The following is a 72,089-nucleotide window of genomic DNA, read 5'->3' as shown; positions in this document are numbered from 1 at the left end:
ATTGCAAGTTGCCAGATTCAAATGGAAAATGACAATTCCAAGCAAGACAACCACAAATTGTTTCATAAATAACAAGGCAGAGTGTTCATTAAGCATGGAAAATGATTCTGATCCTATAACCATTACATAAAAGTTACTTTAGCCACATGATCACGATAATTCCCAGAAAGATACTTCAACATAAAAAATAATAAGGACAACAATACATAACAGAAGTCCAATGAACAAAAAAAAAGTATATGTACGTAGTATAAAACAAAAGCATACCTGGGTGAGAATCAAAATATGATGGTTTCTTTTCATGTTTAGAGTTGTAGTACTTCACGCCACTACGCGTGTGCCTTTTCTTTGTTGCCGGAAGGCGAGTCGTAGCCTTGTCAAGCAGCGTATTGTATTCTTCCTGGCTAAATGGTTTGCGGAGAAGACCCATCAGCTTTTCCTTGAATTCTGAATCTGACCTCTCCATGATATGGGTAGGCCAAACAACACCATGTAATTCCTGCGAAACAATGCATTTATCATGATTCATGAGTATGTTCATGAATACAAGAACTGTATTATATAAAATGCTCTCACAATAATAACTAAAACCAACAATACAATAAAATATTCGAAGGATCATTTAAACCCAAAGATTTTAGCCGAAACATATAAGTTTTCTCGGCAAAAACCTTCTATGCAGAATATGGTATGTATGGATAATTTTCCATTATTTTGTCAATCTTAATGTTAGTGTGCTCGTCTGAAAAACTTCTTTCCTTTTTGTCATTCCTGAATTCATACGGGCTAGGCTTCCCAAACTCGCGCCCAGTCCTAATATGAGTGCTCTCACAATAATAACTAAAACTAACAATACAATAAAATATTCGAAGGATCATTTAAACCCAAAGATTTTTAGTCGAAACATATAAGTTTTCTCGGTAAAACCTTCTATGCAGAATATGGTATGTATGGATAATTTTTCATTATTTTGTCAATCTTAATGTTAGTGAGCTCGTCTGGAAAAACTTCTTTCCTTTTTGTCATTCCTGAATTCACACGGGCTAGGCTTCCCAAACCTTCTAGGCTTCCACTCAGGATGAGTCCATTGCCATGCTCGTGGCTTCGGTGCTGGAAATCATGCCCGAGATTAGGGAGCTATGTCGCAGCTCTGCTTCGCTTTTGTCAGTGAAGCATATGGAGTTGGACTCACTAGTGACCTCGTGTGAGAAAGATGATTCATTTCTGTCATGTGAGCATTCGGAGGCGTCTTCTGAATCCTTCGGGGCGGAGGTGCATGTGATTGAGGATGTTGATGTGGCCAGTGTGTGCGTCAATGGAAAGGCGCCTGTGGTTTCTTGATGGTCGATGCTCGATTTCTTGTATTGTTGATGTTGCTTCGGTTGTTCGAGTCATCATTGTTGGTGTTCTTGTCAGGTTTTTGTTGTATTGTGTAGGTGTGGTGAGCTACGATTATTGTGAGTTAGGGGTTGTGTGGTCATGGTGTTTCGTGCTTCGTGGGTAGCCCGCTTTTGGGATGTTTGTATTTTTTTCGCCCGGTTTTCTGATAATTAATTGGGCAATTCTCTTCTTTTTAATTAATCAACGAGACAAATATTTTGCATCCATTTCGAAAAAAGGTTACACGTATCTAGTGGCAGTATATGTCCAGATTTTCATATTGTTTTTTAGTGGAAATGGTCATGACTTTATTAATTGTTCACGACATCTTCCGCGGCTACACCTAGCTTATGCGCTCACGCGGTACCCGGAACCAAGTTTTACAATACATATTCCTGCAACCTTTCATAGCTAAAACATGTGCGACATTGTTTGCCATACGACGCACCCAGACAACACTAGACTCCTTGAACAAGCGAAGCATGTCCTTTATCTCCTCCACCATCGGCCATGCACCGATAGGCCTTTCTCTGCCTTGTTGATTTTCAGAACAATCAATTGAGAGTCCGTCACCATGATGCTCTTTGGCGTACCCACCTCCTTTGCAAGTTGTAGTCCCCAACGTCCAACTAGGAGCTTTGACAACTCCGGATCATTTGTTGAAGGAAAAAATGGCAACACCCTGCCATGAAGTCGCCATGGAAGTTCCTAAGAATAACACCTCTCCCGCCTGATCCATCGTTCTTCGCTAGAGCCCCATCAATACTAACTTTGAGCTAACCTGCCTCCGAAGCCTACCACTTCACGGTTATTCGCAAGGGAGACACTCTAGTTGTATTCAACGGGCAACTCTCTTGTTATTTATGTGTATATTCACTCATAAACACATGCATCCTCAAACATTTTGTCACAATGTATCCAAATATGTCTCGATTCCGTAAAAAAACTACCTATTTGCTATCACACCCCAAATGATTGGTGTCGTGGCCTTAAATTCTCCATGGAGCATGGGAAATAACTAAGGAAAATATAAATGGGATAAGAAAGTGATAAATTGGCATTGGAGGCCATGGTAGGAACCTATGAGACCAAATAGGGGAAGGATCAAAAGCTAATCTACCGGGAGGCATTTCCAAGAGTGACATTATAAATTTATACATTGACAATTGGGTCAGAGCTCTAGTACTTGGTAATTAAGAAGAAGGAGGTCTAGTGCCCACCCTACCGAATAGTTGACTACTAGCTAGGCCTTCTAGACAGGGGATGAATGAATGATGATGAAGGTTTTCAAGTCATACAGTGCATGCTTAGGGCTACTTTTTAGTGAGCATTACACATATCAGCATAATTTGAGCGGCACAAGATGAATAATTAGTGTATATGTATATATCTGGGGCTAGGGTTTATGCCTCTTGGGTGGTGAGGTAACGTACTTTAGAGTGACACCTTACGGAAGTGCAATTGTATGGGTGGATTTAACGGGAAAATTTATATCAAAGTAAATGGAGGATTGGGAGATTAATTATGCCATGTGCATGTTCCTTCGTTTATGGTGCATTATGGTATGGACTTAGGGTGTGTTTTTATCGACATCATAGCTTTAGCCCCTAAACCATGGAAGAGCAATAATAGTCAAGGCGCCACTCCCAAGTTGTTTTGATTTGGCCCTACATATTTATGCCAACATTGGTACAATCGCATATGGATGCCGGAGTTGTGAAGCATCAGTTTGCCCCAAAAAAGGTATGAACAATGAAGTGTATGAGATCAGGAGCATAACCATGTAAAAATGGTACATGTACAATACTTGCTAGTTCTCCTAAATGAGGTCATGAAACAATCTTTTGCTTCAAACTAAACAACACCTTTGTTTGGAAAAGAGCCCCCTTGAAAAATAGACCAAGAAGCTTTATAACTACATAACTTAGCCCTACGTAGAGGAACGCACATAACCTCCACTCATGATAGCCTCATGACAATGTTTACAAATTAGGTCCTACCCATGTAGTCATTAATGAGCACATAAGCATGATTATAAGCCATCCCTTGTATCCTTGACGGCCTTAGCGTGCATGGGAAGCAAGCGGCTATGATAAGTTTATGTATATGTGTTGATAGGTTAACCAAATAGTAAATCTAGAGTTCGCCACCCGGAAATGAAAGTTCATTTTCAATGCATTGTGTGTAGTTTTGTCTAATTATGTAAGCATGACTATCACCAGCATCCCCGTCCATGTATGCATGCCAACAACCCATGTTATGTTGACCTTGACCGGTTTGGCGGAGCCTTGCGCCTATGCTAGCATTGGTTCCAATGGAACAACCCAGAGTGCCCTTTGGTGGCTTCAAATCTGCCTTGCAGTGTCTCGGACATGGATCCCTTTCGTGCCTCTATCGCATTCATCGTCCGCGTTGGCATGCTGAATAGTTTCTGAAAATGTCACTGGATTAGGTATCCCATACTTTGCACCATGCCCCAGAGCTTTTCAAGATCGCAACTAGGAAGAGCGGGATGACAAACCATGATCTCTATGGGGATAAGTGAATAACAACTACCACACGCCTCAACACCCCAACCCAACTGCGGGAATTCATTAACGTTTGTGATTTTCAGAAAAACGCAAACATCGACCCTAACCGCGTGGACTCTATCCACTATAAGTGGATGATCTCATGTGAATTCTTGACCAAATATGCATATAAGATACCATTGGCCATGTGCATCCTTTTCGTCCTAGGAAGGTTTGGAAGGAAACAACCATTCCGAGACACAAGCTCTCTGCTTGGTTCATGTTGCATGGTAGAATCTCCATGGCAGAGAAGATGGAAAATAGGATTTGCCCCATAACTCAGTTTCTCCCTTATGCTTAGTGATCAATGAAACATTGTGCCACCTTTGCAAGGATTATCACTTACCAAAGGGGTATGGAAAACAGTGAATACGAGGACTGACATGCCCCTGCTGATGATGACAAACCCTAATCAATCCGTCAACCATTAGTGGGAGGAATAGTCGGCTATCCCTTGGGAGCAAAGTTTGAAGGTGCAAAACGGGAATTTGATCTACACATTATGGAATGCGTGGAAAGAGAGAAATTTTCGGGTTTTCAATGGATAGGGAATGATTTATAGGGAGGTGTTGCTCCAAGTCCTAGCAAATATCCGTGCAAAATTCTTGTGGTTACCTCCTTCGCAAGCAGTCCGCATGCCATGCGACAAGTTTGTTGGGTATACCTCCCAAAATAGTCGCTTGTAAAAACAATTGTAACCCAACCATGTTCCTCTAATTGAAAGGCAGCATTCTTGCCAATTACTAAAAAAACCTATCATATCCAATAGAGTACCAGATAGTCTGACTATGTGTTGGTAAAATTCCAGAACCAACATATCCATGGTATCTATCCGAAGAATTACAAACAACAAGATATAAAAAATGTTTTGAATATAGCACTCTATTTTGATTCTCCCAAAACGGACATTACTATAAAGTGTATTAATGATCACTTTCAGGTGGACTGGGCATAAGTCGAGTAGATCTTCGAAGTTGTGGCTTTCTCCCAGTCTGGAAGTGCGGCAAAAAGAAGGATCACATATTAATTCATTACTTGAAACTTTGAGAGAAGAAAAAGGAAACCACATGACTGTGTCATAAAAATGCAGATTGGGCAGAAGAAGACATGCAGTGTTTTATAATTCCATAAGAAATACAACTCTAGTGTTAGATTCGTCTACAAATTCTACTTAACGTATTTACCTAGTCAAGTGTGCCGAAACAAGCAAAACACCATGAATTCAATATGTTTACTAGGGTACTAGAGAGATTGTGGATCACTAATCAACAAAAGGTGATGAAAGAGAGCATGCATGCTTCATTGGGCCTAGCTAGATGCTATTTTGATCTAGCCAAATCATCACAGACATTGTTGCATGATATTCTCAAGGCATCTCAAACTCTCAAAGCATTGGGGAGGCAAGGCACCCATGTCGCTCTCTAAGGGGGCTTCACGGATGAACCCACCACCGTCCCTCTCCTCCATTGCCAACCAACGGAGTCCGCTTCGGTGGACGACATCAACAAAGCAAGTTCTCCTCGAGGCGGCGAGAGTCAGTACGGTAGATCAGTAGTGGCCACGGATCTGGCATCCTGTCCAGATCCATCACGGTGTGGCCTTGGCCGTCCAGTGACATGTGGAGGGGAGGTGAGAGGCGGCTGCAGGACCTCTGCTGGCAGCCCAACGACGACGTACTTCTTGAATGATGATAGCGCTTTCGGTGCATCTTCTTTGTCTTGGGGGCATTGTTTTGGAGTAGATGCTGGCTGAAGGGGACAAGAGGTGGAGCGACATTTCATCTATAACATCAATGGCAATGGGTCTCAATGGTATGGCACAAAGGGATCTCGATGATGGACACTTGTTGGTGGACGCGTGTTGTTGGGTGTCATTGTGTGATGTCGTAGTGACGTTGATGACAGAAGGGTCTCACAATGTCAATTTGTTTATCTCTCATGAAGACAAGATAATTAAAAATGACGGTTGTGAATTATAGAGCGTGTGCATGTGATGCACGTTGAGGGTGTGCTAGACCGGCCGGTGCTCTCAGCTCGCCATGGGGCACATCATCAAACGAGTAGCTGTAGTGACATTGAGCGTCAATAAGATGCCTTTGGATTTTGATTCATGTATTTGTTTTGTCTGACTATGTTGAATAATAAAATAAAGACGACTGCGTGCATCAATTGATACAAAGGCCCAAGTTACTCGCCTTGTCAAAAAAAGGTCAAAGCATGGCATGGCTCATGCCAATCCTACCTCCCTAGATTACTTTCTTGAGATATATATCATATAACAACCGGTGCATCCAAGGTAGCAAGCGGAAACATCATTAAGCACATCCTCGATGCTAACATTTCTTTACTGTTTTAAAATGTTAGAAAAAGGTTGTAATGTGTGGATATTATGTACTCCCTCTGTAAACTAATATAAGAGTATTTAGATTACTAAAATAGTGTTCTAAATGCTCTTATATTAGTTTACGAAGGGAATATAAGAGAAAAAATACAAAGCAGAAAAAACAAAAAAGGATAGTTAAATGAATTCTATTTAGCCAAGAAAATGTCTTTTAGTTTTAGCATGCAATGCATCTCTGAACTTTAGTACCCCCTTCGTTCCAACGACAAAGGCCAAACGCAATCCACAATTGAACTTTGACCATGAATGTCTCGTCATATTTAACGAGTATAAACTTTTTTCATTTATTCAGAACTAAGGTGATTTAAAAGGCATTATTGTATTTTTCAGACATGTTGCAAGAAGCATCAGTTATAAACCACAGATCTACACTAGTACTACAGTGCAGGCTGGGAAAAAGAAGCATAAAAAAGCATAGGAAATTCTCACCGAAGCAGTGTGAGACTCGACATTTTGTTCATCACCGGATCTCTTTTTCCTCTTCACAGTACTCAGTGTTCCCACATGCACCTCCTTCGACGGCTTCCCTTCTTCCTCTACTACCTTCATCTTCTTAGCACCATCTTTGCGTCCATTCTTTTCCTTCTGACCCTGTTCGCACATGTGTATGTAACATATACTTGCTCCGCTTTAGGCACACCACATATTTAACTAGAGAGGGGAAACAAAAACGATTTTACCTTTTTAGGGTGCATAGTGGAATCACGCACACGAGACTTCGGCGCAGGCTCACCACCGGTGATCGCCACCACCCTCTCCTTCCCCTTCTCCCAAAAAATATTATATTTAGCAAAAAAAGTATTTTTGTTTTAGTTTGAAATGCATCTCTTCTTTTGTCGAGTCTTAAATCCCGACTGGACAACTTATCGAGACAAGGTATGTTAGTCCAGTTGTGTATGTACTCTTAGGCTAGCCATAGTGGTGGTATCTTAGCTAGTAACATAATCTCGGAAATAACAAACATGCTGATGTGGCCGAGAATTAAAGAAGAAATAGAAGGTTAGAGTAACATAGATAGATACCGTATCATGTTAAATGTTATGCTACTTTGTGTCATGCATGTCAATAAATAAGATCATCTATGATACTAGTTTATAATACTATGCACTATGAAGGTAGTATCATACAATAGTATCATATGCATGATGCTACTATATGTTACTTCCCACTATGACCAGCCTTAAATATCGATACCAGTGGACCCTAGATTAATTGTTGATAGATATACGCCATGCTCCTAAATACTTCTAGTTTTCATATCCTTAATGCTAACATTTCTTTACTATTTTAAAACATTATGAAAGGGTTGTAATGTGTGGATATTATGTATAAGAGAAAAAAAATACATAGTAAAAGAATAGTTAAATGAATTCTATTTAGCCAAGAAAATGTCGTTTAGTTTTAATTTGAAATGCATCTCTCAACTTTAGTACTCCATTCATTCCATTGACTAAGGCTCACACGCAGTCCAAAATTTAACTTTGACCATGAATGCCCCTCCATATTTAACAAGTACACATTTTTTTTTCATTTATTCATAACTAACATGATTTAAAATGCAGTATTTATCGTTTTCAAATATATTGTGGGAAGCATCCATATCAGCTGGGCACATTGGTACAAGATATACTACTATTCTAGCATATTGATAGACTGTACGTGGTACAAGATACATCTACCGACAATCACATATATAATGTTATAAACCACAACTCTACTAACAGATAGTGCAGGCCCCGAAAAAACATAAAAGGCATAGGGAATTCTCACCAAAGCAGTGCAAGACTTGGCATTTTGTACATCACTAAATTTCCTTTTCCTCTTCACAGTATTCAGCGTTTCCACATGAAGCTCCTTCAACGACTTCTTTTCTTCCTTCACCACTGAGTGATGTGTAGTGGAATCGCGCACACAATGCCCACCCGTGGTGATCGCCGCCGCCTTCCCCTTCCCCTCCTGCAAAGATAATACTTTTTAGCTAAAAAAAATCTTTTCGTCTTAGTTTGAAATGCATATCTTCTCCAATACTGTCTTAAATCCTAACTGGGCTGCTTATTGAGATAATGTATGTGTTAAGCACGCCATAGGTGTGTGTACTTTTAAATATTGATGCCAATAACCACCAGATTAATTCCTGATGAATACACGCCATGCTCCTAAATACTTTTAGTTTCATGCATGTTGTAGGTTGCATCAAGTTAAATTAGGCATATTGCTACAAGACATACTATATATATATAGTACTATTATTCTGGCATACTTATATAGTTATAAACTCTCATGTGGCATCTCGTCCCACAACAACAAATATAAACCACAACTCTACTAACAAACAATGCTGGCTCAATATTTGAAAGTACATTCAATGCTGTCTCAAAAAAATAAAAATGAAATGGCATAGGAAATTCTTACCGAAGCAGTGTTCAGTGTTCCCACATGCGGCTCTGCCGACGGGTTCTCTTCTTTCTCCGCCACCTTCATCTTCTTAGCACCAATTTTCCGTCCATTATTCTTCTCCTTGTGACCCTGTTCACACAGGTATGTGTAACACGTGCTTACTCCGCTTTAGGCGCGTGATAACATTTCAGTTGAGAGGGGAAACGAAAACGGTTTTACCTTTTGCGGATGCACAGTGGAATCGCCCACAGGAGACTTGAGCGCAGGCCCGCCCATGGTGATCGCCGCCACCTTCCCCTTTCCCTTCTCCTTCTTCCCGACGTCGCAGCGGTTCTTCCCTGAAGTAGCACGAGAAGCCCCATCCTTCTTCCCTCCCCCATCAGACTTGCCACCAACTCGAACCGGCCCCTCGTCCATCCCGCCTTCCGGCACGACCACCGTCTGGCGGCCATTCACGATGCGCACGCAGCTCAAGAACTTGCGGTAGTTCTCATTTATGTTCTCCACTTTATCGTACCAAGGGATCTCCGCCGGGGAGTTCTCCTCCTCCACCGGGGAGGGGAGTACGAGGCCGCTTTGGGCTTCGCCGGTGACGGAAGCATCGTGCTTGGTGGTGACAGGAGGGGGAGCGATTCCCTGGGCGCCCATCTCAGCCGCGATGGGAGTTGGCGGCGGAGCTTGGAGCGCGTGGGCGTGGTGGCACGGTTGGGGTTTTGTGTGTGGGTTGGAAATGGACGAAGAGGCGCCTCGTCTAGAGGTTCTGATGAACGCCTCGCTTCTGACAGCCGAAATCCTGCGAGACGCTAGAGGGGATGGTTGAATGGACGGTCAGGATGGAAAGTTCCACTTAGGGAAACTATCCAACGGCGCCTGGTTGGTTGGTGACGATGTGGTTTTAGGAATGGAATTAATGAAGGGCCCCCCACCCAATTTATTTGCATGTATTTAGCAAGTTTTAATTCGGTTTTTCTAGAATAGGCATGATATAAAAGAGTCATCATGATATAATTGTCCTAATCATTTTGAAATAAACGCAGAAAATAAAAATTAGTAATTTACTACTAGTGTGAACCAAATAACTTACGATTCTTAGCTAGAGTTGTTAGCTGCAAATCATCCGATGCCACCCCATCTTTAACTAGAAATCATATTTCCATCGACCCACACATTTCCTTTAGATTTGTTTATTTAAAATGTCTTTAGAAAAGAAAAGATTGTTTCAAACATAATTCTAAAGAAAAGACGCTTAAGAATCTCAAGAACTCTATACATCTCTTCTTAATAATAAAGGAAGGAGTATTTCTGACGATACGTCAAAGAATTGTCCCTAAAGTTGTTAGAATTTATAGCCCAATGCCACCCTAAGTGAAAAAATGATTATTTTTTCCCTCACAATTCATTGCTACAGACTTTGCTTTATTACAAGCCGATCCGCTAATCGAGCAATAGATTGCAAGTAGCTCGCTGGCTTGAGCCTCACCCCTCCACCCAATAGACACAAGTTTGATCCATGCTTACCCCACATTTATCTTCTATTTTTTTATTGGGAATATTCAAATACTTTTAAAAATATTCATATCTTTCAAATTTTAACTTAAAATCAGGCATGTTATATATGAAAATTCCTCAGAAAAATGTGTATAATTCAAATTTATTATTATCTTGCATGTTAATCATTTTTAAAATTAGGTTTGGGGTATAAATTTAATAAATACCTTTTATATATAGGGTGTTTTAGAAATGCCTATTATATACGATCCTACACCATTTAAACCAAGTGTGTATGATAGCTTGAGACCAAACTAATGCACTTATGCACAAGTTATCGTTGAGTACTAAAATGTACTTCTTTATTTTTCATCATAATGCAAAAATTGTTGAGCGTCACTAAGAAGGAACGACAACAAAGGCGTAAAGAGAATAAAATAAAATGTTCAGGAAATAAAATAAAATTAGTCATTTCTTTAAAAGTTCATGTATTAAAAATGTTAATGAAATTTAACAATTTTTTGCCAATTCAGAAAATGTCCATAAATGAAAAAATATCCTAAAAATTTAAAAACTGGTCGTGACTTACAAAATAATTTATTCGTTAATAAAATGTTCACTGATTCAAAAAAAGATCATGCATTTAAAAAATGTTCATTAACTAAAAAAGATGTTTGTTAAATGATAAAAATGTTCATGAATTTCAAAAATTGTTTCACCAATTTCCAAAAAAAATGTTCTTGATTCTGAAATGTTTGCCTATTCATAAAAAATGTCATAAAAAATTCACAGTTTAAAAAAAATGTTAGCAAACCGTATGAAATGTCTGTGAAGTAAAAAAAATGGTTTTAGAAAATATTCAAAATTTGTAGAAGTGTTCATGAATTTGAAAAAATTTCATGACTTCAAATATGTGTATGAGTTTTAAAAAATGTTCTTGATTTCAAAAATTGTTCATTATTTCACGATATTGAAAGTGATAATGTATCTGGGTGATGCGGCAAAATATGGTCATGTCCATTGAAGATTATGAATTTTTTTTTCCGTTGCAAGACACGGGACCATTTCCTAGTCTTGCTAAAATGAATTCCTAAAAAATTCTTCTTAAAGAAGGGGTCCTAGGAAAATACAAAAGTTTTGTAGTTGAGAAAGTTATTTTGAATGAGTCATAAGTGTCAAGATCTAGACCCATTAAACAAGTATGCTTGTGTAGGACGACAAAGCTTTGAAATCGGAAATAGAAAAGAAAAAAAGGCCATAGAGTGTGGAATGAAATCGTGTGAAGTGACAACGATCATGCTTGTAGTTCGTTCGGAATGGTGGGACAAGCCAATCACGAAAAAAAGAACTTGTTCTCAACATACTGGACCACCCAAAAGGCTTATGTCACGTTTTTTCAGGACAAAATTTAGTAGCGTTACATTTCATTCATTAAGAGGGCCCGATAGAGTCAGAAAATTACAAGGGATACAAGGTAGAGAAGAACATGTCACATCATCAAACACAATAAAAAGGAAAAGAGAAAATAGCGCTGAGGCGACAACCTGGCAAGTGACAAAAAGAAAAAAGGAACTGAAAACCATCATTCTTCATTGCCCTCAACAGTGGAGGCTTGCACGAGAAACATCACCGAGTAGACGAAGAGCTCCAATCAGCTGAGACCAAACCCAAGCTATCGGTGCATACGAAGGGCAACGTAGCACCGAGTCCACACCCGGGTGAAGGGCCACAAACAACGGAGGCTACAACACAACAACGACATTGTTGGTCAAAGGGCATCATAGAGCGAGTCCACACCCGGATCAGTTCGTCAAGCACACCCACCACCATGAATGCATAAGGGAAACCTTGGCACCTCTGAACCACACGAGGAGACGACACCAACAAAGAAGAAACAATTTGTCCACTCCACCATAGGCTAACCACTCGTCCCTAGACACTCATCATCCGACAAGTAAAGGGGACCCATGTCCATGTCTCTAAGGAAGGGGGCGTTGCCATCGATGATCCAAATGGATATGAGGTTTTCCTTGAAGACTTGCAAACCAGGACAAAGTGTTGGAGTACCACCGAACGATGCCTCCACGGAGGATAGTGGCACCCGAAGGTGTCTCCATTGCCTATTCCGTCATTGAGCTTGAACAAGGCTTTCAGTCGGACTACCACACATCACCATTAATTGCGGTCAAACTCACACAAACATCATTGATACCAAAAAATAACTAGTGAGGAATCATCCAACACACGGATAGTAACCACAAACACATACAGACACACATGGTCATCTCCTCCACTGCAAAGCACAATGATGTCGTCCCAACCATCTAGACGGAAACCTTGACGTCCTCCTGTATTAACCATGGCAGACGTAGATGTGAATTAACAAATCTGTAAAAAAAATACTACTCTTATATGATAATGAGGATGAACTGCTTGGATATTGTAGATCGCGAGTTGCTCAAAAGGAGAGCGTACACTCCTCCATTGTTCATCAACCAATCAGGCGCCGTTGGATGCGGTTTCCCAAAACGGCATGTTTCCCTCCCCTGTCCAGCTGTCCCTGCGGCGTCTCTTCGCTTTCGCAGAGTACTCCACTGTCCACTGCCCTGTGTCACGACTCACGAGCGAGGCTCCAATTAATCGCTTGCGTTCCCACTACTAGCTTTAGGCGTCTCTTCGCATTCACGGCCTAGAGCTACCAACCCAGACCCAAAAACCCCAACCATGCCGCCGCGGCCACGCACTCCGGCTTCCGCCGCCGACTTCGTCGCCTCCAAGCTCGCCGCCCAAGGAATTAGTAACCATCAGGTCGACCGCGACTACCTCAACCACCTCCAGGACCTCCACCCCGGCGGCGATTCCTTCGCCGACTTCGTCGCCGCGAAGCTCGCCGCCCAAGGAATCAGCGCCCATCAGGTCGACCCCGACTACCTCAACCACCTCCAGGACCTCCAGCACCTCCACCCCGGCGGCGGTTCCTCCGCCGACTTCGTCGCCGCGAAGCTCGCCGCCCAAGGAATCAGCGCCCATCAGGTCGACCCCGACTACCTCAGCCACCTACAGGACCTCCACCCCGGCAGCGATTCCTCCGCCCCCGAGCGCCCTGCCCGCGGCCTTCTCGACTCCCTTCTCCACGCCATCAAGTGCGAGCAGCCCGACGATGGCGGAGCCCGAATCGCCCTCCTCCCCTCCCCAGCCCCGGAAGGAAGCGACCGCCCGGTGGAGGAGAAGAAACCCCCCGCGGAGATCCCAGGGTACGACACCGCGGACATGGATGAGCACTACAGCACATTCCTGAGGCACACGCGGGTGGTGAAAGGCAGGATGGTGCTCGAGATCGGCGGCAAGGTTATTCCCTACGACCAGGTGGACAAGGCTGATGGGGCAGAGAAGAAGGATGGGGAGGAAGCGGCTGCCCGTGCTGCTTCGGCGGAGAACGGCGGCGGCGTTAAGAAGGAGAAGGAGAAGGGGAAGGAGAAGAGGAAGAGGAAGGTGGGTAGGCCTGCGCTGAAGCCTCGTGTGCGCGATTCCCATTCGCTTTTGCAGAAGGTAAAATCGTTTCAATTTCCCCCCTTCCAGTTAACAAATGCTGCTTCGTGCCTAGACCAGAGTAAGCGCATTCCCTACACCTCTGCGAACAGGGTCGGAAGGAGGAGAAGAAAGGAGGAAAAAATGGTGGTGAGAAGATCAAGGTCGAGGAGGAGGAAGAAGAAGATCAAGGCAGAGGAGTTAAAAATCGTGCTAAGAAGATCAAGTATCGTGTGCCCGATTCCCCTGCACATCAGCAGAAGGTAAAATCGTTTGCATCTCCCCTCTCCAGTTAGATGCTGCCGTGTGCCTACCTAAAGCAGAGTAAGCAGATGTCTCACTTGTGGGAACGGTGGAACAGAGTCGGGGAGACAAGGATGGAGGAGAAGAAGGTGCTAAGAAGATCAAGGTGGAGGAGGAAGAGGAGAAGGTGGCCGGGATTAGCACGGGTAGTAGGCCTCCGCTGAAGGCTCGTGTTCGCGATTCCCCTGCACATTGGCAAAAGGTTAAATAAAAAATCATCTTCATTTCCCTCCTCCAGTTAAATACTGCCGCGTTCCTGAAGGCTAAAGCAGAGTAAGTGCACGTTTCACCTGTGGGAACAGGGTCAGAAGGAGAAGAAAGGAGTGAAAAATGGTGCTAAGAAGATCAAGCGGGAGAAGGATGAAGACAAGCCGTCGAGGGAGCTGCCTGTGAAAACACTGAATACTGTGAACAGAGAAACGGATTCAAGACATAATGCCGAGCCTCCCGTTGCTTCGGTGAGAATTTCCTGTGCCTTTTATTTTTTCTCCCCAGCCCGCACTGTTGGTTTTAGTAATAGTATACAATGATTAAAAATGTGTTTCCAGCAGTGAGGATGCCTATGTAGGTTCCATATAAGAGTCTTTCAGCATGCTAAAAAAGTAGTAGTGTGTCGTGTACGAGTGTGCCTAGCTGATGCTGATGCTTCCTATGACATGTCTGAGAACTACAATAATCCCTCCGATATGGATTTGTTGTATACTTGTTAAATATGGATTGGAGGGAGTACTACATTTTAAATCACATTAGTACTGAATAAATGAATTTCCTGCATACTTGTTAAATATGGAGGGGCACCATTGATAGAACGTGGATCAACTAGGCATAGATTGATCCGGTACAAACCCGTGTAATTACCTTGTCCTGAGCCGGATGAGCCTGCACCGTTCTCCATCGGTGTGGTGGCGGCGGCGGTGATGGAGAAGAAGGGTTAGGCGTGGGTGGAGCTTCCCGTGAGCACCACGCTTAACCTAGATTGGATAGGTATGTCGGTAGGGGTGTGACGGCGGCGAATCTCGTAGTTCGTGCCCCGGCACCCCACCGTCCTTTATATAGCGCGGGTCACAGGGGCCCACCAACCATAATGGGTTGGGCGCCCCCGATCAGGGCGCATAGATCAAGGCCCGGTGGGCCGTTGGGCCCACGCGGTGAGAGATCAACCTAACATTCTCCCCCTTGATCTCGACTTTACTTTTGACTTTATACTTTTCATTTGTTCCATCATATATAAGCATGTAGAGCATGTCTCATCGTCACAGCTTAATTGCCGATATAATCATACAACTACAACACACTTTTGTTTTGAAACAAATTCATTTACTTTTGGGCCTCTTATAATCTAGGAATCATAGGCTTTCCAACAAACCCATGCCGGCTAAGTGTTCCTTGAACACACTGGGTGGTAAGCCTTTCGTTAGCGGATCCGCAAGCATATACTTTGTACTTATATGCTAAAGACTTATAGTTTGATCCTGGATTTTATCTTTCACAACGTAATACTTTATATCTATCGTCTTGGAAGCATTACTAGACTTGTTGTTGTGAGCGTAGAATACCGCGGGCTGGTTGTCACAGTATATCTTTAGTGGCTTGTGAATACAATCCACCACTTTCAAATCGGGTATGAATTTCTTTAACCATATCACCTGCCCGGTGGCTTCAAAACATGCTATGAACTCTGCTTGCATCGTGAACGATGCAACTATGGTCTGTTTGGAGCTTTTCCATGAAATAGCTCCGCCTGCGAGAGTGAACACGTACCCGGACGTGGATTTTCTAGCATCTCTATCTCCCGCAAAATCTGCGTCTCAGTATCCTTTTATCTCTAGGGACTCAGATCTCCTGTATGTTAGCATGATTTCTTTTGTGCCTTGCACATAACGCAGAGCTTTCTTTGCCATCTTCCAGTGCTCTTGGCCTGGATTTGCTTGATATCTACCGAGTACCCTGGTGATAAATGCCAAGTCAGGGCGTGTGCACACTTGTGCATACTGTAAACTTCCAACAACCGAAGTATACGGTATTGTTTTCATTTCATCGAGCTCGTACTTATTCTTGGGACATTGGTGATTCCCAAAACTATCGCCCTTGACTATTGGAGCAGGCGTGGCTTTACACTTGTGCATATTATAGTTTTGTAGAACTTTCTCTAAATATGCTTTCTGTGAAAGTCCTAAGACTTCATTTTTCCTGTCTTGGTGAATTTCAATTCCCAAAACATATGATGCATCACCAAGGTCTTTCATGTCAAAGTTCGAGGATAAAAACTTTTTTGTCTCTTGTAGTAGACTAATACCATTGCTAGCAAGCAAGATATCATCCACATACAAGATTAGGAAAATATATTTCTCATGTTTAAACTTTGCATAAATGCAATTATCCTCAACATTTTCTTGAAATCCAAACCTTTTAATAGTATCATTAAACTTTATGTACCACTGTCTAGAGGCTTGCCTTAGCCCATAAATGGATTTCTTTAGGCGGCATCCCATGTTTTCCTTGCCTTCCATGATAAAACCCTTGGGTTGTTTCATGTAGACATCTTCTTCTAAATCTCCGTTTAGAAATGCCGTCTTTACATCCATTTGATGCAGCTCTAAATCAAAATGAGCAACTAGTGCCATTATGATTCTGAAGGAATCCTTACAAGAGACTGGAGAAAAAGTCTCATTGTAATCTATTCCTTCTCTTTGCGTGAATCCTTTTGCCACAAGTCGGGCTTTATACTTATCAACATTCCCATTAGAGTCATACTTTGTTTTGTAGACCCATTTGCAGCATACTGTCTTTGCTCCTTTAGGAATGATCTCTAAGTCCCAAACATTATTGGAACTCATCAATTTCATCTCATCTTCCATTGCCTCTAGCCATTTTGATGAGTGAGGACTTTTAATGGCTTCTTCGTATGTGGTGGGATCACCATCCATATGAACCATTTCCATGTTATAGACTTTATAATCAGTAGAAATAGCAGGTCTTCTTGTTCTATTATACCTTCTAAGTGCCTCATTGTCTGGCACACTTTCTATTTTTTCTTGCTGCAATTCCCTTGCATGATCAATAACAGGTTTAGTCGGCTCCTCAAGGACAGGTTCCGGGTCTTCTCCCATAGTTGTCATCGTTGGAGTCACAGCTGGTAGCGAGAAAAATGGCTCTTGAATCATCGGAATGGGTGCATGCACCCTTTTCTCCTCAAGATCAATTTTTCGAGCTACCATGCTCCCCCTCATCATTTCGTCCTCTAAGAAGATAACATGTCTCGTTTCTACAAACTTTGTGAATCTGTCTGGACAGTAGAAACGAAAACCTTTTGATTTATCAGGGTAGCCAATGAAATGGCAACTCACTGTCTTTGGATCTAACTTTCCAATGTTTGGATTAAACATTTTGGCCTCAGCTGGACATCCCGACACTCTGAAGTGTTGCAGGGATGGCACTCTTCCTGTCCACAACTCGTGCGGTGTTTTGGGCACTGACTTGCTTGGTACTCTGTTGAGAATGTGAATGGCGGTTTTAAGCGCCTCCATCCACAATCCCAATGGCATGTCGGAGCAGCTCATCATGCCGCGCACCATATCCATGAGGGTACGGTTGCGCCTTTCAGCTACTCCATTTTTCCGAGGCTCGCCCGACATTGAATAACGGACGACAATGCCAGTCTCCTGCATATGGTGTGTGTCGACCGTAGTACTCCCCCCCACGGTAATCTTAATCCTTTTGTCAAGCTGATTTTCAACTTCAGCTTTGAATATCTTGAATTTATCCAATGCCTCATTTCTTTCTTTGATTGGATAAATGTAACCGAAGCGGGAGTAATCGTCTGTGAATGTTATGAATGAATCATAACCATCCACACTTTTCACCGGAAACGGTCCACAAATATCAGTGTGGATTATTTCCAGTGTTCCTGTGCTTCGGTTTGCACCTTTCTTTATTTGTTTTACATATTTTCCTTTAATGCAATCTACGCATTGTTCTAACTCAGAGAACTCCAACTTTGGAAGAATTTTGCTTTTGATTAACCTTTCTATTCTCCCCCTGGAAATATGGCCCAATCGACAGTGCCATAGTTTCGAGGAGTCGTGAGTTCTCTTTCTTTTCTTTTGCTCGTTGTTCGACGAAGAACTTGGCACATTCACATTATTTGCATAATTCACTATATCACGAATTGATAACAAATAAAGCTTATCATGAAGAAAGGCATTGCCTACATAATCATTATTGTACCACACGGTACATTTACCATGTCCAAAAACACATTGATAATTGTCTTTGTCTAAGCACGACACACTTATTAAGTTCCTATTACATGAAGGCACAAAAAGAACATCACTAAGCAGAAGCGTGAATCCTTCGGTTAGCTCCAAGGAGATGTCACCTACAGCTTCAACTTTTGCTTGGACACCATTTGCGACTTCAATACTTCTTTGGTTTTGGCACATGGTCCTCGTCGAACTGAACCCCTGTAAAGAGTTTGCAACATGAACAGTTGCACCTGAGTCAATCCACCAAGTAGATTTTGAAAACTTTACATACAGAGATTCATTTACTAAGGAAACAATAAAGTTACCTCTCTTTGCCATGAAGACCTTTAGCCAGGCAGCACAATCCTTCTTGTAGTGCCCGGTCTTCTTGCAGTACATACAAGTATCCTTGTCTACTGTTATTGGCTTTGGCTGATAATAGACGGGAGCCTTGCCTTGGAGCTTGTTCTGTGGCTTTGAGGGAGAATTCTGATTAGGTGGGAAAACCTTTTTCTTTTCCTTCACATAGTTAAGGGAGCCACCATGTGAAGCCTTAATCCTCTTCTCCTCTTGTGAGCACATTGCGATGACCTTTTCAATATCCCAAGTCTTGGGCTGCATGTTGTAGTTAACTATAAAGGTCTCGAACTCCTTAGGCAGCTAAGCCATGACCAGGTAGACGAGGAGAGCTGGTTTAATCTCCAGGTCCGCATCCATGGGCTTAAGCTTGGCTGCAGTATTGCTCATCCTGAGGATGTGCTCCCCATGCCATGCCCACCTCCATTATAGCTCTCTGTCACCAGTTGTTTGATCAACTCGGTGGCATAGGTCTTAGAAGAGCCAGTAAATTGACTCTTTATCTTGTTGAGCATCTCCTTTGCAGTAGGGCAGTCTGCTATCGAGCCCACGATGGTGGTCTCAATGGTGTTCTTAATAAACGCCAAACACTTCTTGTTGGCATTTATCCATGTCCTGTTACGTATGGAGTAGGACATCTCCTCTTTGGCACAAGCCCCTTTCTTTTTCTCCCAGCTCTCGTCATCCTCGTCAGCATCTCTGACTGGTTCTGAGGGTGCAACTGACTGTGGTTCCTCCATAACCCAGCCCACCTCAGCAATGCACAAAGCCATGTCAACCTTCTTCCTCCTCTCAGAGTAATTATCCCCTCTGAGCGTAGGAACATCCTTGAGGCAGCTCATCAGATGAAAACCTCCTGAAATCACCACATAAGCGAAGTCAGTACGACAATTATATGCATTAAATAACGTTGGTTAAAATAATCATACAATTGCCTATGCAAATTAATCTACATTACCGTTGGGCAAATGATAGAAACAAATGCATCATTTTGCAATATGCAACATGATCATGTTACTAAACAACGTTGGTCAGAATAATAACATGACCACATTTCATATTTCGTTTAGCAGCGGAAAACGTGAAATAAAATTTCATGTGCCTCTTAACTTTACAGAAAATAATTCTGTCATTTAATAAAAATTCGAGAACTTTATTTATGCTTTTATAAAGATCATGCACTTTCCTTTTTCTGAGAAAACTATTTTATTCTGAGAAATCCTTTTACTTTTCTTTGCAGAAAAAATAACATTTCGATTCTGTCTAAATTGACAGAAACTTGGACATTTTTATTTGCTATTTCTAAACATGTTTTCATAAGAAAAAATGCTTAGTAAATACTTTTAAATCTGCCTAAAAAGACAGAAACTTAGAAAACCTTTAAAATAAAGGAAAATGGCCGAGGCCTCTTTGCCTGGGCCGGCCTATGGCCTTTCCCCTTTCGGCCTGGGCCAGCGCTCTCCTTTCGGCCCGTGGCCTGGTCCTCCTCCCGCCAGCTTGGGCCGCCTGCGACTTGCGGCCTGGTGGACCGATGGCCTGCCTGGCCTAGGGTTTGGCTCAGGAGAGATCCTGGCCGTCCGCGCAGATCCTACGGCGCACCGCGCCCCTCGGGGGATCAAAAACATTGAGCCGGTGGGGAGGGGAAACCCTATCTCTCATTTCCCCCTCCCCAGCCCGCGCGCTCTCTCTCTCTGCGAGAGGCTCCCCTCCTGCCGGTTGCTCCTCGAGCGTTGGCCGGGCGGTGGCCGCCGGCCGTGGCGGCCGAAAGCCCCACGCCGCGCTTGCCCCTACTGCCGAGCGGAGGCCGGGCCTTCCCCTCGCGCGGTGGCTCTCAAGCCCCGCCGAGAAGGGGCCTCTGGTGGCTCCCTGCCCCGCCGGAGTCGTGGATCTTGCCGCCGGCAGCGGCGACCGGAAGGTCTCGCGCCATCCGCGGATCTGGCCGCCATCTTCCTGCTGCGGTGGCCGAGGGCTTCCCTCGCGCGGCGGCATCGATGCCCCGCCGAGGATGCCTCTCTGGGCCCCCGACTTCCTTCCCCTAGCATGCAGCGGCGGCCCCCTTCACTCTCCTTGCCGGTGCGCGCCCTCTCCCGAGGGAGAGTGTGCCACCGTCAAGTGGTGTGTTGGGGTGCCATCTTCCCTGCCAAGAGGGTGCCAACTTGTCCGATACTCGGAAGATAGTTCCGTTGCCATCCCCCTCGCCGGCGGCGCGTCCGCCTTGCGGTGAGCGCGGCGCCGTCGAGGGATTTGGTGATGGAGCCCTTACTTTTTCGTTGCATGTTTCCTTCCTCCCCCTTTTGTTTTGTTTTTCTTGGTTTGCCTTTTTCGGATCGGATCCGAGTTCTTTTCTTGTTGGATCTTGATCCGTACTTTGCCTCCGAGGAGGTAGGTTCTTCTTCCCCACACCTCAGCTTGCCGATGCGTGTGGGGATCGAGAGGAACAGGCGCGGCCTTGCGGCGGCGCTTCTTTTCCGACGAGGCCCTAGGCCATCTTCGGTACTTGCCCGTCTAGGGTTCATGTGGGGAGGGGAAGGGGAAACTTTCTTTTCGATTTCGTTCAACCGAATAAATCTTTGCCTAGTGGCTCATGATACCATTGATAGAACGTGGATCAACTAGGCATAGATTGATCCGGTACAAACCCGTGTAATTACCTTGCCCTGAGCCGGATGAGCCCGCACCATTCTCCATCGGTGTGGTGGCGACGGCGGTGATGGAGAAGAAGGGTTAGGCGTGGGTGGAGCTTCCCGTGAGCACCGCGCTTAACCTAGATCGGATAGGTATGTCGGTAGGGGTGTGACAGCGGCGAATCTCGTAGTTCGTGCCCCGGCACCCCCACCGTCCTTTATATAGCACGGGTCACAGGGGCCCACCAACCATAATGGGTTGGGCGCCCCCGATCAGGGCGCATAGATCAAGGCCCGGTGGGCCGTTGGGCCCACGCGGTGAGAGATCAACTTAACAACCATTGCATCTGTTACCATTCAATTTGACCCGATATGATCAACCGTATTCCCTCCAACTTACCTGTTTGAGTAAATGCCTTTACTTAGTTAATGCATGGCACTTCCTGATATAACGTAATAAACTATTTAACGCTCACCTCTCTTTCAGATTCAGAACGCAATTATTTTAGAGTAAAGTAGTACTTGGGTGCATATAGTATATCTGTTACAACCAATTAATCCGGTGGTTACTGATACCAATTCCTAAAAATATGCACGTACCTTGTCTCAATAAGAACTTGAGTCAAGGCTTATGACTGTACTAAAGAAGAGAGATGCATTGCTGAATACTAGAATTTAACTATTTCTGTTTTCTTCCTTTGGCTCAACTTGTATTTTTTCCCTTGCATATTGTGCACACATTACAATCCTCTCCTAATATTAAAAAAAGTAAAGAAATTGGCATCAATGATCTGTTCAATAATGTGTTGCTTGCTGCCTTTGCTGCAATTACGTTCGGTTGTTATATGTCAAGCAAGTGGCCTAGGGAGAGAGGACTGGCATGAGCCATGCCATGCTTGGATTTGCCTCCAATAAATATCCTGCAGCTACATGCCCACATCTGTGCTAATTACTCGATCCGTTCCTAAATATAAATCTTTATAAAGATTTAACTAAAGACTACATACGAATATATATAGACATAATTTAGAGTGTAGATTCATTCATTTTGCTCCGTATGTAGTCCATTATAAAATCTTTTAAAAGACTTATATTTAGAAGCAGAGGGAGTAGGATGAAGAAAACTAGCATGCAATCAAGCCCAACAAAGCCTCCACGCTCGGTTTCATCACCTTTTGTTATTTAGTGACCCAAGAGGGGCTCTCTCTAGTATCCAAGTGAACATATTGAGTTCATGCTGCTTTACTTTTTTCAGCACACTTTGAATAGACAAATATGGCAAGTAGAATTTTTGAAAAAAAAAATAGGCCCAGCCCATCCACTTATCTCTTAGGACCTAGGCCCATGTAAAGGGACTGACCTAGAAGGAGGCTCGAAGTCATCATGTTTTCGGTATAAGCCGCCGCACACACACGAGACAGGAGAACTCACGGGAGCTATCGGACAAGAGGCCTTGTCCCTTCTAGAGGTACTCCTTTCTCTCTCTCCCGATTCTACATGGTATCAGAGCCAAGTTGCCGGTGACGACGGTGGTCTAGATCGCCGGCCGGTGGCGAGGTCCGGCGAGGGGTTGCCGTGTACGCGTGCGGGACCTGGTGGCTGGCGACGGCAGGGCTAGGAGGAGTCCCGGCTGGCGCGGAAAGGCCAGTGCGGCTGCGCGAGCTGCTGTTGCTGAGCGGGAGGAAGCAGACAAGCTGCTGTTGCTGCTCGGGAGGAAGCAGAGGAGGTGCTGCTGCTGCCGACTCTGCTACTTCTCCTCTCGGTTGCTGATTACTGCAGATTGATAAAGGGAGGAGAGGTGACGGACTGCTGTTGTTCTGCTGGAGAAGGGTGCGGCGGTGGCTGGCACTGGTCTGTTGTGCTCACTGCTGCTGTTTGCAGAGGAAGGAGGAGAAGGCTGTTGTTGCTGCTTGCACTTGAGTGCCGCTGTGTGCTGTGTGATGTTGCTGCTGGAGCTGCTGTTGGGCATCTGAGTTGCTGGTTCTTGCTGCTGCTGAAAGTGGACGATGTGTTGTGTGTTGGAGCTGCTGCTGCTGATTGTAGAGGAGAAAGGCTTGAGGGGGAGAGCCTCATGCTCAAGGAGAGGTTCTTCCTGATGGAGCAGGAGGTCGGCAGGGGGTGCGTCCTGTGACCATCGAGGCGCGTTTTGCAAGGGCCGATGGTGCTGCTGGCAGCGCCAATAATGCTGTTGTTCTGGAGGAGATGGATGATACCATAGCTGGGGGCCTGGGGCTGGTGCTCACCATGCAGCCAAGGAGCATCTAGGGAATGATGACATGAGAGGGCGTGATGTGGAGCCAGAGAAGAGTGGTGAGGACAGTGCAGAGAAGGCCAGTGCAGGGTCAAAGAAGGAACACAACATGACTGTAGCAGAGGTTGAGAGGCTCAGGGAGGAAGTGGAAAGCCTCAAGACAAAGGTGGAGGAAATCCAGGCTGGCAAGGAAACAACCGAGGGGGTGACAGTGAGAAGGATGCTTAGACCTTTAAGTTGAGGGCTGAGTTGGAGGAGCTTCATGCTTTCATATCACAGCTCCAAACTCCTGGCTTGAATGCTCGCTATGGAGACCAGTGGCGGAGCCAGCTCAAATTTATAGCCTGGGCAAGATATACATGATGCCAAGTTAATTAGATTTTGCCCAAAAAACTATGAAGTAAACCATGTTTCGCTACTAGAGCTCCATTCACATGCCCCATGGGAGCCCGGGCAGCAGCCCCGGCTCGCCGGGTGCTGTCTCCGCCACTGATGGAGACTGTGCCCACTGGACCTCCACTAATGAAGATAATACGGAAAAGGCATCTCTTGAAGGTGGAGGTAATCCAGGCTGGCAAGGAAACAACCGAGGGGGTGACACGTGAGAAGGATGCTTAGACCTTTAAGTTGAGGGCTGAGTTGGAAGAGCCTCATGCTTTCATATCACAGCTCCAAACTCCTGGCTTGAATACTCGCTATGGAGATTGTGCCCACTGGACCTCCACTAATGAAGATAATCCGGAAAAGGCATCTCTTGCTGCTAATGAGAATGGTCCAGAATGGGTTCTAGACTCTGGAGCATCGAGCCATGTTGTGGGCAAATCCTGCATGTTCGAGTTCTACAGTAAGCATCCTCCTTCTCATACACGCACTATACAAACTGTTGATGGCACAAAACTGCCTCTCATTGGAGTTGGTATAGTAAAGTGAGCTCCGACCATGTCCCTATCATCAGTTGTACTTGTGCCAGCTTTTCCTATCAATTTGGTCTCTCTTTCAGTGCTCTCACTGATCAAATAGACTATCCTGTGATCCTTGACAAATTCGGTTGCGAGATTCAGGAGCGACAGACGAGGTAGACGGTTGGGACTGACACCCGACGTAGGGGGGCTCTAGTATATGGACCAGGGGGTGTAGCCAGACTTGGTTTGTGCTGCGACCATGGAGGACAAGGAGAAGCAGACGATGGTCCATCACTGTAGGATGGGACATGTCTCGTTTGATTAGATAGTAGAATATTTCCGGATGTTATGTGTGGAATAGGCAAGGGCAAGCTGACATGTGATGCTTGTGAATATGCAAAACACACAAAAGCTACATATGTGAGTAACGGGCGTAGGAGCATATCTCCTTTTATGCTCATTCATTCGGATGTATGAAAGAGCCCAGTTGTGTCAGTGAATGGAATGAAGTACTTTGTTACCTTTATTGACTGATATACTCGTATGACTTGGATTTATTTGATGCGTCATAAGGATGAGGTGTTCAACTGTTTTTAGGATTTCCATGCCTTGGTAAAGAACCAGTTTAAGGTGCAGGTGCAGTTGACTAGGACTGACAATGGCACAGAGTAGGTGAACAACACCTTTGGTGCCTTCTTGTCTTACCAAGGGATTCTTCATCAAACTTCTTGTCCGGACCCCCCCCCTCAAAATGGAGTGGCAGAAAGGAAGAATCGGCATATTCTTGAGGTTGCTCGGTCATTGATGTTTACCATGAATGTGCCCAAGTTTTTATGGAGTGAAGCAGTTACGACAGCCACATACCTGATCAACCGGACACCTTCAAGGACACTCAGCATGAAATAGCCGTGTGAATTGCTGTTTGGAGAAAATAGGTTTGTTGTTCCCCCAAAGTTGTTTGGCAGTACCTGCTTTGTTCGTGACCACCGACCTTCTATTGGGAAGCTAGATCTGCAGCCAGTGAAGTGTTTTTTTGGGCTATGCTTCGAGTCAGCAGGGGTACAAATGTTGGTGTCCCTTTGAGAAACGTCGATTTATAAGTATGGATGTCACTTTCAGGGAGTCTGAGTCATTCTATGGTGGGCTGACATACCTAAGTCCGTTGTTTGCAGAGCTTGACCACTTACACTCTGTGTAGGATGGTTAAGAGGGGGAGAATGTTGTATCTCATTCTCAAGATGATTCTGTGGGCACTAACACTGATGAGGATGTACATGTTCAAGTCCAGCCAATTGTCGGTACAATTCTGGCTCGTACTCACATTGATGGTGATGTGCAGGTCCATGTTTAGCCAACAGTGGGTTCCATTCAGATTGGTAACCTCCAGCTTCCTGTTCGGGATCGATGGCAAACGAACACCCTGGTGTACTCTCGACGACAACCACACGTGCAAGGCAAGCAACAAGGCAGTGAGGCAAGAGTGCAGGGGGGTAGCAAGGCAGTGAGGCAAGAGTGCAGAGGGAGCAGCAAGACAGTGAGACAAGCTCATCTCGCACAGTGGAGCTGCCCATTGCATTGCGAAAGGCTACACGTGAAGCGACAAGAAAGGGTGAAATAGCAAGGAAGGCTCTACCGAAGGATGATGCTTGTGATGATCTTGATATTGGCAATTTTGTGTCTTATAAGGCTTTGTCGCCCTCGTATAAGGTGTTTGTTGCCTCCCTTCAAACTGTGTCAATTCCAAAGGAATGGAAGGCTGCACAGCAAGCGTGAAGCGATGATAGAAGAGTTGGAAGCATTAAGGAAAAACAAGACATGGGTGCTAACCACGTTGCTGGCAAAAAAAGAAAGCAGTGAGTTGTAAATGGATCTATACAGTGAAGCAGAATCGTGAACGGAAGGTTGAATGGTATAAGGCCAGATTGGTCGCTAGAGGATATAGTCAAACTTATGGAATTGACTATGATGAGACGTTTGCTCCTATGGCAAAGTTGAACACAATAAGGATATTGGTCTCTTGTGCTGCAAACTTTGGGTGGAAGTTGCATCAATTAGATGGCAAGAATGCCTTATTGCATCGTGAGTTGCAGGAACAAGTGTATATGGAGATACCACCAGGTTTTGGTACTTTAGAGACTACTGGGAAGGTATGTAGGCTGAAGAAATCCTTGTATGGACTGAAGCAATCACCAAGGGCATGGTTTGATAGGTTCACACATGTTGTCCATGGTATGGGGTATGGTCACTGTAACGCTGACCACAGTTCTACAAGCACTCTGATCGGAAGATCACCATTCTTGTTGTTTATGTTGATGACATTATCATCACTGGAGATGATAAGGAGGAAATAGAGAGACCGAAGGGTTGTTTGAGCAAGGAGTTTGAGATAAAGGATTTGGGTAACCTAAAATACTTTCTTGGCATTGAAGTGGCTCGGACAGAGAAGGGAATCTCTTTGTGCCAATGAAAATACACCTTGGATCTCTTGAGTGGCTAGGGCATGATGGGATGTCATACTGCCCCTACTCCGATTGAATAAAATCACCAAGTGACAGCACAATCAGGAGAGCTAGTGAATAAGGAAGATTATCAGAAATTCGTTGGGAGGTTGTTGTACTTGTGTCATACCAGGCCTGTCACTACATATGCTATGGGGGTGGTGAGCACATACATGCATGAACCAAGGAGTGGGCATCTTGACATTGTGCACAAAATCCCGAGATACTTGAAGGGGACTCCGGGTAAAGGGTTGTGGTTTGGGAAGAGTGGACATCTTGAGGTGGATGGCTATAGTGACTCTGACTGGGCCAGTTGTCAAGATGATAGAAGATCAACTTCTGGCAGCTGCATGTTTGTGGGAGGAAATTTGGTGTCATGGAGAAGCAAGAAACAACCACCTGTGTCTAAATCAACAACAGAAGCTGAGTATAGAGCATTGTCCCAAGGGTTGTGTGAGATGCTCTAGGTGAGTACCTAGTGAGCGAGTTGAAACTTCTGAGGAGGGGACCCTTGAAGGTGTGGTGTGACAATCAGTCACCTATAGCCATCGCTAATAACCCAGTTCAACATGATAGGGCAAAGCATGTGGAAATCGATCGCTTCTTCATTAAGGAGAAACTTGATGCCAGGATCATCAGCCTTACTCATGTCAGCTCTCGGCAGTAGTTTGCAGATTGTTTGACAAAGGGGTTGGGAACAAAGGACTGTAACTTGGCATGTGACAAGTTGGGAATGATAGATATCTACCACACATCTTGAGGGGTGTGTTGAACCGGTATGGGCCCAACCCATCCACTTATCTCTTAGGGACCAAGCCCATGTAAAGGGACTGACCTAGAAGGAGGCTCCAAGCCATCCCGTTCTCAGTCTAAGCCGCCACACACACGAGACAGGAGAACTCACGGGAGCTACCAGACAAAAGGCCTTGTCCCTTCTCGAGGTACTCCTCTCTCCCCCTCCCGATTCTACAATTTCTTATGGAATTCTAAAACATACTGCATGTCTTTTTCTGACCAATCTGCGTTTTCATAACATAGCCGTGTGTGTGGTTTCCTTTAACTTCTCTCAAAGTTTTAAGTAATGAATTAATATGTGGTCCTGCTTTTTGTCGCGCTTCCAGTCTGACAATAGAAAGCAATAATTTCGGAGACTTATGCCTGTTCTCCTGAAAATGATAATAAGTAGAATCAACAGTAATGTCTGCTTTGGGAGAATAGAAACATATTGCATTATTCAAAATATTTTTCTTTATCTTGTTGTGTGGAATTCTTCTAATACATACAACGGATATGTTGGTTCTATAATTTTTCAATCACCTAGTCAAACTATCTAGTATAATAGTCTACTACATATACTAGTTTTATGGGTTGCCTTTGTTATCAAATTGCCAATGCCATCATGTAGATGGCCTTTGGTCTTGTTCGCCAGTATAATACAATGTAAGTGTGTGTGAACCTGTTGATATCTTGTACTTCTGTTAATAATTGCAAAGTCACATTAGGTAAGAAAGTGATTGTGCGTACGATACTAATATGATCAATTTTGTGTAACATAACCCACAATGTTGTATGCGGGCACATTTGAAGTAGGAGTGATAATCTGCTCCATGTCTATTACCATATCGGAAACTTAAATTTGATGGCTATGTTTTTTTAAAAGGAGGTTGCACTCAAATGCATATAAAAAATTCGTAAAATTGTGGTAGCGTTTCAAATTTGTATAAATTGTATCGTTAATCCTCATAGGGAAACCCAAAGCATGGTGAGTGGCCTCCCTCACATCTAGGGCCTCTATGGTTTGCATGATTCTAGAGACGCAGGAACACATAAGTGTTAATTTTTTTAGAACACCTTGAGGGGCAGGAGGTTACAACATTCATTAAGAAGAAGAGAGTTGGTCCAGTTTATAAGGAAAACTGGACCTGAAAACCTAACATTCTCGGCTAATTAGGAAAAATCGAATGAAAACCTAAAAATGAAAAAAGAAAACGAGAAAAAGGCACTAGAACTAGGGGATAGGGGCCGAACAGAAACATCATCAAGGGACATCATCGGAGCCACACACCAGAGCGCCTAGGCCCAAAACAGTAAGGCGAGACTCAAGTGCAACCCAACTGACCGACACTCGCCGAAGGGAAACCATCCACACCGAAGGGAAATCATGTGCTAACATCATCTTGTAGAAAGCATACCGAGAGGTTCAACTTTGACTTCCCTGCAATCCTCGCCAAAGAGCTCAATGCCTCGATCACTTGCGGTGAGAGTGTTTTTTTGCACTTGTCCAGATATGCTTGCATCTTTTGCTCTCGACCCTCTGCTTTGTTGACCTCCGGAAGCTCACCAAAAAACTGCAACATCCTATACTCTGCGCTTGGATGTCAGGATGTTGAATGCCTTGTTCTTCTTCTCAAGACGCCCGCTCTGCCGCCCGTCATTCTTATCCCCATTTGAAGGCATGGGGGTCCCAAGCAGAGGTTGTGGGAGTGGACAAGTAACCTTGTTGAGAAAATCCTCCAGAGATATTGGCGCTACTCTAGTTTGCGCCGCCATTGCAACATCATTGCACACGTCCATCACAGTCTCAGCCACAACGTTGGGCGCGTTCATACCAAGCGGCTCCTCTGAGCTCGGCCTCAGGCGTACAAGGGAATGCACCATAGAAAACAAGGAGGGGACTCCAGGGCGTGGCAACCAGAGTGTAGCCTCCGAGCACATAGGATCAACAGATTCCTCACTCCCTACCGACGAGGCACCATGGGTCTACCGCATATCATTGCCCCAAGCAGAGCCTCGAGTCGGATGTGCGAGAAATTGCATATCAGTAGTCGAGAAGCAGCCCCTAGAGCGAGACATCGAGATCATAGCCTCCAAGTACATTGGGTCGTCGAAGTCTTCGCTATCCACCGTCAAAACAACATGATCCAAGCACACCTCATCACACCAATCAAAGACCTCATCATAGCAGTCAGAGCAGCCCACGAGACCAGCAGGTGAAACCTGAGAAGGTGGCACCATAGACTCATCAAGCATAGATTCATCCTGTCACGAAACAGTGTCCAACGGCCCAGCCAACAACATTGCATCAAGAAGATCCCGCTCAACGGGAGCTCGAGGGAGGGCACAACCATCCACGGGACGAGCCGAGCAATCTCCAATGGGCGAAGCCAAGAGAGCATCAACATAGGAACGAGGCCTTGAAGGGTGGCCGGCCGGCACACCACAGAAAACATCAACACCAGGGCGAGGCCCCAAGGAAGGTGTCGACAAGGGGGGCCTTCGAGATGGACCAGGACACTGGCTAGCAAGGTGGAAGTTCTTGTAGCAGCGCCAACACTTGAGCGGCTCCGTACATGCAGTGGTGAAGTGCTTGCGGCTGAGGCAATGGAAGCACCTTCCATCCATCCACTTGAGGTAGGCGACACGCTCGGCCTGGGTGGCCACCAGAGATGAAGGAGGCGTAACATCCGTCACATTGGTAGCATCCAAGCTTCCCCGACGCCCCTACACCTCAATCCAACCTCCATGGTCCATCCATCCACTTGAGGTAGGCGACACGCTCGGCCTGGGTGGCCACCAGAGATGAAGGAGGCGTAACATCCGTCACATTGGTAGCATCCAAGCTTCCCCGACGCCCCTACACCTCAATCCAACCTCCATGGTCCGCAGCAGCCGGAGAGTCCTGTCCTCCAGATGCTACGGCTTTGTCCTGCACCACCACCGACTTGAGGCGGGGCCGTGGGGCCGAGGAGGACGAAGAAGCAACACTGGATCCCGGCAGCTCCGATGGCAGCAAGATACGGGGCTAGAACCCCGCAGGGTTGGTGGCAGGAGGGAGCGGCAGCGGCAGTGGCTCCTGTAGTCGCTACCCTACCCCCGATCGAGAGAGAGGGAGAGCTTCTGTCAGTGGCGATGAGAGAACGAGAGAGGGAGACGACAGTATTTTGTGCAGCGCACTGAACTGCTGCTTTTCTTCTTCCTCTTATTCACTGATTGACAGGAAAAATGGATCAAGGACGACCCCCTCTACCGGATCGTGCCATCCCACGATCAGGGGTGCGTGCTCGCCGTGAACTACGGCCTCGGGAGCGCACATGCCGCGTCCTTAGGCTTGACTGAACCAACAACTAACAGAAAACAACGAACACTACGGGACTGACGATACTGAACCCTGAAACTGCGTCTACCTTGAACCTGACGCTGTCGAGCTAGGTTATTTGCTAACAATCTCCCCCTAAGCTAGCTACAACAGTGAGATCAAGTCTCTACCATACCAATACGCGTGCGAGCTCCAAAAACCGCGTGCGCCCAAGTGACTTTGTGAAAATATCTGCGAGTTGATCGCCGGTGGCGATGTGTTCGACTCGGATTCTTCCCTCCTCCATGCACCTTCGTATGAAGTGGAACCGAACATCAATATGCTTGCTTCGGTCGTGGAAGACGGGATTCTTGCACAGCTGGATGGCGGATTTGTTGTCGATGAAGATGGTAGTGGCGCCGGCATCCTCCTTCAGCAGGTCCTTCATGAGCCTGCTCAGCCAGATCGCCTGGCAGACCGCCGTTGTTGCGGCCACATACTCTGCTTCGCACGAGGAAAGAGCCACAATCTTCTGCTTCTGGGACTGCCAAGTGATCGGAGCGCCTCCCAGAAAGAAGAGACTTCCCGACGTGCTTCTGCGATCGTCTATGTCTCCTGCCATGTCCGAATCACTATACCCAACAAGCTCGCCATCCCTACCCTTGACGTACCTGCAACCAAGTTTGCGCGTGCCTGATATGTAGCGTAGCAGATGCTTGACGGTGGCGAGATGCGCCGTTGTCGGCGCCTCCATGAACCGGCTCACGTATCCCACCGCGTAGGTGATGTCCGGCCGTGTGTGGGTGAGGTAGCGAAGCCCTTCGATGATGCTACGATAGGCAGTGGCGTCCACCCGTGGTTCGGGCCCTTCCTTGCTCAGCTTGAGACGCGGCTCCATGGGCACATGCACCGGGTTGCAGTTCGCCATGCCTGCCCGTGCCAGGAGCTCATCAGCGTACGCCGCTTGCGATAGAGTGATCTCGCCAGCCTTCTGTTTTACCTCGATGCCCAGATAAAAACTGAGCAGGCCGAGGTCACTCATGCGGAACTTGCCCATCATCTTCGTCTTGAACCTGTGGATGGTCGTGGCGTCACCGCCGGTGACGACAAGATCGTCGACGTAGACGCCGACCAGAAGACGTCCTTGTCCCTCTCCTCGTGCATACATGGCGTGCTCCGATGGGCAGCTCGTGAACCCAAGCTGCTGCAGAGTACAGTCCAGCTTGGCATTCCAGGCTCGTGGAGCTTGCCGCAGTCCGTAGAGCGCCTTGTGTAGGCGGTACACCTTGTGTTCCTCTCCTCTCTGAGCAAATCTAGGTGGTTGCTTGACGTAGACCTCTTTCTTGAGCTCGCCGTTGAGGAAAGCCGACTTGACGTCGAGATGATCCAGCTCCCAGCCGCGCTGAGCCGCCATGCCCACCATGACGCGCACTGAATCCAGTCTCACCACGGGCGCGAAAGCATCGTCGTAGTCGATGCCTTCCTTCTGCACGAAGCCCCTTGCTACGAGCCTCGCCTTGTGCTTTATCACCACGCCGGCAGCATCTTTCTTCTGCTTGTACACCCACTTGAGCCCGATCGCCTGATGGCCAGCCGGCAGATCAGTCAGCGTCCAAGTGTTCTTCTCCTTGATTGAGGCCAGTTCATCCAGCATGGCGCGTCGCCAGCACTCGTGCGGCTCGGCGTCGGCGAAGCTCAGTGGTTCCTCCTCAGCTAGCATGAGATGTTCGGCCATCTGTGCTGGCTCGCTGTCCCTCCTGAGGATGTCAGAGATGCAGCGAAACCGGTGTCCAGCGACGGGATCATCGTCGGCGTCGAAGAGATCTGGCTGCACTGTCGACGAAGTGACGAACTCCACTCCCCCCGGAACGCCTTCCGGGGGCGCACCCCTGCCGGGTGTGTCCGGTGTGGTTACAGCTACAGCAGTCTGAGGTGATGCTGATGATGGTGAAGGTCTAGCTGCGGCCTTGGGCGTGACGGTTGGTGCTCCTGTGTCCTCCACGCCGCTCGCCTCCACTGCCGTGTCGGGCATCCTCTGAGCTCTTGTGATGGGAGGAAGTTCGTGGTGGATAGCGAGCGGCTCGGCGTTGAGCTCACCGCCGTCGCTCCAATCCCAGCTTGCTGCCTCATCAAACACCACGTCTCGCGACGCATAGACGCGCTTGGTTAGGGGATCGTATACCCGGTACGCCTTGGAGCCCTCCTCGTAGCCGATGAAGACCATCTTCGTGCTGCGGTCGTCGAGCTTCTTCAGCCCGGGCCGCGTGTTCTTGACGTAGGCGATGCAGCCGAAGACGCGTAGGTAGTGTACAGCTGGCTTCTTGCCGTGCCACACCTCGTAGGGGGTCTTGCCATCGACGCTGCGGGTGTATGATCTGTTGAGGATGAACACTGCAGTCGCCACGGCCTCCCCCCAGAACCAGCTCGGCATGTTCTTTGCCTTGAGCATGCTCCTGGCCATGCCGACGACCGTCTGGTTGCGCCGCTCCACGACGCCGTTCTGCTGCGGCGAGTAAGGCGCCGTCAGGTGCCGCTGGACTCCCTGGTCCGCGAAGTACTCACTGAGTGCTGTGGAGGTGAACTCACCGCCCCGGTCCGTTCTGAACGTGCGCAGTTTTGTTCCGCGCTTTGCTTCTGCCGTGGCGACGAACTGTCTGATGCTGGCCGCGGCGTGATCCTTCGCCGGTAGCATCTTGGCCCACATGTAGTGACTGTGGTCGTCGACTATAAGCATGAAGTAGCGCTTGCCTCCTGGTGTGCTGGGGGTGATCGGCCCGCAGAGGTCGGCATGGACCAGCTCGAGCGGCTCTGTCGCCCGGAAACGCGCATGGGAAGGGAACGGCGCACGTCGCTGCTTCCCCACCAAGAACACGTCGCACAACTCCTCGGTGTGATCCACGAGGGGCATCTCGCGCACCATGTCCGCGCGCCCCATGCGCCGGAGAGCGTCGAAGTGCTGGTGGCCGAACCTGGCGTGCCACCTCCATGCCTCATCGCCGGTGCGCGCCGACAGATAGACAGGGTGTCAGATGTCCAAACGGACCACATAGAGACGCTTGCCGTTTCGCCGTACCTGGGCTAGCTCGTGTTGGCGGCAGTCATAGAGCGTGAGAGTGCCGCCCTGCATTTTGGTGGTGCAGCCGTGTTCGTCCAGCTGCCCGAGGCTGATGATGCTGGTCTTCATGCGTGGGATGAAGTAGACGTCGGTGAGGGCGCGATGATCTCCGCTGCGCATGGTGAACGTGACCGTGCCGCGGCCCTGGATGGCCACGCTGGACCCATCTCCGAACCTGACGCTCCCAGTGACGCCCTTGTCCAGCTCCGCGAACGCCGCGCGGTCTCCGGTCATGTGGTTGGAGGCGCTGGGGGTCCAGGAACCACCGCCCGTCGCACGATGCCTCCTCCGCACCCAGATTTGCCTCCGCGTGTTCCTCGTTGAGCATGACCTGCTCCCCCGCGTTCTGTGACGGGGACGTGGCGATCACCGCCATCAGGAGCGTTGGATCATCATCTTGTCCGTCCGCAGCATGTCCGCCCTGCTCGACAAGGTTTGCCTCCTTGCGGAGACGCGTGCGGCACTCACGCGCCAGTGTCCGGCCTTCTTGCAGTGCCGACAAATGTCAGTGGGTTCGGCGCGGCTGCTGTTGCCACGCCCTCCGCCACGTCCGCGCCCGCGACCGCGACGACCGCCTCCGCGGCCACCACCAGATCCGGAGCCGCTGGATCCGTCGGCTTCAGTGCGTTTCATGCACTTCTTCCACTCCTCCATCGTCATGAGGAGACGATCAATGCCCGTCTCCGCCTGCTCGAGATCATACCGCTCCTCGGCGGCCTTGAGTCGGCTGGTGAGCTCCTCCACCGAGAGCGCGTCAAGATCTACCAGGGTCTCAATGGAGAGCGCGATCTGGGAATACCTCTTCGGGACGACAGAGAGGAACTTCCTTACCACGCGCTTCTCCGGCACTTCCTCGCCGAGCTGTGCCATCTGGGCCACCATGTTGGTGATCCTCATCGCAAAGTCATCCACCGTCTCGCCGTCGGTGAACCGAATGTCGCTGTACTGTTTGGTGATCGTCGCGAGTTTCGCCTCGCGGACGCGCGCCACTCCAGGGCACATGGTCTTCACCGCGTCCCACGCCTCCTTCGCCGTGGCCTTGCCGGCGAGAGAGGGTGCCATCTCAGGCGGCACCCCGCGCATAATCGCCTCGAGCGCGAGCCGATCGTCGCTCCGCTCCGCCGTGCCTGTTTGCACGGCGTCCCACAGGTGCCGTCCCTCCATCATGACCTGCATGAGCACCGCCCAGTCGGTGTAGTTGGTCCTCGTCAGCATTGGCCATGACGTGCCGCCGGTGTCACGCACCACCCGCGCCGATGATCTCTCCGCCACGGTCATCTCTGTGCCGTCGGAGATTCTCGCGCGCGGCGTCGATTGCGTCTTGCTCCCGGTGTCGTCCCCGGCCATGTCCCGGACCTCACGGTGGCTCTGATGCCAATTGTAGTCGCTACCCTACCCCCGATCGAGAGAGAGGGAGAGCTTCTGTCAGTGGCGATGAGAGAACGAGAGAGGGAGACGACAGTATTTTGTGCAGCGCACTGAACTGCTGCTTTTCTTCTTCCTCTTATTCACTGATTGACAGGAAAAACGGATCAAGGACGACCCCCCTACCAGATCGTGCCATCCCACGATCAGGGGTGCGTGCTCGCCGTGAACTACGGCCTCGGGAGCGCACATGCCGCGTCCTCAGGCTTGACTGAACCAACAACTAACAGAAAACAACGAACACTACGGGACTGACGAAACTGAACCCTGAAACTGCGTCTACCCTGAACCTGACGCTGTCGAGCTAGGTTATTTGCTAACAGCTCCGATGGCAGCAAGATACGGGGCTAGAACCCCGCAGTTTTCGAAAATCCGGAACATTTTGTGTAAATCCAGAACATTTTTTGAATATCCAGAACATTTTTGAAACATAAACAGAAATAGAAGAAACATAAAAGAATAAAGAAAAAGTAAAACGAAAAAAAGAAAAACTGGTTAAGGGAACCTTCTAGGTTCCCAAAACCGGAAAAAACGACTGGGAAAGTCTTAGAAGGTTCCCAAAACTGGGATCTGTGAAACGCGTTAAGGCCGGCCCACTGCGTCCATCGCTCACGCCACCCTGTGCGAAGGGTCGACAATTGGACGCAGTGAGTGGTATATAGCTTTTTCCGATAAACATATTACCACCAGGCAAGCTACCCGTTGAATACGGAAATCTGGACATATATTACCACCAGATAGCAGCAAGATTCAGCGCAACCTTGGGTAGCCTAGCCCAGGTGAATTTGGGAGTGGCAAAAAGGAAAGAAGCTCTTACAATGGTAAAGATGAGCACACTAACATTAAGATTGACAAAATAAAGGAAAATTATCCACATTTAATAGCAGGTTTTCTCAGAAAGCCTATATGATCCAGTTAGAAATATTTAGGTTTAAACAGATCATTCAAATATTTTGTTAGATTCCTTGCTATTATCAATATTTCTAAATCATATTTCTCATATTCTAGATACTCATAAATCGTGATAAATTCATTGTTTCACAGGGATTACATGGTGTTGTATGGCCTAAACATATCATGGAGAGGCCAGATTCAGAATTTAAGGAAAGGTTAATGCGTGTTCTCTGCAAACCATTTAGCCAGGGAGAATATGATATGCTGCTTGGCAATGCTACTATTCACCTTCCGGCGACAAAGAAAAGGCAGACGCGCAGCGGTGTGAAGTACTACGACTCTACACATGAAAGGGTACCATCATATTTTGATTGTCACCCAGGTATGCTTGCTTTCATACTATGTGCATACTTTTTTGGGGTTCTTTCGATTTGTGTTACGTAATATTTCCCTTCTCTTTTCTTTGTTGACGTACCCCTGTAAGCTTAGTTTAGCAGGACTGCCCAAAATAGCGTACTGACGAATTGCTTGAATCTATGGTGGACATACGCTTTCTATAGAAACACTTTAAACCCCTGTAAGCTTAGTTTAGCAGGACTTCAAAACAAAAAAAGGCTGTGGCATTTCATAATTGTGTTGCACAATTTGCCATGTAAACATATTATTGCTTGGGCTCCCCCTCCCTTCCTGACTCTCACGCACGTCTCCCTCCCTCCCTCCCTCCCTCCCTCCCAACCCTAGCCGCCTCCCCCTCCCCATCCCTTCCTCGCCGCCGCCTGAGGCAGCCGCCGGGCAAGCCCGGGGCGCCAAGGATGGTGGCGGTGGGGCCTAGGCTGCCCTGCCTCTGCATGCGGAGTCCCGGATCTGGAGCGGCGGCTCCATTGGCGAGGCACGGCAGGCTAGCAGCCGTGCGGGAGGTGGATCCGACGTCTCGGCCGTGCAGGCGGCGGGATCCAGTGGTCGCTGGCGTCTGGCGGCGTCTTTTGCGGTGGCCGGTGCGCGCGATCTAGCGCCTCCCCTCCTTCCCTGTTCGGCGTGCGGGCCAGCCTCGTCGGGCCGCGCTTCCTTGGATTGTCGGTTTTGTACAGGAGGTGCTGCTGGTGGTGGGGATCTAGTTCGGGCGAAATCCCTGGTCGGACATGGCCGGCCGCGTCGACGGCGACGCCTGAGGGCGCCGTTCCCCTCCTTGGAGGCGTCGGTATGGACTGATCCCCTCACCTCCCCTTCCCCTAGGTCTCCCGGGCGAAAGCCTTAACTTTGTTGGGCGGCGGCGGCGCTGACGACGTCGTTCCCTTCTTGAAGGCGCCGCTTTGGGAACCTTGGGGCTGGGTGGCGCTTGTGGGTGGTGGGCGACGTCGGTGGTGCGGCCCTATCCTAGCATGGATCTCCATCCGTTGCTTGGAGATGGACTCGCGTAGGTGGAGGTCGTCGTTTGGCGTCATGATGGCGTCGATGGCGGAGGCACCTGCCAAGGCTGGTACCTCAATCTGATCTGAAGATGGACCAGCGGAAGATGGCGGCGACGACACATGTGAGTGCGTCGGACCGGTTTGTGCCCCGGACCCGGTATGTGGCTCGGTCAGGGTCTCCGGCTTTAGATGTTAGGCTTAGGTGAGAGGTCTGGGTATTTGGTTCAGCTTGCACACCTTCATCATATGGATAGGAGTAACAGCAAATGTTGCTAAGATGGCTGATTCAGGCATATTGTTGTACTGCTTTGTAAGGTCCTCGAGAATAATCAATAAAATGGCCGCATGCATCTCCCAAATGCAGAGGCCGGGGGTCATCCTCCTTTTCTAAAAAGAAATGTAATGCTTATTTTATTCTTTGAGAAAACCCAAAATTCGATGAATTAATAGACGATAAGTGTTTGTGCAAGCCTTACAAAGGCAAAAACTTAGCTATAAAACACAGCACAATTACGTTATGTCAGCAGTAACATCATCAGAAGTCCAGCTGCCCTGGCAAACAGTCATGACCCTGTCTTGGACACGATGGTTGAGGTTGAGAAAAGATGCGTGATGTTTGGCCTCTCTCCCTGGATCGCCCACACATTCAGTTGCTTCTGGGATTATCATGCGGCAAGCTAGATCAGCAAGGAGACCCCCTTCTACTGAAGTGAAGGTGTCCTCGTGGCCATTTTCTTTGGGCAGTCAGACGAAATCTCTGCTGACCAGTTCCCACTGAAGGTGTCGGGACCAAGCCAGCAATCGTTATCCTGTCATATTAGCATTCCAGTGCCGAGTGTCCTTTTTATTCATCTTTGCCTAAGATATGCAAGGAATGTGGTGCATTCTTAACAAATGGCTTGTGGAGGAGTGCTGACAATGGCACTTAGTGACAACCTTGACAATATTTTCTTCTTGTGTGTTCGTGTGGGTGGCGAGGTTGGCTGGTATTCCCTTCGTGGGTTATTGTGACGGTTTTAGCCTTGTTTTCCGTATATCAACCGGACAACTCTTGTTTCTTAATGAATCGAGATCCTCTGGGGCCGACCTAAAAAACAAATGTCTGAAATAGTTTGTTGTGGAGTACTGTGTTGACTTAACAATTGAGTAACTTAATTATGAGCACATCTCCAAAGGTCTGCGTCATGATGGGAGTGCAAAGATAAATTCCCAACAGATTTATTATATTTGCTATAATAAACGTCTGTTTTGTTTGAGAAGTAATCTTTCCCGATAAGGGGAGAAAGTAGTAGTAGCAAATCATATTGGTACCTGGTTTGAAGTAATGTGGTATGTGCATGTTTAGGAAACACTGCTTATGTTCTGTAACGTGATTGATTGCATGTTGTAGTATGAATTAACACGCTTTTTAGTATTTAACTCCAGATCTTGCGAAACAAGTACGTGTAGAAAGTAGCAGCAAACCCAATCAGTTAGCTCTGTTGCGTGGATTTTTCTTCTGGATGGAGGTAACCTCATTCATACCATTTCCTTGATTTTTTTTCGTAATAACCCTTTTTGCATGCCTGAATAGTATCAAGACTAACAATGAGAAGTACAGTACCCGCTAACTTGTGTCCCTAACAATTTACTCTCTTCCTCTGTAGAATATTACGAATGACGGCCAATTCAGGCCATGGAGTGATGATTTCAAACTTTACAAGATTGTTCCTCCCACGGAATGAGATTACCTACAGAAGAGTTCTCCATTCTCAATTAGAGAAACTGAGGTTCTCCCGTGGTGTGATTTGTCAGCACAACTCGTAGAAGTCTAGTAGCCTGTCTTGGTACTAACGACCCCCAAATGAATTTTCTTTAGACAAGAGTATATACCCTTGTTTGCTCAGCCTCTCTTTCAGATAATGGAGTTGTTGTGAAATCTTTAGCCATCTTATCTGTAATTTAAGTGCACACTAGTATAATTTAGCTGACGATCCTGAAGAACTGGCTGTTGCCCTTTTTTTTCCTTTTCTTTTTAGCAAACGAGTAAGGAACTGTGGCTTCTGGCCCACTTGCGTCGGCTTGTCAGCCCATATTATTTTGAGCTGGCCCGCGCCATGCCTGTCTCTAAAGTTTTGGCCCGTATATAGTTGGTGGCCGATATATAGGTTGCCACATTTATTAGGAAGATCCATCCGTCCAGTTGGCGCTTCCTATTCGGCGCGCGTAGGACGCCACCGAGCAACCGCGCAAAAGCTATTTATTGCTTTAAGCAAGACAGAAGTTTTCCTAGGTATTTGAGGCGTAAGACAGAAGCTTTCGTAGCCACTGTGTTAGTGTACGATGTTTTGATGAAATATATGGTGTGTTGTACTTGAGGCGACATGGTTTGGTTTATTTCCTTTTCTCTCCTAAATAAAGCGCAAGCTGGCTTTTCTTGTTTTTTCGTGTACTTTTGTTTTTCTTCTTTTTTTCATTTGTTTCTTCAGTTTTTTTTCATTTTATTTTTCTAGTTTATTTTTTTCTTTCTCGGTTTTCATTTTATAAATTGTTTGTTTCCTTTTTTCTCATTCTACATTCTTATATACTTCCTCCATTCTAAATTAAATGGTCAACTTTGTACTAAAATTGATAGAATATTGAGTCACTTATTTTAAGATAGAGGGAGTATTTGTTCAACAATTTTCAAATACGTGTTTAATATTTTTTAAATAGTTCTTCAACATTTTTCTATACTTGATCAACTATTTTTCAAATACTTTGTAATCATTTTTCAAAATACTTTTTAAACCATTTTATATACATTACCAAAATTTTCAAATACTTTTTCAAATATTTGTTCAACAATTTCGAATACTTTATTCAATATTTCCTAAATAATTGTTCAACATTTAAAAAAATTGAATAGCTTTTTTTTAATTTATAAATTTAGAATATTTTAAAGTATAAATAAAATTACAAAAATAAAAGCAATACAGAAAACATAAAACGTAGAAAAAACATTATTTTCTACTTTTGTTTTCATTTTTATCTTTCCTTTTTATTTTATTTTTCCGTTTTATCTTTCCTTTTTGTTTTTCTTCTCTGTTTTCATTTTTCTTTTCTCTTTTCTCTTGATTATTTTCCACCTTTGTTTGCGAATTTTCTTTTCAAATATGCGAACATGTTTTCTTCATCAAATTCAAAAGATGTTCATCAATGTAAAAAAAATGTGCATCAACTAAAAAATGTTTATCGAATTGAATTTGTGTTTATTGAGATTTAAAAGTGTTCATCAAACTTTAATTTTTGGGCAGATTTTTTTGTCAAATTCTAAAGTTGTTAAAAAAATATGAAATTTGTTCATCCATTTTTCAGAAAAATGTTCTTAAATACAAATTATGTTCATCAAGTTTAATAAATGTTCATCGAATTCAAAATTTATTCATCAAATACCAAAAAATATTCATCATTATTAAAAAATGCTTCGCGTCTTCTTGGCGAAAAGAGAGGACGTATGAGCATCACGTTGCACCAGAACGAGCGGGACTGTAGCCCCCTCGGACATCGGAGTGCTCCTACTTGTCGCTCCACGAGATAAACTGGAGAGCGGACATACGCACAGAGCGACCGCAGCCGGCCTCCCTCCGGTCTTTCAGTTGTGTGCTTTTCAAGTTTTCTTTTTCATAAAACCAACAACATTTTATTTTTTCAAATGTGAAAAAACTACCTGCGCACTTGGTTAAGACTCTACACATTTTATAGAATTTAGAAGTTTTTTTAAAAACATGTACATTGTACAAAAAAAATTACATAAAGAGTTTTAAAAAATATGTGACTTTTTCTTCCAAATTCCATGAATGTTTTCAAAAACAAATCTCCTATAACTAAAAAATATGCACAATTTATTTGAATTTTTTTGTCACATAGACATAAGAAAATGTATTTTAAAAAATGAAAACAAAACAAAATAAATGCCTAGAAATAATAATAAAATAATGGTCTAGATATACATAATTGAGCATTTCCAATCATATGTACAAGATGTGTTTGTTTGTGTGTGTGTGAGGGGGGGGGGGGGCGTTGTGAAACCAAAAAGGAAAGCATAAGGTTCAAATAAGGGAACACATAAGTAAACAAAAAAAAAGTCAACACACTTCCTCTATGCTGAGTACTCGCGATGTATAGTTTCCCAATCTTCACCCGATCGCTCGTCATGCACTCACGCGGTCCCAAACACCGCCTCGTTGAACCACACAGTCTCTTCTCTCCATCTTTATCCCTTTATTCTTATGTATCCTCAAGCACACATATGCCTTGATGCAAGTTCCTCTTTTCCTTCTCTTGGCTATTGTCTTCCTCCTGCTCTCTCTACCTCCCTCATATGGCTTTTCTCTGTGACCACGCGGGGCATCTCCGACATACTTATCATGGGTTCGTTGTAGTAGGTTCGTTGTAGTAGGCACAAGTGTTGTGATTATAATTAAACACATGTAATTAGGAGAGAATCCGCCTTTGCCCAAACCGTTAGACGGTTCCTCCCGCAATCAACGCGACTTCCTCTCATCTTGAAACCGGTGCATCTTCTCAGATCGTCGCGTCTCTCCAGGGATATATATATATACTCCTATAATCATTGATGAATGCCACTCGATCATTTGATTTGAACACATTATCACGCATGCTAAAACAGCCAGCGACACCTAGAAAAACAACAGAGAAAGAGAAAAGAGAGGGAGCACCTTGCCATCGGTAAGATGCCCGACCTCGTCTCCTTTTTTCCTTTGCCTCATCCATGAGGACATCCGTCGCTACCACCTCATCGTCCGTCGCCGCCATGGAGTGGGTGGACTCCGACGTCTCCGTCGTCGGATGCAGGCCATCCTCCGATTCAGCCGTGACACTGTCGGACGCGGCCACCATGGCGGTGGGAAGGGCGCGTGTGGAGGTCAGCAGACCCCTGGACGTGGCCGCCGTGCCGCCGGATGCGCCCACAATAGTGCCCGTCATGTCGTGGCTATACGCCGATGGGGTTCGTCCCATAGCTGGTGGCCAACCAGAGTACCCCTGCGGCGTACGGGGTTGCAGCCGCGCCTGCTCCAGCCCCCGGGTTTCCGCCTCCATCCCCTCCTCCACCGGCGGCTTGGCTCGTGTCGTCGACACCCATGCTGGTAGCCAAGGCTGTCGTCCCGAGCCGTGGCCCTCCTAGCTACGAGTCCGTCTTGATGCACGCCTTTGTGGACGAGGAGGCCGCGCTCGGCTTCATGTCAGCGCCCACTGGTGCCTCGACATCATCCGCCTCGGCGTGGGGATGGAGGGCGCCGACACGAACGCTCCGCCACGATAGAAGGCGACTGCGGGCTCGAGCACCGCACGGAGCGGTGCTTCGGTGACCTTTCCGGGCGCATCGTCGTTGCCCTCGACCGCTGCCCGAGCCGTCGCACCGGTTCTTGGGCGTTGGAGACCCTCGACTTCCTCCCCACTCCACTGTATGAAAGCCGCCGAGTCCCCGTCGTTGTCGTCTCTTTGTAGGAGAAGGAGGCCTTGTCGGCGACCAACCGGTGAAGCGTGGGGATGTGTCGGCAGCCACATTGACACCGGCATCCTCTCCTTTCGTTGCTGCGTTGAGCAGATGAGGAGATCGAGAGGCTGGATCGGGTTGGGTCTCTAACCCTTATCCCGTCGCCGCCCTCTCCCCTCTCTCTCTTATGCGGTGGGGGCTGGAGTGGGCCGGCCAAAGGCCGCGGCCGCCCTGGTCCAGGTGCCCGGCTGCCCCCTCCAGGATTTTTTTCATTTTTTCTTTGTTTAGTTAACTTTAGTACTAACTATTGTATTAGTGCAGTTCTAAATTACTTCTAGTACTGTTTCATACTACCTATATTATAGTCATGTTCTAGATTTATTCTAGTTAGGACTTATGTAATTATTAGTAGGTGTGTTTATATTATGCAATGGCTTCATAATACAAATAAAGTACATGATTTCATCTCAGAAGAATGACATGTTCCATATGTTTACCACGTATCGAATTCTTTGAACATGTTCTTGCGAATGAGATCATTTTCTCTCACAAATGAAACTTGCAATTTTTTTGAATATTTCTCCCTCATTATATTTGGAATCACAAGGTAATGAGTTGGGATCTACTGCCCATTTGCAGATTATCCCCTCTTACCGTGAGGGCTACGCTTCGTCAATCTCGACAAGCGATTACCTCCAACGTGTATTCCTTATATCAGAATTGTAGCATACACAAGTTAATAGCAATGTAGCCTATTACTATGAGATGTAAGTGATCTTCAATGTGTTATGTTCACATAATTGAGGTTGAGAATCTTTCAAGTTTTCACTTGAGCATCAAATTTTTGCATTCTTATTAGAGAACCATGATGGTTTTTAATTTACCGCCGGTAAATTAATTATCTCGGGTTCCTCATGTAGGCAAAGATGACCGCCAAAAAGTTTGACGAGCTTGCCCTCAATGGCCAAAACTATCCTACATTGGCTATGGACATCAAGATCAGTCTTGCGTCCCGTGGGATAGCGCATGCAATCCTGCCCCCAGAGTCTCCTCTCCCGACCGGAGCCACGCCGCCGGCACCATAATAGAACTATGCTGCTTTATTCATCATAAGACACCATACTCATCCAGATCTGAAATCTAAGTATTTATAGGAGAAATCTCCTAATACTCTATTTCTCGCACTCAAAACAAGGTATGAACTGCACAAGGTAGTACTCGTGCGAGAAGCACTCCATGATTGGACTCATTTTTGTCTTCAGGTTTTCAAGTCCATTGGTGAGTACAATCATGCTGTTCATAAGGTATGTTCCAAACTACATTTTTGTGAGAATGAACCATATGAGGGGGAGAAGATACACAAAACTTTGTTTACTATGCTCCCTTCAGATAGGATCCTCCAACAACAATACCGTGCTCGTAACTACACTGCCTATTCTGAGCTTATTCACATGTTACTTCAGGCTGAAAAGCATAATGAGCTACTTTCTAGAATGGCTCTCAACGCCCATTTGGGGCACAACCTTTACCTAAGTTCGTGTGAATATCATGGATAGACAGAAGTTTAATGGTACCTTTCGGGGTGAATATTCCAATCTCGAGCATAGGCGAAAGTGCAACGGGAACATGAGATCTAGAAACCTAGGCAAGGGAAAAGGCACTTCAAAGCCCAGCTTGACAAATCTAAGCTTTGCAACAAGTGTGGCTGCTACACACATTCTATTGAAAAGTGCACAATGCCCAAGCATCTGGTTATGATGTACCAACATTCTCAGGGACGCAAAGCACCTCAAGGGAAAAGGTTTGAAGCTAACTTCAACATTCATCCACATATCACAAATGGAGCTGGTGGTTTGCACGATGTCCCTCGTGGACTAACCAACGGAATGATTCCTTATCCGCCTGAGGGCCCTACTGAAATGGAGGACATGTTGCTTGAATACACCTCAAACAATGTGTTTGGCGACTTTGACTAGTCCCTCAATCTCCTTAGTGATCTACTTAATTATGTCCATTTGTGATGATTGTAATAAGAACATAAGTTTGTTGTTGTCTTTATATTATATATTAGCACATTTAATATAATAAGAGTGTATTATATGTATTAACAAGAAGGTTTTCCTATTGAAAGTTTTTTTTGTTTTATATAGTTTTCTACGGGAACAATCCAATGGAAGAGGAATTATGCCTTGCACACAGTAGTACCACAAACTCCATAGTGAGGGAGATGAAATATTTCCAAACTCTAAAAAAATATGAATGGAGATATTCTAACTATCGCTGGACATGATACAGTGATTGTTAATACTCACGTGCCATATTCACCGTCCTAAGTGGTACACAAGTGACAATTGAGGATGTTTTATCGTATCCCGACTCATCACGTACCTTGATCAGTTACCAAGATATCCATAAAATGGTTTTCATAACCCATGAAGACAACAAAGAGGAGTATCTACTATTTACTAGAGATCATGGATATCGTCTGGGTTGTACTAATCCGTACATCAAATGCGTGGAACATGTTGCATACAAAGTAATTTCGCAGAATGTTAACACATTCCAAACTTGGCATGATCGCCTAGGCCATACTGGAATATGGACGATGAGAAAAATTACTAGCAATTCCATTGGTCATAATTTGCTTGAGTCAAAATTTTGTCAATCTTGTGATTTTGTGTGCACATCTTGTGCCACGGTAAACCTAATTTTGAGGTTCTCGCACCTCAAAATACAAGCTGAACCACTTCAGTTCCTTGAACGTATTCAAGGAGATATTTTGGTACCATTCAACCATTATTTGCACCTTTCAGGTATTTCATGGTTCTCATTACACATCTACACGATGGTCACATGTGTACCTTCTATCTGTTGGAAATATGCCCTAGAGGCAATAATAAATTGGTTATTATTATATTTCCTTGTTCATGATAATCGTTTATTATCCATGCTAGAATTGTATTGATTGGAAACTCAAATACATGTGTGGATACATAGACAACACAGTGTCCCTAGTGAGCCTCTAGTTGACTAGCTCGTTGATCAAAGATGGTCAATGTTTCCTGGCCATAGACAAGTGTTGTCACTTGATAACGGGATCACATCATTAGGAGAATGATGTGATGGACAAGACCCAAACTATGAACGTAGCATATGATCGTGTCAGTTTTTTGCTAATTTTTTCTGCATATCAATGTATCTGTTCCTATGACCATGAGATCATGCAACTCCCGTACACCGGTGGAATACCTTGTTTGTATTAAACATCGCAACATAACTGGGCGACTATAAAGGTGCTCTACAGGTATCTTCGAAGGTGTCTGTTGGGTTGGCATGAATCAAGACTGGGATTTGTCACTCTGTGTGACAGAGAGGTATCTCGGGGCCCACTCGGTAATACAACATCACAATAAGCCTTGCAAGCAATGTGACTAAAGAGTTAGTCACGGGATCTTGTATTACAAAACGAGTAAAGAGACTTGCCGGTAACTATATTGAACTAGATATGGAGATATCGACGATCGAATCTCGGGCAAGTAACATACCAATGGACAAAGGGAACTGCATACGGGATTGATTGAATCCTTGACAACGTGGTTCGGCCGATAAAGATCTTTGTAGAATATGTAGGAACCAATATGGACATCCAGGTCCCACTATTGGTTATTGACTGTAGAGGTGTCTCGGTCATGTGTGCATAGTTCTCAAACCCGCAGGGTGTGCACAATTAACATTCAGTGACACTAGAGTAGTATTGGGATATGTATGTTGGTGACTGAATGTTGTTCGGAGACCCGGATGAGATCCCGGACATCACGAGGAGCCCCGGAATGGTTCGGAGGTAAATATTTCTATACGGGAAGTCCTATTTTGGCTACCGGAAAAGTTCTGGGTTTTATCGGTATTGTACCGGGAAGCTTGTGGAAGGTTCCAGAGGGTTGCGGAGGAGTCCTGGCTGTTGCCATTCCAGGTCTCTTTCCTGCGACCCAGATCGCGGCCGACACCGCCGTCGAGGTGAGCCACGAGGAGCACCGCGCGGCTGAGCAGGAGGTAGACACTACCTCCGACTGGAGCGTGGAGGAGATCGGGGTGGGCCTTCAGGCCCGCCTGTGCGCCCTGGGTGAGTCTGTGGCTCAGCTCCAGGTCGCAGGCTTGTCGATGGTGGCGGCCTTGTGGCCGGAGAGCGTGGAGCCAGCGTCAGTGAGCCAACTCACCCGCTGGCTTGCAACAGGCGGAGAACGCCTGGATGCGTGGCGCGCCTATGCCGCGCGGGCTGGGGCTTACATGGCCCTGCACTTGGCCAAGTCCTGGTATCGGAACCTGGACTTGGGCAAGCTCGCCGCCCAGCGTGATGGCTCGGAGGCGGAGCTATAGGGCATGGAGGAGGCACTGCGTGTGAGGGCCAGCGACATCGCCGAGTACGCAGCCTGGGACGATTTCGTTTTGGAGCGGGGTGAAGATGGCGGTGTGATTGCTGAGGATCTGCATGGTCTTCAGCCCTATGACCCTGACGGCAGCTCCAACAAGGCGACCCGAGCTATGGAATCTGCTGCCGCCTCCAGGGTGCGGCGTACGCCGACTCCGATGCGGATGGAGCCGGGAGCCCTCGTGAAGGAGACGGTGCAACCGCCTCAGGAGCAGCCGGAGATGGTGAAGCTACCACATCAGGAGCAGCGACCGGGGCGACCGATGAGGCCGCAACCCCGTAGCCGTTGTCCTTTGTGTTTTGTTCTACCCCCGGAGGGATGTAATGAACGTGGGCCGTGGGCCAATGCTTTTTCGAATGTATATATTCAACATTATATTCGTATTGCCATGCGTGTTGTCTCATATTCTTGTCTTTTGATTCCTGGTTGACTCCTTTTTCTCCAATCCTCGTATTCCTATTCTTCCATCCCGCCAACTCGACAGCCGGGAGCCGGTCTGTGGCTGGGTCGAGGTTTCTGATTCTAGAATACGAGACTTAGATTTTTCGAAGCCATCAAGACTTAAAGAACAAGACATAAACCAACGGAGGCCGGCCTGAATGAGATCGTATATATGATCGAGCCAGCCCGAGCCGGCGACCCTTTGTAGCCGAACTTTGCATGTATCCAGCCTGACCTAGCGTCACCTCGCAAGCCAGAAGGCCGGAGCCAGCCCGCAAGCTCGTACGAGGTGACCGGGGATCAGTCGGTTACACTATGTGTTCTTTTACAATAGGGAAGGCGTCCAAGCGGCTAGCGAGCCCCCGAGCTTGTTAAAGCCAGCAAGGGGCGTGCGCTGCGTAGCCTCCGAGCTTGATAAAGCCAGCAAGAGGTGTACGCGGTGTAGCCCCCGAGCTTATTGAAGCCAGTCAGGGGGCGTACATTGAGTGAAAACTCTCAATAAAAAGAAACATGAAGCATGCTCTTTTTATTGCATTTTTTGTTGATCCCTGAAAAGGGAGAAAGATACATGTGCATGCTCTTTCCCTTGTTTGATTCTTGCCTTCTAGCAATAGAACGGGCGAAGCAGTGCCGCGTTCCATGGACGTTCCGTTTCTTGGCCGGAGTCGTCCCTCTTTCCCTTCCTTGGCTTTTGGGCATCGATCAAGTAGTAAGTGTTGTTGTGCAATGCCCTACTGATGATGAAGGGTCCCTCCCATGGGGATGAGAGCTTGTGCTGGCCGACAGTGCGCTGGATTCTTCTGAGGACCAAGTCTCCCTCCCTGAAAGAGAGAGGCTTGATCTTTTTGCTGTGGTAGTATCTCAACTTCTGTTGATAGATGGCCGTCCGGCTCAAGGCCAAGTCCCTTGCTTCTTCGAGGAGATCCACACCGTGTTCTCTTGCCTCCTTTGCCTCCATTTCTGTGTATAGGGCGACCCGAGGCGAGCCGAACTCGATATCCGTGGGAATAATAGCCTCGGACCCGTATACAAGAAAGAATGGAGTGAAGCCGGTCGACCGGTTGGGCGTGGTGCGGAGGCTCCATAACACAGCCGACAGTTCTTCAATCCAGCAGCCGGCTGATCTGACCAGCGGTTCCACCAGTCTTGGCTTGATGCCGACCAGAATCAGGCCGTTGGCCCTCTCTGCTTGGCCATTCGACTGGGGGTGTGCCACTGATGCCAAATCGAGCCGGATGCCTACCTTGGAACAGTAGAGCGCTAGAGCGCCCTTGGCGAAATTGGTGCCGTTGTCGGTGATGATGCTGTGGGGAACGCCATATCGGACAGAGATGTCTGTGATGAACTTGACAACGGTGGGGCCGTCAAGCTTCTTGATAGGTCTGGCTTCGATCCACTTGGTGAACTTGTCGACGACCACCAAGAGATGCGTCATCCCACCGCAAGCCGTCTTGAAGGGCCCTACCATGTCCAGTCCCCAAACGGCGAATGGCCATGACACGGGAACGGTTTTGAGGGCCGAAGGCGGCATATGGCTCTTCGCGCTGAAGAATTGGCAGCCTTCGCTCTTATCGACTAGATCCACGGCCTCCTCAAGTGCTGTTGGCCAGTAGAATCTGTGGCGGAATTCCTTGGCCACCCGGGTTCTGGAGGCGGCATGATGTCCACACTCCCCTTGGTGAATGTCTCTGAGGATCTCCTGTCCCTTTTCTGATTCGACGCAGCGTTGAAACACGCCGGTCACGCTGCGCCGTACCAGTTCGCGATTGATAATGGCGTAGACTGCAGACCTTTGCTGGATCTGCCTCGCCTCTGCCTCGTTCTGAGGAAGTTCGCCGCGAAGAAGGAAGGCCAGAACAGTTTGAGGCCATGATGGAGCCGACACAAGGGTCGCCTCCGCCTCGTCTTGACTGTTGGGGGCTTCTGCAGCCCCTGAGCTTGATGGAGCCGCGGTTGTGGGCTCGAGACAAGGTGTCTCTGGTGCTGCCGCGGCAGCCGGCTCACCGCCTACCTCCATGACGTCCACCCACTGGGTGTCGAGACGACAGGATTCGAGTCCAGGCAGAACCAGGGTTGTTGTCGTAGCCGGTGCCACCATTGGAGTAGGTGTAATTAACGCAGCCGGCGTGGGAACCGCAGCTGGCGTAGCTGATGGAGCGAATAGAGACGACACAGGAACTGCAGCCGGCGTAGTTGGTGGAGCCGACGACATTTGCATCGCAGAGTCAGCCGGCACAAAGATCAATGCCGACTCGGGAGACGGCCTGATAGACGACTTATGGAGTTGCTCGAGGGAGACGCCGGCTGGAATGGCCTGTCTCGTGGAGCCGATCTTCGCCAGTGTATCGGCCGCCTCATTTTCTGCCCTGGGAACGTGGTGGAACTCACAACCCTCGAAGGGGCCGCTGAGCTGCTGAATGAGGAAGCGGTAGCTTGCCATGTTGGCATCCCTGGTGTCCCATTCGCCAGAGACCTGCTGCACCACCAAGTCTGAATCGCCGAAGCATATGAGCCGCTGGATGCCGATCTCCTTGGCAAGCCGGAGGCCATGAGCGAGTGCTTCATACTCGGCGATGTTGTTGGAGCCGGCGAAATGGATCTGGAGAGCATACTTGAGCTGGTCCCCTTTTGGAGACGTCAAGACGATGCCGTCTCCCAGTCCTGTCCGCATCTTCGAGCCGTCGAAGTGCATCCGCCAATGCATGGAGTCTGGAGGCGGTGGCTCAAACCGGGTCTCGACCCAGTTGACTAAGAAATCGGCCACCACCTGAGATTTGATGGCGGTGCGGGGCTCGTAGCGGATATCGTGATCCGCCATAGCGATGCACCATTTGGCAATCCTGCCCATGACATCACGGTTGCCCATGATCTCTGAAAGTGGAGCAGTGCTTACCATGGTGATGGCATGCTCTTGGAAGTATTGCTTCAATTTCTTTGTAGCAAGGTAAACACCATAACACATTTTTTGATAATGCGGATAGTTCTGCTTGGAGGCAGACAAGACCTCGCTAAGGTAATAGAGAGGGCGCTGCACTGGCAGTGCCTTGCCCTCCTCTTTACGCTGAACTACCAACACTACGCTAACCACGCGAGTGGTCGCCGCAATGTATATGAGTTTGGATTCCCATTCAGACGATGCTGCCAAGATTGGCAGGCTCGAGATTACCCGCTTGAGGTCGCGGAAGGCTTCGTCCGCCTCGTCGTTCCACTCGAACTTCGTTGTCTTCTTCATGAGCTGGTAGAGTGGAAGGGCCTTCTCGCCCAGCCGGCCGACGAACCGGCTAAGGGACGCCAAGCAGCCGACGAACTTCTGGACGTCGAGGATTCGAGCCGGCCGCACCATCCGCTCGATGGTGCCGATCTTCTCGGGGTTCGCTTCGATACCGCGGGCGGACACGAAGAACCCCAAGAGTTTGCCGTCTGGAACCCCGAAGACGCACTTTTCCGGGTTGAGCCGGATCTTGTACTCGCGCAGGTTGGCGAACGTCTCCCGCAAGTCGTCGAGGAGGCTGAAGTGCTGCTTCATCTTGACGATGATGTCATCCACATAGACGTGGATGTTTCTGCCGATCTGTGGCAGTAGGCACTGCTGCATGCAGCGTTGGAACGTCGCACCTGCGTTCTTTAGACCGAACGTCATGGTGGTGTAGCAGTAGGCCCCGAAGGGCGTGGTGAAGGAGGTCTTCAGGCGATCAACTGGATCCAGCTTGCTTTGATGGCAGCCCGAATAAGCATCCAGAAACGACAGCAGTTCGCAGCCTGCAGTGGAGTCGATCACTTGATCTATCCTAGGCAACGCGAAAGGGTCTTTCGGACAGGCCTTATTCAGGCTAGTGTAGTCGATGCACATTCGCCATGTGTTGTTCTTCTTCAGCACGAGGACTGGATTAGCCAGCCAGTCCGGGTGGAAAACCTCCATGATGAAGCCGGCTGCAAGGAGCCGGGTGATCTCTTCTCTGATCGTGCGTCGCTTCCCCTCGGCGAAGCGGCGCAAGGGTTGTTTCACCGGCTTTGCATCCGGTCGCACGTGAAGTTTGTGCTCGACGTACTTCCTCGGAACACCCGGCATGTCCTTGGGGGACCATGCAAAGATGTCCCGATTCTCATGGAGGAAGTCGACGAGCTCGCCTTCCTATTTGGGGCTGAGGCCAGCCTCGATGGTGACGCACTGCTTTGGGTTGGCAGGGTCGAGTGGGACCTGCTTGGTCTCTTTAGCCGGCTTGAAAGAGCCCTCGCCGGCCGATTGGGACGGAGGAGAAGGAATCGCCGACTGCTCAGTAGCCTGGGCCACGAGCCGGTCGATCTGCCGCTTCTCCTCAGCAATCACCAAGGCGTCGGCGAGGCGGCTGCTATCTTGGGCACACTCGAGCGACTTCTTGTTGTCGCCAACAACAATGGTGATGCCCTTGGGACCCGTCATCTTCATCTTCAGGTAGGCGTAATGCGGAATAGCCATAAACTTGGCCAGAGCCGGTCTTCCCAGCAGCGCGTTATGGGCTACTGAGATCCACTACCTTGAACCATATGGACTCTCGGCGGAAGTGGGCTTTGTCGCCAAAGAGAACGTCCAACTGGATCTTGCCAATGGGCGAGCAGGACTGCCCAGGCACGATGCCATGGAAGATAGTACTGGTCGGTAGGACGTCCGTCTCCTTGAGTCCGAGCTTGAGGAGAGTGTCGAGGTAGAGGATGTTAATGCTGCTGCCGCCGTCGACCAACACTCGGGAGAATCGGCAGGTGAGCCTCTTGGAGGCGAAGGTGGGGTCGAGGACGAGTGCGTACAATCTCGGGTTGGGCATAACCGCAGGATGGTCCAACCGGATCCATGTGATTGGTTTGTCGGACCAGTGCATGTACTCGGGAACCAGGGGGACCGTGGCGTTCACCTCGCGCCGCCTCTGGCGCAGGTTGTGCTTGTCGTCGCCTTCACTGGTGAAGACAACGAACGCTCCGTCTTGATGAGGGTAGTCGTCTTGGTGGTGGCCATCGTCGCGAGGCGGCGGTGGCAGAGCCGGAGCATGGATGGGAGCCGGTGCACGAGGTGCCGCCTGCGCACCTGGAGGAGTCGGCAGGCCATCCCCTTGCGACAACCAGCGTGCAAAGCTGCACCGTCGAAGGGTGTGGGAAGACGGCTGCGCCCCAGAATGTATCTTGCAGGGGGCGTCGAGTAGCTGCTCGAAGGACTGCTTGGGCAGCCAGTTGGTGTTGCTCCTGTTGGGACGTTTTCGTGGAGGGCCGGTTTGAGGAGCCGATGTTTCGCCCTCCACGCTGGCCACCAACTTGCTGTTGGAGCGGGAATCCGTCTGATCTGCCTTGCGCTTGTAGTTGTTCTGGCCGCCTCGGTTTTCCCCAGCCAGCTTGGGAGTAGCCGGCGTAGGTACAGCCTTGTCCGAGGCGGTCACCTTGACGCGCATCGCCGAGTCGGCCGTGGCGTATTTGTCCGCCTTGGCCATGAGCACCGCCAGAGAGGTGGACTCGGAGCACATAAGCTTGTGCTTGAGGAGGGTGCCATCTCGGCAACCGTAGATGAAGTACTGGATGGCTTGTACCTCATGCACCCCCTCGCAGGAGTTACGGAGCTCCGTCCACCGGGTGACATAGTCGCCAAGGGGTTCGTCGGGCTTCTGGATGCACATGGCCAGCTCGCGGGGCCGACCAAGGCGCTTGTAGGTGATTATGAAATTGCGGACGAACGCCTCCTCGAAGTCCACCCAGGAGTTGACACTGCCGGCCGAGAGGCTGTTAAGCCAAGTCCGGGCCGAGCCGGTCAACATGAGTGGCACGTAGCGGACGCTACGCGCTTGTTGCCCATGGCAATGCCGACGTCCGTGGTGTAGTCAATTAGCCAGTCCTCTGGCTTGGCCATGCCATTGTATTTGGGCATGTCCCGAGGCAAGGTGAAACCTTGGGGGAACGGCTCCCCTCGGATCTGGGGGCCGAAGCAGGCCGGACCGACGGGACCGTCTTCCTCTAGGAGGGCTTACTGGGCCAGAACGATGAGACGCCGGCGAGCGTCCCGATCATTCTGGGAAGCGTGAGCACCAGCCCGAGTGGCGAGAGGGGAGGCGCCTCGCGAACCAGAGACGTGAGTTCTTCGCGGGGGAAGAGTCTCACACTCCGAATCGCCCTCGTCGCCTCCGCGACGCAAGCCCGAAGTGTGCTCGCTCTGGCGCTGAGAGCGCCGGTCTTGGCTTCCCTCGCCCCTTCGGCCGGAAGGGCGATGCGAGGAAGATCCTTCTGCATGATGCTGACCGCTAGGGTTGCGGCGTGCTCCGGGGTTGGGCCCCGGCGACTCCGACTGAGCCTGACCGGGGTCAAACCGAGCGTGTTGCTGGTTGGCAGCGTCAAGGAGGTCCTTGACCCGCTTCTCCTGGAAAGCGAGCTCCTCGCCTTCCAGGCTCGCCATCTCCTCCATGGCTGCCTGAGCCGCTCGCATGTTGGCCGTAGGGGTCTCGTAGGTGGGCAGATCGCCACCTAGGACTTCGGCGATGAACCGGCTGTGGCTGCGGACCGATCCAAGCCAGCTAGGGGCTACAACAATGCCCTCCTCCAGGATACGCTTGCGAGCCTCTTCCAGCGAGGCCCGAGCGTCAGCAGGGTTTGCGGAAGCTGTGACGGGCGTCTTCAGGCCGGCAATGGCGTCCCAAAGATTATCGGCGGTGGCAGCGACAGGCTCACCAGCACCTGCTGAGGCCTTGTCGGGAGCCGTGCTGGTGCCGGCACCGATAACCATCACTTCCACGGTGTTGGAGATGGCAGCAACATGGTATGGGGTAAAGAACCCCACCGACGGTGGAGGGCCATCAAAGATGAGGACGTTGCTGGGATACACGTCGTGGGCAGGCATCTCAGCGATAGAGAGCCTGCTGAAGCTGGCGCAGAGCGCCTCAACGTCGAAGTCCTCGCCGAAGTAGCGCGGGCCGTCGTTGAGACGTAAGTCGCTGAAGAGAGCGCTGAGGTTCTCCATAGCAGCGACGACGATGCTAGGGAGCGCCTCGTCATCAGAATCTTCGTCCGAATCCGCATGGCGGATGGGGACGTCGATCATCATGGGTGTTGCCTCGTCGAAAGCGGGCTCCACGGGCATGCAAACTGATCCGGACGCGATGCATCCGGTGGTGTAGGTGCGGGACCCCGCCCAACGCGTAAAGCCAGCCGATGCCGCGATCGGCCCCACGGTGGGCGCCAAATGTGGATGAATACTCACAACATATGCCATAGGTAGGATAAAGTCGGTGAGAACCGAAGGGACAAAGGTGGACGCTGGGAACGAGGTTGGTACACGCATGGGACGCACGATGTACCCAGGTTCAGGGCTCTCCGTAGAGATAATACCCCTAGTCCTGCCGGAGTGTTTGATGTGTATGAACAGAGTACAGAGTTGCTCCTGGAGCTGTGTCGGGAGGAGGAAGAGGGGAGCAGCCGGCTCGTCTCTGCCTCTCTTTGTGGTTGGTGAGTGTATGGTGTTGTTCGACTGTGGAATGATCGGCCCCCTTGCATGGAGGGCGACCGAGGGGTTTTATAGACGAACCCGCCGACCTACAATATGGATAAAGGGTACAAGTGTGGGACCCGGCTGGCAGCCTCGCCGGCTGGCCAAGGGCCCACTAGAGTCTTGTCTTGTCGCTTGAGGGGCCCGCCGGCTGCATGGTCTCGACTGGCAGTGGGACCCGCTGGCTATCCAATGAAGCTCTCGCGTAAGGTTGACACCGAGCATGCGCTGTACGTCAAGAGTTGTCCAACGAGATTCGTCATGGGCAGGAGGTACGGCCGCCTCCACTGTTACCCACGCCGAGTGCAGTAATGGAGTGGGAGTGCGACGGTCCGACACTATGCTAGGTGATGGATCAGAGCCGGGGTAGGTCAGCGGCGTGGCCGCCGACGCTCGTACCTGTCGGGTGCCCCAATCCAGTACCTTTGCTTACGCGTAGCTACCTTTAATTGTAAGGTCTCATCCTGACCTACGATCTGATGTGACTTGTGATCTTCGGCCGGCTAGCCTGCTTGGCTAGCCGGCTTGGGTGCGGCCGCCTCATTCCTAGCCGGGCTGGCTGGACTAGGCCGGCTTAGAAGAGGTAGCCGCCTCGACTCTAGCCGGCAGGGGTTGCCTGGCCGGCCAAAGGGATGGCCGCCTCGGTCTCTAGCCGATAGGCGCTGCCTAGCCGACCGGAAGACTTGGGCCTTGGGAATCTGTATATGTTCATGTCCTTTGGGCCGGAAATGAAGGAGCAGGCTTGATGAGCCTACCCCGGGGTTATCCCCCCGACACATATATTGGCGACAACATAATAGGTTCAGATCTGAAATCATGGCACTCGAGACCTAGTGACAAGCATTAAGCATAGACAAGTAGTAGCAACATCAATCTAGAACATAGTGGATACTGGGGATCAATCCCCGTCAAAAACTAACTCGATTACATGATAGATCTCATCCAACTCATCACCGTCCAGCAAGCCTACGATGAGATTACTCACGAACGATGAAGAGCATCATGGAATTGTCGATGGAGGAAGGTTGATGATGACGATGGCGACGATTTCCCCTCTCCGGAGCCCAAAACGGACTCCAGATCTGCCCTCCAGATGAAGAACAGGAGGTGGCGGCGCCTCCGTATCGTAAAACACGATGAAACCTTCTCTCTGATTGTTTCCAGGCGAAACGGAAGATATAGAGCTGAGTTTGGGGCCGGTGGTGCCACGTGGGCCCCACGAGCCCCCAAGGCGCGACCTAGGGGTGTGGCCGCGGCCTATGGGCTTGTGGCCCACTGGCACTCCCCCTCCGGTGGATCTTTGCGCACGTATTTTTCTTTTATTCCAGAAAAATTCTCCGTAAATTTTCAGGACATTCCGAGAACTTTTATTTCTGCACAAAAACAACACACCATGGCAATTCTGCTGAAAACAGTGTTAGTCCGGGTTAGTTCCATTCATATCATGCAAGTTAGAGTCCAAAACAAGGGCAAAAGAGTTTGGAGAAGTAGATACGACAGAGACGTATCAACTCCCCCAAGCTTAAAGCCTTGCTTGTCCTCAAGCAACTCAGTTGACAAACTGAGAGAGACAAAAGAAAAACTTTGACGAACTCTGTTTGATCTTGTTTTAGCAACTATGTCTAACTCACAACCAGAATTTTAGCAAGATCACAAGTAAACCACATAAGCAAATGACATCTAGGTCTCACGGTAAACTCATATCAATGGCATAATCAACTAACGAGCAAATAATAATAGGCCTCAAATGTCAACACTTCAATCAAAACAACATGAAGCAGTACGAATAGATGATATCTCGCTAGCTCCTTCTGAGACCGCAAAACATAAATGCAAAGTACCTTCAAAGACCAAGGGCTGACTAAACATTGTAATTCAAGGCAATGAAGATCCAGTCGCAGTCATACTCAACACAGTTAAAAACAAAGCATAAAAATAACCGAGGTGCTCTCTAATTGGTGCTTTTTTAAGAGGAGGATGACTCAACAGGAACATAAATAGACAGGCCCTTCGCAGAGGGAAGCATTGATTTGCATAGGTGCCAGAGCTCAAGCTTTCAAAACAGAGATAATAATTTTGGGTGGCATGCTTTCATTGTCAACGCAATGACTAAGAGTTCTCAACATCTTCCACGCTACACATGCTATAGGCGGTTCCCAAACAGAAAAGTAAAGTTTTGACTCCCCCACCACCAATCAATCACACTCCACGGCTAGCCGAATCCTCGGGTACCATCCATACCAACATCAATCCTGGGGGAGTTTTGTTCAATTATCTTTTCGATTTGAGTATGGAACTGGGAATTCCAATTACCGGCCCCTTTCTCGTGAATGATAGTGAATAAACACATATCGAGGATAACACGCCTAACATGGAAGATACTGATAGCCCGTGTCACCACATGAGCAGTTCGGGCATGCAAAACATATTATTTCTTAAAGATTTAGAGAGAGGCACATGCAAATTTACTTGGAACGGCAGGTAGATACCGCAAATAGGTAGGTATGGTGGACTCATATGGAACAACTTTGGGTTTATGGGAGTGGATGCACAAGCAGTATTCCCGCTTAGTACAAGTGAAGGCTAGCAAAAGACTGGGAAGCGACCAACTAGAGAGCGACAACAGTCATCAAAATGCATTGAGATTAATTAACATTGAGTGCAAGCATGAGTAGGACATAAATCACCATGAATATGAACATCATAGAGGCTATGTTGATTTTGTTTCAACTACATGCGTGAACATGCGCCAAGTCAAGCCACTTGAATCATTCAAAGGGGGATACCATCCTATCATACTACATCACAGTCATCTCAACATTCATGTGGGCATCCAAGACAAACCATTATAAGCTCCTAGCTAAGTAAGCATGGCATAAGCAACTATGATCTCTAAGTTCTCGTTGCAAACATGTTTCCCTCACAACGAAGCTAAATCAGGCATGATGAGCTAGTCATATTTAGAAAAACAAAATAGGTTGAGTTCACACCAGCTTTTCCAGGCTCAGTCACTTCATCATATATCGTCATTATTGCCTTTCACTTGCACGACCGAACGATGTGAACAATAATAAGCGTGCTCGTGCATTGGACTAAAGCTGGAATCTGCAGGCAAACGCAAAGGAGAAGACAAAGTAATATGGCCCTTTCAAAGCTAAACAGGTATGCATGCAAGAGCCACTAAACATTGTAACCAATATCTTCTACCTTGACCCAAAGAAAAAGAAAACTATTTACACAGGAAAGCTCCCAACAAGCAAAAGAAGAAAAAGAAAATATTTTTGGTTTTTTCTCAAACTAGACAGACACACGACAAGAAAACAAGAAAAAGAAATAAAATAACATGGATGATATAGTGGCAAAGTGTGAACACCGGCTAACAAAGTGAAAGCATAATCAAGAATGTAAAGTCGGTGAGAACACGTACTCCCCCAAGCTTAGGCTTTTGGCCTAAGTTGGTATACTCCCAAGGAGGGAAATAACCAGCTCTGGGATACTCCGGAGTGGACTAAGGGTGCCACTGCTGTGTGAGCTCCTCTGGCTCCCACTGATAAACTGGTGTGTGGTACTCGACTGGTGGCTCGGGCACGGGCACCTGTGGTTGGGCTAAGCCCCAATATGCGTAGATGTCCGAGGGCATAATAATGTACCTGCCTGCATGAAGATTGAACAAAGAAGGAGCAGGCAAAGTAATAGTCTCACGAGAACCCTGACTAAATACCAGGTTATAAATCATCCTTCTACTTATATCTCTATCAAGAAAGTCACGTCGAACCATGCTATCATAATCTAGATATCTCTCGGGAAGAAGAATCTCTTCTTCCTCCTCCAGTCTAATGGGTATCTCAAAGTGTCTGGCAAGACGGGTAGCATAGATACCTCCATAGACAACACATTTAGAACGGTTCAGGTTCAACCGTTGAGCTACTATAGCGCCCAAGCTATAAGTTTTATCGTTATAAAGGGCTTCGCGCAAGACGGCAAGATCTGGGGAACTAAGTGACCCAGCTTTCCCACGGCCAATCAAACATTTTCCTATGAAAAGTGAGAAGTACCAAAGCACGGGAAAATGAATGCTAGCAACTCTAGGGCAAGACACTCCTCTCTCCTCTCCTACAACAATTGTACCGATGAAAGCTTCTAAGTCCCGTGGACGAGGTTCATGAATATCCCCAACATAAGGTAATTTGCAAACATTGCAAAAATCCTGGAGTGACATGCGCTGGGGGATATCATAAAGTTTAAACTCAACCATAGGAGGATTCTTCCTCGGATAGAAGTTAAAGCTTTGTACGAAGATATTAGTGAGGAGGAGGTATTGCAGACACTTATCTTCAACGAAGGCGGTAAGGCCTGCTTTTTCCACCAAGTGATAAAAGTCCTCATAAATTCCAGCGGCGCGTAAGAACATGTCGCTTGGCCACTCGCACGCTTGAACTTCTGTGACTCCAGGGACCAAATACTTGGGCTTCTTCTCACTCCCATCATCCTTGGGGTCACGGCTTGAAGAGCCTCTTAAGAACCTCGTCATCATTTCCCTTTTCTATCTCTGAAACTTTCTGAAATTTTTAGTGATTCTAAGGAAAAGTGAATAAGGCCCAACGAAACTCGTAGCAACTACTCCAACCAGTGCCTAGATGCCATATTACGCATCAAAGCTACTTGGGACCAGCTAGAATCAGCATGCCAAGCTCAAGAACATGGTCACCAAGGCAGCAAAAATACGCGGAGTATAAGGCACTAGAGCAAAAACTAATTGGACCAATGGAGGAGTCACTTACCAAGGAGTAATTTCCCCAAAACAGTTCGGAGAACGGTGCTTTGAGCAAAGAGATCGAAAATCCCAGCAAGAAGAGCAAGAACACGGGTTTGAGCTGCGAAACGATTTTTTCTGGAGGTAGGAGAAGAAGATAAGAGCAAGAAGGAGTGGAGGGGGTGCCTGTGGGCCCCACAAGCCTAGGTGGCGCGACCAGGGGGGTGCCCGCGCCCCTAGGGCTTGTGGTCCACTGGTGTGGCCCCCAGACAAGCTCTTTGTCTCAGAATTTTTCAAAAATTCCAGAAAAAATTATACTTGATTTTCAGGACGTTCGGAGAACTTTTATTTTCGGGGTACTTTTCTATCGGACGCTAAAACAGAAAACAGGGAAAACTAAACTAAATCTATCATTTTTATTCTAAGCAACCTAAAGTGAAAGCTTGGAACAGAGGTTTGTGACTCCTCGATTCATCTATCTCATGGTCATCGAAAGAAATCCGCCAGTGAGGTTGATCAAGCCTCTTTGACAAACCTTTTCGAATCGCAAAAGAGAACGGAGAATTTCCGAATAGTCACTAAGTCACCTCAATGGGGATGTGAATCTCCCCAACAAGCAAATCATACTTCATCTTGACACGAGGAATAGGGCATTCAAAGCTCCCAATAAGAATCAATGAAGTTTTTTCGATAGCATTGATGCAATGTACTCGATATTGTTTCTTCGGAAAGTGCACCGTATGCTCATTACCATTGACATGGAAAGTGACATTGCCTTTGTTGCAATCTATAACAGCCCCTGCGGTGTTTAAAAAGGGTCTTCCGAGGATAACCGCCATGGCATCATCCTCAGGAATATCCAAGATAACAAAGTATGTTAAGATGGTGACGTTAGCAACCACAACGGGCACATCCTCGCAAATGCCGATAGGGAAAGCAGTTGATTTGTCGGCCATTTGCAGAGAGATTTCAGTGGGTGTCAACTTATCCAGTTCAAGTCTACGATAAAGAGAGAGAGGCATAACCCTAACACCGGCTCCAAGGTCGCATAGAGCAGTTCTCACGTAGTTACCTTTAATGGAGCAAGGTATAGTGGGCACACCGGGATCACCTAGTTTCTTAGGAGTTCCACCCTTGAAGGTATAGTTAGCAAGCATGGTGGAAATCTCAACCTCAGGTATCCTCCTCTTATTAGTCACAATATCTTTCATGTACTTAGCATACGGAGACATCTTGAGCATATCTGTCAAACGCATTTGCAGAAAGACAGGTCTGATCATTTCAACGAATCGCTCAAAATCCTCATCATCCTTTTTCTTGGATGATTTGGGAGGAAAGGGCATGGGTTTCTGAACCCATGGTTCCCTTTCTTTACCATGCTTTCTAGCAGTGAAGTCATTCTTATCGTATGTCTTAGTCTTAGGCTGTGGGTTATCAAGATCAACAGGTTCAATCTCCACATCCTTATCATTGCTAGGTTGAGCATCAACATGAACATCACTATTGATATTATCATTAGGCTCATGTTCATCACCAGATTGTGTTTCAGCATCAGAAACAAAGACATCATTTGGACTCTCAGGTGTACCAGCAACAGGGTTGCTAGCGTGCAGGTTCCTATCATCTTTCTTCTTCTTTCTAGAATGACTAGGTGCATCAGTGCTAACTCCTTGAGAATCTTGTTCAATTCTCTTCGGATGACCCTGAGGATACAAAGGTTCCTGGGTCATTCTACCGCCTTTAGTAATAACTCTGATGGAATTGTCATTCAACTCGTTGAGCAAGTCATTTTAAGCTTTAAGTATTTGTTCTACCTGAGTAGTAACCATAGAGGCATGTTTACTCAGAAGCTTAAGATCATTGACATTTCTGTCCACACAAGCACTTAAATGACTAAGCATACGAGCATTCTGTTCCAATTGTCTGCTAACATAATCATTGAAACTCTGTTGTTTGGCAACAAAGTTATCAAATTCATCCATGCATAAGCTAGCAGGTTTATCAAAAGGAATATCACTCTCATCAAACCTACGCAGAGAATTTACTTCTACTACCTGTATCGGGTTATCGAGACCATGGGTCGCTTCGATAGGTGGTAGATTTTTGACATCTTCAGATTTAATGCCTTTATCTCGCATAGATTTCTTGGCCTCTTGCATATCTTCAGGACTGAGGAATAAAATACCTCTTTTCTTTAGAATTGGCTTAGGAGGTGGTTCGGGGATAGTCCAAGCATTCTCATTGCACAAGATGTTATTCAGTAGAATCTCAGCTTGTTCTACAGCTCGTTCCCTAAAAACACAACCGGCACAACTATCTAGGTGGTCTTTGGAAGCATCATTAAGTCCATTATAGAAGATATCAAGTATTTCATTCTTCTCAAGAGGGTGATCAGGCAAAGCATTCAGCAGCTGGAAGAGCCTCCCCCAAGCTTGTGGGAGACTCTCTTCTTCAGCTTGAGCGAAGTTGTATATTTCCCACAAGGCAGCTTGCTTCTTATGGGCAGGGAAATATTTTTCAGAGAAGTAGTAGACCATATCCTGGGGGCTACGCACACAACCAGGAGCAAGAGAAGTGAACCAAGTCTTAGCATCATCCTTTAGCAAGAAAGGAAACAACTTGAGGATATAGCAGTGGCGGATCTTTTCCTCACTAGTGAATAGGGTGGCTATATCGTGCAGTTTGGTAAGATGGGCTACAACCGTTTCAGACTCATAACCGTTAAAAGGATCAGATTCGACCAGAGTGATTAACTCAGGGTCGACAGAGAATTCATAATCCTTATCGGTCACAAAGATAGGCGAAGTAGCAAACTTCGGGTCGTATTTCATCCTAGCGTTCATAGATTTTTCTTTCCACTTGCGGAGTAGTTTCTCAACATCATAACTATCCTTACACGCAAGAAAATCCTCAACTATCTCTCCCTCCATAACATAGCGCGTATCAGGCATAACATGCATAGTAGCAGGTTCTACTTCAATAGTATCAGCAGTTTCAGAAGTATCATCACATCTAGCAGCAACTCTAGCAATTTGTGCATCAAAGAATGCACCTTGTGGCAAAGCAGTATCAGGCATAGCATCATCAGGCATAGTATCAAGCATAGCATCATCAGGCATAGTATCAAGCATAGCATCATCAGGCATAGTATCAAGCATAGCATCATGGACAGTAGAAGTAGCATCATGAAGCACAGTAGTATCAATCATAGCATCATCAAGCACATGCGACATATCAAGATTTCTAGCAGGAGGCGAAGTCGTAACCTACTCAAAACTGAAGGTGAATCAAGTGCAGAGCTAGATGGCAGTTCCTTACCTCTCCTCGTAGTGGAAGGCAAGATTTTAGTTCTTGGATCTTTTGGATTCCTCATAGTGATCAGCAGACGTCAATCCCAAGTGACTTAGAGAATATAGCTGTGCTTCCCCGGCAACGGCGCCAGAAAAATGTCTTGATGACTCTCAAGTGTAGGGGATTGCAACAGTTTTCGAGGGTAGAGTATTCGACCCAAATTTGTTGATTTGCCAAAGGGGAAGCGAAAGAATATTCTCAAGTATTCGCAACTGAGTTTGTCAGATTCAACCACACCTGAAAGATTAGTGTCTGCAAGCAAAGTATGCGTAGCAAAGTAGTATGATAGCAACGGTGTCAGAAACATAACTGTTGACGGCAGACTATTCCTAACCGTTGTATCAATGGCGCCAGTGTTGCACGTGGACGGGGAACTATTCTTTCCCGACAACGGTGTCGAAAAAGGTCTTGCGACAAGTAGCAGCGAAGTAGCAAGGAACAACAGTAGCAGTAGAGTAACAACAGTAGCAACAGAGTAACAACAACAACAACAAAGTGGCCCAATCCCTTTTGTAGCAAGGGACAAGCCTAGACAAAGTAACGTAGCAAGGACGAGTAGTAAAAGACTCGTAGGCAGTGGATCGGTGATGGATGAGTATGACGGATGTGATTCATCATGTAACAGCTATAACACGGAGAGATAAGTAACTAGCTCCCGTTCGTCAATCTAATGTAGGCATGTATTCCGTATGTAGTCATACGTGCTTAGGGAAAAGAACTTGCATGACATCTATTGTCCATCCCTCCCGTGGTAGCGGGGTCCTAATGGAAACTACGGGATATTAAGGTTCTCATTTTAATAAAGAACCGGACCAACACATTAACACGTGGTGAATACATGAACTCCTCATACTATGGTCATCTCCGGGAGTGGTTCTGGCTATTGTCACTCCGGGGTTGCCGGGTCATAACACATAGTAGGTGACTACAACTTGCAAGATAGGATCTAAAACACACATATATTGACGACAACATAATAGGTTCAGATCTGAAATCATGGCACTCGGGCCCTAGTGACAAGCATTAAGCATAGCCAAGTAGTAGCAACATCAATCTAGAACATAGTGGATACTAGGGATCAATCCCCCTCAAAAACTAACTCGATTACATGATAGATCTCACCCAACTCATCATCGTCCAGCAAGCCTATGATGAGATTACTCACGAACGATGAAGAGCATCATGGAATTGTCGATGGAGGAAGGTTGATGATGACGATGGCGATGATTTCCCCTCTCCGGAGCCCAAAACGGACTCCAGATCTGCCCTCCAGATGAAGAACAGGAGGTGGCGGCGCCTCCGTATCGTAAAACGCGATGAAACCTTCTCTCTGATTTTTGGGGGCGGTGGTGCCACGTGGGCCCCAGAAGCCCTCACGGCACGGCCTAGGGGGGTGGCCGCGGCCTGTGGGCTTGTGGCCCACTAGCACGCCCCCTCCGGTGGATCTTTGCGCATGTCTTTTTCTTTTATTCTAGAAAAATTCTCTGTAAATTTTCAGGACATTCCGAGAACTTTTATTTCTGCACAAAAACAACACCTTGGCAATTCTGCTGAAAACAGCGTTAGTCCGGGTTAGTTCCATTCAAATCATGCAAGTTAGAGTCCAAAACAAGGGCAAAAGAGTTCGGAAAAGTAGATACGACGGAGACGTATCACTGAACACACCAATTCCAACGCCCCGGTGGCTGCCCTACCTCTTCCATAACTCCGTTTTCTCCTCAAATCGGTTCTGGTAACGCTTGGCAAAGCCGTGCTGGCACTGCTCCATCATCATCTCCATCATGTCATTGTGCTGGTTTAGATATGCTACGGCAACAGACAACATCGCCAAAAATTGACACGTTGATGGAGGCTGGGCTAGCGTTTGTTTTTCCCTTGAAGAGGAAAGGGTGATGATGCACATGAGTAGTAAGTATTTCCCTGAGTTTGAGAACCAAGGTATCAATCCAGTAGGAGAATCTCGTCAAGTCCAGAGTACATGCGCAAACACAAAAGAGCTTGCACCCAACGCTTTAAAGGGGTTGTCAATCCCTTCAAGGTTGATTGCAAAGTGAGATCTGAAGGCGGAAAGTGCAACGAAGTAAAAAGTGTAAGGCTGAAAATATGGTGTGGAGTAGACCCGGGGGCCATAGTGTTCACTAGAGGCTTCTCTCAAAATAGCAAGTATTACGGTGGGTGAACAAATTACTGTCGAGCAATTGATAGAACCGCGCAAATTCATGACGATATCTAAGGCAATGATCATACATATAGGCATCATGTCCGAGACAAGTAGACCGATACTTTCTGCATCTACTACCATTACTCCACACATCGATCGCCATCCAGCATGCATCTAGTGTATTGAGTTCATGATGAACAGAGTAACGCCTTAAGCAAGATGACATGATGTAGAGGGGTAATATCAAACCAATGATGAAAACCCCATCTTTTTACCATTGATGGCAACAACACGATGCGTGCCTCACTACCCCTTCTGTCACTAGGTGAGGTCACCGCATGGTATGAACCCAAAACCAAGCACTTCTCCCATTGAAAGAATCATAGATATAGTTGGCCAAACAAAACCCACAACTCGAAGAGAATTACAAGGATATGAAATCATGCATAAAAGAGATTAGAAGAAACTCAAATAAGATTCATAGATAATCTGATCATAAATCATAATTCATTGGATCTCGACAAACACACCGCAAATAAGATTACATCGGATAGATATCCATGAAGATCATGGAGAACTTTGTATTGAAGATCCAAGAGAGAGAAGAAGCCATCTAGTTACTAGCTATGGACCCGTAGGTCTATGGTGAACTACTCACGCATCATCGGAGAGGTCATGGTGTTGATGAAGAAGCCCTGAGTATCCGAATCCCCCTCCGGCAGGGCACCAGAACGTGCCCCAGATGGGATCTTGCGGAGACACAAGCTTGCGGCGGTAGAAAAGTACTTTCGATGATCTCGTGATTTTTTCTGGGATTTTAGGGAATATATAGGCGCAAAACCTAGGGCAGAGGTGGCCCAGGGAGCCCACAACCAGGGGGCGCGGGCCCCCCTGGCCGTGCCATGAGGGCTTGTGGGGGTCCCTGCAGGCCCCCTGCCCTGATTCTCCGGCTTCCCGATCTTTTTCTGTTTTGGAAAAAAATCTGTTTGGCTGTTTCATTCCGTTTGGACTCCGTTCAAAATCCTCCTCTGAAAGGGGTCAAAAACATGGAAAAAACAGGAACTGGCACTTGGCACTGAGTTAATAAGTTAGTCCCAAAAAATATATAAAAGACATACAAAACATCCAAAGTTTGACAAGACAATAGCATGAAACCATCAAAAATTATAGATACGTTGGAGACGTATCAAGCATCCCCAAGCTTAACTCCTGCTCGTCCTCGAGCAGGGAAGTGATAAGGACTGAATTTTTGATGTGGAATGCTACCTATCATAGTTGTCCTTTGCAACTTATTTCCCATGACATGAATGTTCAGATCTGTAAGATTCAAAACAATAGTTTGCTATTGACATGAAAACAGTAATACTTCAAGCAAACTAGCAAGGTAATCATGAACTTTCAAAATAACAAGGCCAAGAAAAGTTATCCCTACAAAATCGTATAGTCTGGCTATGCTCCATCATCCTCACACAACTAATGTAAATCATGCACAACCCCGGTATTGGCCAAGTAATTGTTTTCGCACTCTTATTTTCTCAAACTTTTTATAACTATCACGCAATACATGAGCGTGAGCCATGGACATAGCACTATAGGTGGAATAGAGTGTGGTGGTGGTTGTGAGACAAAAAGGAGGAGATGGTCACATTGACTCGGCGTATCAAAGGGCTATGGAGATGCCCATTAATAGATATCAATGTGAATGAGTAGGGATTTCCATACAAGGGATGCACTAGAGCTATAAGTATGTGAAAGCTCAAAAGGAGAAATAGTGGGTGTGCATCCAATTTGCTTGCTCATGAAGACCTAGGGAAATTTTTGAGGAAGCCCATCATTGGAATATACAAGCCAAGTTATATAATGAAGATTCCCACTAGCATATCATAGTGACAAAGCAAGAAGCTCTCAATCATGAAGAACATGGTGCTATTATGAAGCACAAGTGTGGAAAAAGATAGTAGCATTGTCCCTTCTCTCTTTTTCTCTTTTTTTTGTTTGGGCTCTTGGCCTCTCTTTTTTATTTGGGCTCTTTGGCCTCTTTTTTTTATTTCCTAACATGGGACAATGCTCTAATGATGATCATCACACTTTTATTTACTCACAGCTCAAAGCTTAGAACGATGATGACTCTATAGGAAATGCCTCCGGAAGTGTACCGGGATGTGCAATGATCTAGCTTGGCATATGACGTTGAAACATCTCGCTAGCTATCTTACGATCATGCAATGGCAATACGAGAGTGACAGCACAAGTCATGAGACGGAACGGTGGGAGTTGCATGGCAATATACCTCGGAATGGCTATGAAAATGCCATAGTAGGTAGGTATGGTGGCTGTTTTGAGGAAGGCATATGGTGGGTTTGTGTACCGGCGAAAGTTGCGCAACACTATAGAGGCTAGCAAAGGTGGAAGGTGAAAGTGCATCTATACCATGGACTCACATTAGTCATGAAGAACTCACATACTTGTTGCGAAAGTTTTTATTAGTAACCGAAACAAAGTGCTAAACGCATACTCCTAGGGGAAGGGTTGGTAGGTGTTAACCATCGCGCGATCCCGACCTCAACACAAAGGATGACAATCAATATATCAATTATGCTTCGACTTCCTAACATAGCGGTTCACCATACGTGCATGCTACGGGAATGACTAACTTCAACACAAGTATTTCTAGATTCACAACACCCTACTAACATAACTCTTAATATTACCGAATCCACGTCTCAAAACTAATTGAGAGGAATCAAGACTTCTCTTTCTACTCAATGCATTTGAAGATGGAGGTTTTTATATCCTCTTTGGGTACCTATCACCTTTGGGACTACTTTCATAGCATAAGCCAACTACCAAGTCACGCACCGCCGTGCTCTAAAAGATATAAGTGAAGCACATAGAGAAAAGTTATCTAGCTCAAAAGATATAAGTGAAGCACTATGAGCATTCTAGCGAAATCACGATGAGTGCATGTATATCTCTCTCAAAAAGGTGTGCAGCAAGGATGATTGTGACACAACAAAAATAAAAGACTCCTACGATACAAGACGCTCCAATCAAAACACATATCATGTGGTGAATAAAAATATAGCTCCAAGTAATGTTACCGATGGATTGAAGACGAAAGAGGGGATGCCTTCCCGGGGCATCCCCAAGCTTAGGCTTTTTGGTGTCCTTGAATTTGGCTTGGGATGCCTTGGGCATCCCCAAGCTTGAGCTCTTTCCACTCCTTATCTCTTTGTCCATGAGAACATAACCCAAAACTTGAAAACTTCACAACACAAAACTTAAACAGAAACTCGTGATATCATTAGCACAAGAAAACAAACTACCACCTCTTTTGGTACTGTAGCAAACTTGAATTCTATCTATATTGGTGTTGGGCTACTGTATTCTCACTTTTCCATGGCTAGTACCCCCGATACTAATCATAGTTTCATCAAAACAAGCAACCAACTCAACAAAAACAGAATCTGTCAAAAACAGACGAGTCTGTAGCAATCTGTATACTTCGTATACTTCTGGTACCTAACAAATTCTAAAAAATTACGACTGCCTGGGTAAAAGGTATATAAACCATCAGAAAAAAGAATAACCTCAAAATCTCTTTCTGAATAAAAATGAAAAATCATCTCGTGAGTGTCTTTTGCCAGCAGGATCAAACAACCATTACCAAGACTAGTCGTAAAGGTTTTGCTTGGCTCAAACACAAAAAGAAACACAAAAAACACAATCACAACAGAATTATGATGGTGTGGACGCAACAAAATAGAAAGAAATTATATAAATTCATTGGGTTGCCTCCCAACAAGGGCTATTGTTTAACGGCCTTAGCTAGACATAAAAGCGATAGAATCACTTATCGTCGTCTTTGGTGCTCAAACCATAAGTGACCCTCATCATGGATTCATAAGGCAATCTTATTTTATTTCTAGGAAAGTGTTCCATGCCATTCTTTAAAGGAAATTGAAATCTAATATTCCCTTCCTTCATATCGATGATAGCACCGATAGTCCTTAGGAAAGGTCTACCAAGAATAATACGGCATGTAGGATTGCAATCAATGTCAAGCACAATGAAATCCACGGGTACATAGTTCCTCTTTGCAATAATAAGAACATCATTGATCCTTCCCATGGGTTTCTTGACAATAGAATCCGCAAGATGCAAATTAAGAGAACAGTCTTCAATCTCATTAAAACCCAGAACATCACATAAAGACTTTGGTATCGCGGAAACACTAGCACCCAAATCACACAAAGCATTGCATTCATAGTTTTTGATTTTGATTTTTATAGTAGGTTCCCACTCCTCATGAAGCTTTCTAGGGATAGAGACTTCCAATTCAAGTTTCTCTTCAAGAGATTTTATCATAGCTTCGACGATATGATCGGTAAAGGCCTTGTTTTGGCTATAAGCGTGTGGAGAGTTTAACATGGATTGCATCAAGGAAATGCATTAAATCAAGGACCAACTATAATAATTGAATTCCTTGAAATCCATGGTAGTAATTTCATTACTACTCAAAGTTTTAATATCTTCTACTCCACTTTCAATGCTTTTAGAATCAAGATAGATGGACTCCGAATCATTGGGGCACTTTTCAACCAAAGTGGATTCATATCCAGCCCCATCATCATTAGGTTTGGCACAAGAAAACAAAGATTCAATGGGAGTCACACCAAGCACTTTAAGATCTTCGTGATTCCTATCACGAGAACACACCTTTTTAAGCCATTCATGTCTAGCACGAATTTGGGCGGTTCTTTCTTTTCTCTCGATCATGGAAACACGCATAGCTTTCAAAGTTTCATCCATATTGATCTTGGGAGGAGCACATCTAACTTTCAAAGCATCAATATCACTAGACATTCTATCAACGCTCTTAGCCAAATCGTCAATTTTGAGTAGTTTTTCTTCTATGGACGCATTGAAAATCTTTTGTGAGTTGATAAACTCTTTGATATTACTCTCTAGATCAGAGGGTAATCTATTGTAATTTCCATAAGTATTGTTGTAGGAGTTGCCAAAGTTATTAGAGGAGTTACTAGGAAAAGGCCTAGGAACATAGTTTCCTCTTAAAGCATTGTTGTTGCCAAAATTATTCCTACCAACAAAATTAACGTCCAAGCTAGCGTTGCTAGTCTCAATCAAGGAAGACAAGGGCATATCATTAGGATCTAAATGAGAACTTCTACTAGCAACCAAATTCATTAACTCATCCATCTTAACACTCAACGAGTTAATCTCTTCTATAGCGTGTACCTTCTTACTAGTAGGTGACCTTTCAGTGTGCCACTGAGAGTAGTTCGTCATGATATTGTCTAGGAGTTTTGTGGCTTCCCCTAACGTGATTTCCATGAGCGTTCCACCTGAGGCGGAGTCCAAGATATTTCTAGAAGCGAAATTCAAGCCAGCGTAAAAGATTTGTATAATCATCCAAAGACTCAAGCCATGAGCGGGACAATTTCTAATCATCAGTTTCATTCTCTCCCAAGATTGTGCAACATGTTCATGATCAAGTTGCTTGAAATTCATGATATCATTACAGAGAGAGATAATCTTAGCCGACGGAAAATACTTGGATATATAAGCGTCTTTGCACTTATCCCAAGAATCGATACTATTTTTGGGCAAAGACGAAAACCAAGTTTTTGCGCGATCTCGCAACGAGAAAGGAAAAAAGCTTCAATTTAATCACCTCATTATCCACATCTTTCTTATTTTGCATATCGCAAAGCTCAATGAAGGTATTCATATGGGATGCGACATCTTCACTAGGAAGGCTGGAGAATTGCTCTTTCATAGCAAGATTCAGCAAAGTGGCATTGATTTCGTATGACTCCGCACTAGTGGCGGAAGCAATCAGAGTACTAATAAAATCATTATTATTAGTATTCGAGAAGTCACAAAGTTTGGTGTTTTCATTGACGGTGACTTCAGCAAGCAAGCAAGCACACAAGCGAACAAAGAGCAAGCGAGAAAAAGGGCGAACGAAAAGGCAAACGGAAAAGGCAAATGAAAAAGGCAAATTGTGAAGTGGGGGAGAGGAAAACGAGAGACAACTCGCAAACAAAGTAAATGCAAGAGATGAGTTTGCGACACTTACTTGGATGAGTTCTTGACTTGAT

General features: G+C 46.9%; 1 protein-coding gene across 2 annotated transcripts; it reads left to right on the top strand.

Annotated features, from left to right (window-relative positions):
* The first annotated feature begins 12,842 nt into the window (after nucleotides 1–12,842).
* LOC123427372 lies at nucleotides 12,843–39,984 on the top strand. 2 transcript variants are annotated; one of them, XR_006622392.1, is made up of 7 exons: nucleotides 12,843–13,784; nucleotides 13,877–14,026; nucleotides 14,125–14,268; nucleotides 14,369–14,524; nucleotides 36,602–36,833; nucleotides 39,273–39,368; nucleotides 39,507–39,599. XR_006622392.1 is itself a non-coding variant. In XM_045111397.1 (7 exons), the coding sequence occupies exons 1-7, from the start codon at nucleotides 12,960–12,962 to the stop codon at nucleotides 39,582–39,584; spliced, it is 1,668 nt and encodes a 555-aa protein (XP_044967332.1). In that variant the 5' UTR covers nucleotides 12,845–12,959; the 3' UTR covers nucleotides 39,585–39,984. The 2 variants fall into 2 exon arrangements, 1 of the variants encoding a protein (XP_044967332.1); XM_045111397.1 differs by having other exon boundaries at nucleotides 12,845–13,784; nucleotides 39,286–39,368; nucleotides 39,507–39,984.
* The last annotated feature ends 32,105 nt before the right edge of the window (nucleotides 39,985–72,089 follow it).

The sequence above is a fragment of the Hordeum vulgare genome, chromosome 2H (genome assembly GCF_904849725.1).
Source record: "Hordeum vulgare subsp. vulgare chromosome 2H, MorexV3_pseudomolecules_assembly, whole genome shotgun sequence".
NCBI classification, from domain to species: domain Eukaryota; kingdom Viridiplantae; phylum Streptophyta; class Magnoliopsida; order Poales; family Poaceae; genus Hordeum; species Hordeum vulgare.
Note: the sequence above shows the minus strand (reverse complement) of the source record. Positions and strands in the feature narration are given on the sequence as shown.

Excerpts from the sequence above, each read along its gene's own strand:
- LOC123427372 (XM_045111397.1), top strand. The coding sequence starts at position 12,960 with ATGCCGCCGCGGCCACGCACTCCGGCTTCCGCCGCCGACTTCGTCGCC. Across the intron at positions 13,785-13,876 it reads CCCATTCGCTTTTGCAGAAG|GGTCGGAAGGAGGAGAAGAA; the intron begins GTAAAATCGTTT and ends CTCTGCGAACAG. Across the intron at positions 14,525-36,601 it reads CCGAGCCTCCCGTTGCTTCG|GGATTACATGGTGTTGTATG; the intron begins GTGAGAATTTCC and ends ATTGTTTCACAG.